We start from the raw sequence: 72,089 nt of genomic DNA on the forward strand, positions 1-72,089 counted from the left end.
GAAGTTATTATTTTGAAAATCCATGGTGAAACATGCTTAATGAGTTTTATTTTTCTTTTCTTGAAGTATAATTCATGAGTGTCGGATTTGTGGTTTTAAGAGGGTTTGATTATGCTTTAAATCTTTGTTTTGTTGGATAAGATAGATCTAGTTTGATCATGCATGATAGGAGGTTTGTTTTTATCTTTCCTTCATGTTTATGAAGCCTATAACAAGCAAGTAAGAAAAACATCTTGTTTTTTTTTGTATCTTTTTATCTCTCTGTTAGTCTTATGCTTTATATAACTTTAAAATGTTGTTGTTTCATGTATATTGGAAATTTAAAATAAATAAATGAGTTTTTTTTTCATGTTAGCAACCCTTTTAAAAAATTTTCGTGAATGGCCTAATCAACAAGTCTTTTTTTTTCAGGGGATCAATGTTGATATTTTTGTGAATGACCTAATAAGAGAGTATTCTATTTTTAAGGATGGGCATCAAATTTTTTGAATAATCTAATTGGCAAGTCTTTTATTTTTAGGGATGGACGTCTATTTTTTCATGAGTGACCTAATCAACGAGTTTTCTATTATTAGGAATGGATGTTAAATTTTTCAAATGGCCTAATAGAAAACTCTTTTATTTTTAGATATGAACATCAAATTTTTCACAAATTGCCTAATCAATGTGTCTTCTATTTTTAAGGACCATCGTTGAATTCTTCACAAATCATTAGAAATAAATTAAATAAGTTGTGAATAAGTTCAGAAAATAATTTAGATAATTAATGGAATTCATATAATAAATTTAGAAAATAACATATAGTTAAAGTAACCTTTCATTTGAAAAAATGTGATAAAGGTGATGTCTAGCTTTCCTTAAGCATAACCAAACCCTTACTTGAATATCGTATTTTTTCAAACGAAAAGATGCGATAAAGGTGATGTCTAGCTTTCTTTAATCATAACTAAACCTTTACTTGAATATCTTGAACCAAACCAAACCCTTACTTGAATATCTTGAACCAAAACATAATTTAGAATTTTTTGTTTCATTTAATTACTAGGTTACAATTCCATTGTTTTCCATTTTCCTTTCATTTTTAGAGGTCTCAACATTGTGCCGAGTGCGACTACATGATGACTCCATTGAGGACTAGGTTAAGCCTATATGCATATACTTTCTTTTTTGATACCTTTATTACCATTTTTTGTTCAATATTTATTTTATTTATAATTGTATTAATTTTAATCTATGCATTGAATGTTCATGCATGCCATTTTTCAAGTTTTCACACACATCAAAACCAACCAATAAAAAGCTCTAGATCCATGATCATCCCTTTTAGAATTAGATATAAAGATTTAGGTAGGGAGTGTGACTTATATACATTGATGATCATATGTACTTTTTCTTAGATAAAAACTTACCATATGCACGATATTATAAAGCTACTCTCATACCCATGTTGTAAAAGGTTTAGAGACCGGTTTATCCCACTAAAAATTCAAACATATAGGAACCTTAAAAAAAATCTTAGGAGTGGTAAAGCCAAGCCAAAACCCTTTATGAGCTAGATCATATTTATTAGGGTTAACCTCATAACATGACGTTTCATACATATCCTTTTATATGGTGATCTTATTATATCTCATTGATCCTTATATAAAGTATAAGAAGGTGAGACATATTAATACCCAAAATATTGTATGCATGGTATTATGGAGCTACTCTCATACCCATGTTGTAAAAGGTTTACAGATCGGTTTACTTTGTGTGGTTAGGTGATTCTCATGGTAAGTTCTTGAATAAACATGTAAACTCTTTGAAGGAGTGATCAATTTCATTGTGATTATACATTACTTGTTCGCGTCTTTTTATAGGCATATGGTGGAATTGATCAATGCTTATAACTTTAGTTCTTCAAGGAAGGTTTTTATTGGGTCAAGTTGCAAACCATTCAAATATAATTTTAGCGTATATTGTGAAGTATCCGCATCATTATCTATTAAAATTAAGATCACTTTTTTTCTAGTTAAGATTTTAGATAAGAGAAAACCTAAACAAAATGAGCTTTGGTATAAAACCCATATATATGCGTACACGTGCAGTTTGATATGACTTGTGTTTAAGCCTTAGGTTTTAGATTGGGCCACCCATCTATTTGAGTTTGAGTTTACTGTAAAGTAATTTTCTAAGCTATAAAAAATTATTTTTTTGCCAACTTAATTTTGTTATTAGGTCTAGTCTATAAATAATTATTTTCTCCAACCCATTATCTTATAAAGGCCATGGAATAAGTCTAATCAGTTTTTTCAATTTCTTTTTCTAGAACTGATTCTTTATGAACTTGGATATTTTTTGCAGCTTTTTAAAACAAAAAATTGTCATGAATAATTTTGATATTATGATAGGTAATTAAAGCTAATTGTGAAGGGAATTTATTTTGATATTAATAAGAATTAATTCATATAAGTTTTTGTTCTAAAATTCACTTATGGGAAGAGTTTTTTGCACTGTTTTTCTCACTCTTTTCTCCACCTTAATTTTAGTATTTTCTCTTTTGTTTTGAACTTTATTTTTCTCTCAAATCTGAAGTTTAGGTTTAATCTTGTTAAGAAATACCCGAGTCATATTTTCTTGGTTCATTGGCCTTATTCAAAAGTGCAAATAAACAAGGTGAGGGTGATGAAATCTTAGGAGGTTTATTGCAAACAATTCTTTGGATCAAGTAATGAGTAATAAAATTTTAAGGATAAAGAATTTATCATTGACAACAATAATGATTGATTTGTTTTAAAGTAATTTAACAAGTACCCTTCTTTATTTTAATAAAATATATTATTATACAATTTAGGATTATGTTTGCATATATATATATATATATATATATATATATATAATGCTTAGTATGCTTGATATAATCTTTATATGATTTTAGTTTTGATTGCATGTTTGCATAACACATATTTTACATGCTTTTATATAAACCTTTACGTTCTCTAGTTTAATCTTGGCTATTCTATTTAATTAGAATGTTTTTGTTATGATAAACTAAACTTGCTCACTAGCTAATCTATTTTAATACCTTTATTTTTACAAAGTAAACAAATAATATTTATTTAAAAACAAACTTGGTCTTAGATCTTTTACCTCTTTTGTAACCATTCAATACAACCCAGAAACATATAAGTCATAAAAATTGGATTAATCCATTTTTAAGTTGAAATTTTGTTGAAAAATATTCTTCAACATGAGTAATATAACATAGAATAGAAATTAATCTAAAACTAATTATAGATAAATGAGAAATTAATCTTAAAGAATCTTAGTTAGCGTGTGATAAAAAATTGTTTCTTTCTTTTTTTCAAGACCTTTAAGTAGTGTTTGGTTACTATTTTAGGACAAAAGATATAGAGACAATGAAGACAAATGAGACAAGAAAGAAAATGAGACAGAGACAAGATTATGTTTTGTAATGATGTATGAGATAAAATAACTGTCTTTGTATTCTATTTGGTTATAGTGGATAAAACAAAATAAAACATAAAAAAAATATTTTACCCTTAATATATATTATTGCCAAACTTACATATTTTAAAAAGTAATTAGATGTTTTTTTACTTTATTTTATATTAAGTGTTGAAATTAATAATATTATAATAACCCTAGTTATAAAACCAGGACTGACTTAATAGGGTGACCCGAGGCCTAGATCAGTCCAAGTTTAAGAAAAAATAGAGGAAAGATTAACTCGACATGACCCAGTAAAAAACCCAAGTCAACCCAGGATAAAACACATGTTAAAAACCCGTTGATTTTTTTGAAAAAAATAGTTAAAACAAGGTTGCTATGATTTTTTTTTAAAAAAAATGGGTCAGCCAGGATCACTCTCCAGAACCGTCGCCTGAACCTTGTCTCTAGTCGACTCCCGGTAAGAGTTTCAAAACTATGATAATAACTATTTTTATCCATATGTTTACTCGGTCAATCCGTGTTAACCTTTTCAATTCGTGACCTAAGCCTTACCTTGGTTGATTGCCGAGTCAGAATTTGAAACTGTGATAATAACAATGTAGACACAATTTTGTGCACCTGAAATTAAACAAGCACACGTGTACAAATATATGATTTTATTAAATATATGAATGGGTACAATCTCTGTATAATATATTCTATCAAAAGAATATGGCAATCCTCTAATTCCTCCCTTGGATTTGATGTATGGTGACTTGATTTATTTGAGCAATCAAGCTAAGATTTGTGCTTTGCAAGAACGCGAATTTGGGCGTGTATTGCGAAGCGAGATGTTGTGATTTGATGCTTTGAAGAGTACCTTGATTTGTCTTCAAAGTGTTGTTAAAGAACTCTTATGGGGCGTTTTGGCTTGATCCAACAGAGCTTCGTTCTTGTTAAACTTCAAGCATAGATGAAGGAGGCTTGAGAACTCTTTGAGAGAGAGCTTCCTTGCTTGAAGAGAGAGAGAGAGGCTTGAAGAAAATTTGTATCCCTTGGAATCCCCTCCCCTGCCTTTAGGTTGAAGCCCTCTATTTATAGAGATCTGTAGGGGCTCTCAGGTCCTTTTCCAATGCCACGTGGCATAATTTTATTGGTTGGTCTTTATTGACAGAATCTTGCCTTTATGACAAGATATCTTGAATATCTCATCTCAAGTGTCAACTTTTCATTGGTCAAGAAATATTTGAAGGTTCATTTGTTTTCCATGTCATTTATTTCAATTTTATTTTATCCTTTATTTTAAAGAATAAAATAACACATGGTGAAATTTGATTGGTGGAAAATTTATGTTTCTACAGATGCCCCCTCGGGACAAGTTCACTTACTTTTGGAATAAGTGGGCATGTCTCGAAAAATATGGCTGTGAGAGTTTTATATTTCCGACTAAAATTTGATTTGATCATATTAGATTTTCACAACAAGCCGATAAATCTTATTGTGAAAATAAAATATAATAATCAAAAATTGAAAATTTATGGATCAATCTTGATTGAGATTTATCAAATCAAATGATAGAATATTCAGGTCCAATTGCTCATTTGAAACTGCTGCATATGCAGGACCAAACAAAATTTATCTTTATACCCGAATAGCAACCAACACTTTGACCGGGCTGCATGAATTTTCTTTTCACTGAAAATGGTCACTGTAACATCTTGTTTTAAAGATCTCGTTATTCTGAATCCAATAACGCAGTCTGTTTGTGATTCCGAGTAGCGGTCAACAAGTTATGAATTATGAAAGTTGCAACTCCCTTTTCTCACTGCTTTGGGAACCGTGCCCTCCATCCTTAATTAATTTCAACCTTTTCCTGGAAGAATGTCCAGAGAGCAAAATAACTTTTCACGTAAATTGCTTTGTTTAATTGACTTTCTTTTCTAAATGAATTGCTTAGAGTGAATTAGCTGCTAAGAGTAAACAAAAGATCCTCCCATACTGATAGCCTGACTTAGCTTAATTGACCCCTTTTTTTTTTTTGAATGAATTGTCCAACGTGAATGAATTACTAAGAAAGAGACCAACACAATCTCCTGTACTGGAAGTCGACTTTGCTATCACAGAATAAGAAAAGACTTTGTTTTAGATTAGGAAAGAGTCACTGAGGCGGCTATAAAAGAACATTACATTGCTCTTTTCCTGTTACCCACCACGCAGCACTTCATGTTGCTTTTTTATTAACCGCGTAGCATCCACCTGGTAACCAAATGTCTCGCTTCAAAATCAATATCCAACTTGATGCTTTGTGAAGATTGTCAAGTGTTTGTCAGTATTTACGGGCAGAATTGGTGATATCATTAAACCAAGTGTGGTATTGCTCAAGTTTGGATTTAATTAACGGTGCAGCCTCAACCTAGCAATACTTCTGTTTCTTCACTAACAGTGCAACCTTCACACAGCAGTCCTGGTATGCACGTCCTCATTCCTCATCTTGTTTTATTACAACCGCACCTCTTTTTGTTTTGTGTGTATGCAGGATATAATTCTGGGTTGTATATAGATTCAAAAAAAAACCTATAGAATTGGCTGTATTCGTCTGTTATAGACAGATTCCACATGATTTATATGCAGAACCTCATCAAATATTAAAGTTTGGATGCGATACAGATTCCACTTAATCATTCTTCTTACTGTTGTCAGCATTGCAAAACTTTTAACTTGGACGTCCATTGTGCTTACAAACTAATCGGAGCAGAATTTCAACTTTGTTGTTTCAGCCTCTGAACTGGTTTCATTCACGTAGTTTCTCAAGCTTTATTTGTGAATTTACATGATCTTCGAACCAGTGGTCCAGAATTGCAAATTCCTTGCTCATCAGGCATATTCCTGGTTGAAGTTGTTGCAAGGGATTCAACATCCTTGTCGCCAGTGTTTCCTAATCACTGCTGCCATAAATTATGATATATTCTCGGCCCTGAATTGATAGCTCATGTGGTGTTCTCTTAGCTCTGGTTTATTTCTGCAAACATTGCTAGTTCAAGGCGAGTTCTCCCATTGCTCTAGAATTCATCAGACATGAGCGCCAAAGCAATTCTACCATCTCAGCCTTATAAATAAAAGAGCTTCTGCAAGTTTTTTTTTTTTATTCTTGTTTGCATCAGAAATCAACGTTGTTTGCGCGTCTAGTCTTATAAATTCTTCCTGCAGCTTTTCAATGTTGAAGAAAAGCATATTGTTGACATGTGCGTGTTAACCAAAAGCAACCTTTTATGCTTCTGCAATTACATGATCGATGGCGCGAACTTGTTATTGAAATAGACTTGGCTAAGCCTGATTGAGTTATTGGTGAGCCCACCTGTTTCCATTAATTAACATCTATTCTTATTGCAGGGCCGCATGTTTCTTTGGGTGATTTGAATTCTCTTGCCATAATACTTCACGAGCCTTGGTGCTTGCCGAGTTGTTTCTTAAGGGTCACGGTTGCTTTTTTTTTTTTACCACGTCATCAATTTTAGCAAGTCATAAATTTCTTAACATTGGAGCATTACTTTTCTTTGGCTCTTCATCAAGGTAAGTTCTTATTCTCTCCCTCTTTTTTCAAATATGCATCTAATTCATGCATTTTTATATGTCTTCCTTTTCTTTTTAGATGGTGCTTTTCAGGAATTCTTCTTCTTCCATTAAAAGATTCTTAGTAATTGATGAGAAGTACCGTCGGACAAGCCTACGCGTATATGAACCTGCTATTGGTCCATTTGCTAAGAAGCGGTCTTCCGAAAGCATCAAGCATTTGACTTCCTGGTCATTGGAGACTTCTTATGAACTTTATGGTCATGGTGGTTTGCCTCAATCAGTTTTACAACTTCAATCCTCCTTTCCACATTCAACAACTTTTCTAGCTGATCTGCCGTCATTAGACTATCATAAACGTGATGGAAATGCTACTTGCAAGGATTATTTCCCAATCTCCGATGCACTTGAGTATACTCCCAAGTATTGGGAATAGACAGAAGATGTTTTGAAATATTACGAGCCAATCCTCGAGAGGGCACATATTCGAGACGCTATTTTTGCATCCCTTTTTACATATGACTGGCAGATGAATGTTATCCTTTCTTTTTATAACCATTGGAATCCTGCTACCAACACGCTATCTACCCCGAATGGCGAGGAATCCATATCTCTTTGGGAGCTAAAATCATGTAGCGGCCTTCCTATTTTTGGCACTTTTTATGATGAAGTCATCCCTTCTGCTGATGAACTTAATGAAGCTGACAAGAAAGGACGTTCTTTTCTTCCAAAGAGCTGCAAGTACCTATTCATCGCCTTTCATAAAGAATGTCGGACCATTGATGGTGACCATGTAATGACCCTTCAAGATTGGGTAGATTTCTGGTTTCGAGATGACTTGAGATACAAGGTACCTTTTTCTGTGGGCAAGTCTAGCGGATCCAATAAGACTAACTATCCTTCTGGCTCAATTGATAAGTCTCGTGTTCGCTCCAGCAAATTCATTCATCCTTTTAAGGAGCTTAATGTCCCTTCTCATATTCAGGATGAAGTTTATGTAGCGGCTTTTCTTTCATGTTGGCTATGCAAATTTGTATTTCCTAGCAAGGATGTTGGTTTCATTCGTCCTAGTACTTTCAAAGTAGCATCCATGATGGCAGCTGGAAGGCAATTCTCTCTTGCGATACCAGTTCTAACAAGTATCTTCAAAGGTCTAAAGGAAGTCCAATCTGCATTAAGTGTGACTGCACGAGACATCCCTTTTCCTATTCATTTTCTCAGCAGTTGGCTTGCAGAAAAATTTGGCACCCATCAAACAACAATTAGCCCTACCAAGTTAGTTGGGATGACAAAATATGTCGGCGTGGGGTTGGCAAAACATTTCAATGAATCTCAAGCTCATGCTCTTTTCAGAGATCCCAAGAGAGTCATATTTCCTGCATTACTTCCTCTGGCTAAAGTTGGGGTCTTATATGATGATGGCAACTTGTCAATCCTCGAGAGTGACTATTTTATGTGTATTCGATCCGGCTATCTGACTCTTCGTTATGATGATACTTTTATTATTGAATCTTACTGTCCTGATAGATTCAGTAGACAATTTGGGTTTTGCCAACATATTCCCCGTGACTTTGGAGGGACAACTGGAGTCCCAACCTTGGAGGATGTATCTCATCTTTGGCATAGTTTTACCGAACTCAAAACTCATTCCCAGTGCAAGCTTCCGTTGCCCTCAAATGATAAACTTCCTTTGGTAACTAAACGTTACATGGATTGGTGGACTCCGAGGTGGTCCAAAGTTTGTTCTCCAGAGATGAAGATCATTCTTAAAAGTCCTGCTAATGTTGCCATAGTATCACGAAGGACAAAAGAAAAGAAGAATGACCCTCTCTTAACCAAAAAGAAACGATCTTCTCCTACCTATAAAAGAGACAAGCGGGTAGTTGATGTTGATTTAGGCAAGGAAGATGGTACTCGAACATCTGCCCACATAAATAGGACACCACTTGTGATTCCTAGTGTAACGAGAGTGAGTATTTCAAAAGATCATCTTAATAAGAAATCTTCTAACTCCTCAGGGGCAAAGGAAAGGAGTGCACAATCCTTTTCTCCGCAATTGGTAAATAAATACTCGTCTTTTTTTTTGTGCCTTATTAATTCCCTTTTTTTTTATTGAGATGCTCATAAGGATATGCATGTAGCAGGAGGAGGAAGATAATGTTGAAGCAATCTTAAATGTTGAGGATAGTGAGCATGAAAACAGTGATCATCATTGGAAACGTTTAAAACGTACCAAAAAAGTGTTCAATCCTTGCAGCTCGGGTTTTCTCCATGGATTCCCTAGTGCATCAATCATGCCAGACAATATTGATGAACTGGTTCGACACTTTCCCTTTTTTTTTTTCATATATTAACCCCCCCTTTTTTTTTGTCTCAGCTTGGTCAACAAGACTTGGGGAATGATTTTGATATGTATATTGGGCCAGAAATGAGTGTTGCTTCTGTTGCTAGCCCTAACCCTTTCAATATTTTAGCTGCTGGGATTGGAAACTCTTAATCTTCATTCAGTTTACCACATGAGCAGCCTAATCCACCTCAACCGATCTTTAATATAGCGACCAACTTGCATAATCTTGGATCTACTACTGCTTTTGAACCTTCAGGAGTCACTAGGTATTGTGCTGATGACATAATAGGAGAGATAAGATCTGAATTTGCTATCAAGTGTTGGGAGAGCATCAGAAATAAGATTGCTCGTACACCGATCCATTATATTCCTAACCTGGCTGGTGAAGTTGAGAAGATCCTCCTCTCCATTGAAGATATAAAGGTTGATTGCTCTTCTATCAGAAGAATGGTGACCGAGGTGATTGAGGATGCTAAAAAGTTTATTCACTTAGAGTCTTCATTATCTCCTATGCTGACATCAGAGCAACGAGCTTTAGATGTTGAAAAGCTTGAAGTGCAACTTAAAAATTCAGAAGCTTTTGAAGAGGAGGCATCTACATCCATTTCTATTACTCATGCTGAGATAACAAAAATAACAGGACAGTTGATGGAGTTGCAGAGCAAGAAGACTGAGTTAGAGTCATCTCTCAAGGCGTGTGATGACAAGCTTTCTGAGAGAAAAATCATTACCTCCGGCATTCGAGCAGAGATCACCACACTATCATCTTCCCCTGTGATAAGTGAAACTGACGCAGTCATTCTTCAAAAATTAAAAGGATTGTTGGAGACCAAACAAAAGGAGATGGAAGGACATAACTGGAAACCGTAGTATGATAATGGTTTATTATGCTTTGGAATTTTTTATTTTGGTAACATCGGCTTATGACTTTCTGTTGAGGCTACATACTTTATGTAATAGAATTCTTCTTTCTATTAATAAAGTCTATATTTTGCCTTCTCTTGTGTCTTGTTACCTAGATTTCCATGTTACGATTGTGTTTTGAGATTTATTTGTCCCTCTTCTCTACGTGAACAATCATATGGGTTCAAACAACTTTAAAGGATGGTGCGACTGTACTTAGAATAATTTCTAAGTTGCCTACGTACCTTTATGGATAAAGGATCAAGTCACAACGTAGTTCAAAAGATTTTTTTTTTTTTTGCATGACTGTACTTGGAATGAATCCCAAGTTGCCTACGTACCTTTGTGGATAAAAGGATCAAGTCATAACGTAGTTCAAATTTTTTTATTTTTTTTTATGCCTTTCACAGTTTTAGCTCGTGCGGGTCAGGAGCTACATCAGATTTCAAGCATAGTATCTTTTCAAGAATTTGCCATTGATAGGCCCAATCCTCAATCCATTCTCATCAACAATCTTGTAAGCTCCACTGGTGTAGACTTCTTGAACCACATAAGGGCCATCCTATTTGGAGAGGAACTTGCTGCCCATGCGTTTTGACATGATTATCGGGCGTCGTACTGCCAAGACAAGATCCCCTTCTTGAAAGGAGCGTGGTCGCACCTTCTTGTTGAAAGCTCTACAAAGTCGTGCTTGATAACATTCTAGTCGTTGTTGTGCCTCAAGACGTTTTTCATCTAAAGCTTCAAGCTCTTCAAGGCGTAGGCGAACATTGTCTTCACTGGAAAGTCCTTCTTGGATCGCAATTCTTAAAGATGGAATTTGACATTCTAGTGGAAGAACAGCTTCAACCCCATATACCAGGGAGTATGGAGTAGCTTGAGTTGGTGTTCGGAATGTAGTACGATAAGCCCATAGCGCCTCCCCAATTCTCTCATGCCAGTCCTTCTTTGAGCGATTCACCACCTTCTTGAGAATGTTGCATAAATTCTTGTTAAAGGTTTCCGCCAAACCATTAGCCGGAGCATTGTACATAGAAGAGTTATGTTGTTTGAAACTGAACTGTGCACACAACTTGTTCATGGCTGTATTGTAGAATTCCTTTCCGTTATCGGTTATAATGTATCTTGGTACCCCATAACGGTAAATGATGTTTGTTCGGATGAAGCTTACAACTGTCTCTTTCTTGACCTCTCTTAATGCTGCAGCTTCTGCCCACTTGGAGAAGTAATCTGTTGCAGCCAATATGTAAAGATGCCCCCCGGAGCTTTTCGGCAATGGTCCTACCACATCAAGTCCCCAAGCATCAAAGGGCCAAGAGGCAACTGTCGGGTGTAAAGGCTCGGGTGGCTGGTGGATCAAATTAGCATGCAATTGACAACTTTGACATTTTCTAGCATAGTCTATGCAATCCTTCACCATTGTTGGCCAGTAATATCCCATTCTTTTGATCCGGAAGTGAAGTTTAGGGCCTGATTGGTGCGCTCCACAAATCCCTGAGTGAGTTTCTTCTAGTGCTTTTGTTGCTTCTTCTTCTCCGAGACAGCGCAAAAAGATTCCGTCAAAAGAGCGTCGATAAAGAGTGTCTTGGAAGTATATGAAGCGAGAAGCTCTTCGCCTCACCTCTGTCTTATGGCGTAAGTCTTTAGGTAGTTTTCCATGTCTCAAATAATCGATAAGCGGCTGACGCCAGTCTTCTCTTTCAATCTCGTAGACAGAAACTACGCCCACTTGTTCTTTCACTTCTATGTCATGGCTTAGTGGTGGAACGACCCATCTTTGACATACAGGGACTTTTATCTCCTCACTACATGATGCTAGTGTTGACGCCAGATTTGCCAAGGCATCGGCTTGCTTATTCTCTTTTCGCGGTACATGTTCTAAAGTGACACAATCAAGTGATGTTATCAGTTTAAGTGCATACTTGTGATATGGGATGAATTCTGGCTTCCTGACTTCATATAGTGAGAGGAGTTGTCTGATGACTAATTGAGAATCACCAAAAACTTTAAGGCGAGACATTTTTATATTCACTGCCATTTCCAACCCAAGAATCAAAGCTTGATATTCAGCCATGTTATTAGAACAACATTTGGTAAGTGAAAAGGAGAAAGGCAAAACCTCCCCTTCTGGTGTGATGAATATAACCCCAGCATCGGCTCCATCTTGTCGTGCTGCGCCATCAAAGAACATTTTCCATGGTTCTGACAGTTCAATAAACAGAACATCCTCATCAGGTAGGTCTTCAGAGAACTTCCATTCATCGGGAATGGGATGATCAGCCAGAAAATCAGCCAGTGCTTGCCCCTTGATAGCTTTTTGTGAGACGTAGACAATTTCAAATTCTTGAAGCAATAAAGCCCATTTTGCCAATCTTCCTGATAATACTGGTCTTGAGATGATGTACTTGAGGGGGTCGGCTCGGGAGATTAATCTTACTGAATGTGCTTGGAGGTAATGCCTTAACTTCTTTATTGCAAACATCAATGCTAGACATGTCTTCTCTATTGGGGAATAATTCAGTTCAGCCCCATTTAATGTCCTACTAAGGTAGTAGAGAGCACTTTCCTTGCCTTCATCATTTTGTTGTGCCAACAACACTCCTAAGGAACGTATTTGAGCCGCAATATAGAGGATAAGTGGACGTCCCTGTACCGGTGCTCGAAGGACAGGTGGGTTCAACAAGTATTCTTTTATCTTGTTGAAGGCATTAGTACAAGCTTTATCCCAATAGAATGATGTATCCTTCTTCATTAAGTGGGTGAATGGTTGACATCGGCCCGCTAAGTTAGAAATAAATCTCCGTATATAGGCCAACTTTCCTTGGAGACTCTTCAACTCATGGATGTTTCTTGGCTCCGGCATTTTTAGAATGGCCTCGATCTTAGACTGATCAATCTCAATTCCTCGATGTCGAACTATAAACCCTAGGAATTTGCCTGAGGACACACCAAATGCACATTTCAATGGGTTCATTTTTAGTTGGAATCGACGTAACCGTTCAAACACCAAACGAAGATCCTGCAAATGATTTTCCTTTTCTTTTGATTTCACCACGAGGTCATCAACATAGCATTCAACATGTTGGTGAAGCATATCATCAAAAATCTTCTGCATCGCCCTTTGATAAGTGGCACCTGCATTCTTTAAGCCAAAAGGCATGACTTTATAACAATATATCCCTTTTGGAGTTCGGAAAGCTGTTTTCTCCTCATCTGCGGGTGCCATTCGAATTTGATTATAGCCAGATGAACCGTCCATGAAGGTTAATCTCCCATGACCCGTGGTAGCATCTACCATGATTTCAGTAATTGGAAGTGGAAAGTCATCTTTGGGACAAGCATTGTTAAGGTCTCGAAAATCCACACAAACACGCATTTGGCCATTCTTCTTTTTTACTGGCACAATATTTGAAATCCACGTAGGATACTTGACCTCACGAATGAAACCTGCTTGGATAAGTTTATTGACTTCAGCTTCAATCTGTGATATGAGTTCAGGACGAAAGCGACGCTGAGTTTGTTTTACAGGTCTAGCCCCATGTTTCACTGCTAGTTGGTGGACAGCAACCCTTGGGTCTAAACCTGGCATTTCATCATAGGACCAAGCAAAGATATCTCGATATTCCATCAGAAGTTCCATGTAATTCGCTTCCTCTCCAGATGATAAGTTTGCATTGATGAAGGTTGGTCGTGGGTTTTCAACAGTTCCTAAGTTAACCTCTTTAAGTTCATCCATTGTAGGCTTATTTTTTGATTCAAGGGAAGATGGAGCCTCCTCAACATCTTCTTCGACGACAAACTTATCATTATCATCTTCTTCAATAGTGATGTGATTTGAAGTGAGACATATTATTTCATCATCTTCTTCTTCATTAGAGGGGTTTGTTATCACTATTGTGCGTGTTTTTCCTTTCAATGTCTCTTCAGCACTCACCACCCATTCACATTGTCTCTTCATGCGTGAAGGTATTTTGCTACGAAGAACCTTTGAATCACCCATCAAACTTGTTTCTTTTGACATGGATTGTCCAAGTCTTGTAAAGACTGGTGTGCGTTTTAGCACCCTTCCATTATTTTGGGTTCCAATCCTAGTAAAAACAGAAGCACGACTTGTAGTTCCACCAAGACGATCCCAGACTGAAGCTCTAAGAGGTGTCGGCTGACTTTGTTGTTTGTCCTTCACTTCTTCCACACTTATGTACCATGAGGCTTCTTTATTAATATGAAAATACAGTGGTGTGGAAGACTCATATCCAAGACCAGCCCTCAAAGTTTTGCTAGAAGTTTTCTTCTCTCTCCATGCCTTTCTAGTCCTTGCAGAAACTTGTTTATCTTCAAGTTGAGTCGTATCACCATCCTTTGATATCTCGTTGATGTCTTCACGACTATAGCCAGCCCTGGCTAAAAGCTTATAAGCATTGGGATCAAAACCATTTGACCGTTTATCAGGGAGCCCTTTAAGATTTATCACCACCGACTCAGTTTGATGAACAAACCCTTTTAGTAAAGGTTTTGAAACCTTGTTCAAGGCGAGATTAGTAGCTGGCAAGGTCAAGTTTTCAAGCTCTTTATTGATCTTTTCTTCATCCTTTGCAAAACAAGACTGACCCTCTTTTCTTGCTGATACTGGAATATATCGGAGTGCCGTGGCTTTACGTGGTGGTTTATTGTCAACAAAGTTTTCTACCACCTTTTCTTTTCCTTTATTCTTTGTTGGCTGAGACACCCCTTCATTTGCAGATGACTTATGCCCTTTTGAGCTTTTCGAGTCAATTATTCCCTCTCCTAAGTGGTCAGGTGGTGCTCGTAGTTCTTCCATCATATTTGACTTGAAATAGAATTTTGCGTCTGCAAAGTGAGCTTCAGCTATGGTAAAAGGATCGGTGTCTGCCATTATCTTTCTTACTTGTCCATCTCGGCAGTACTTAAAACATTGGTGGAGTGTTGAGGAGATGATACCATTTTCATGTATCCATGGTCGCCCAAGCAACATATTGTAGGTAGTTTTGGCATCTATGACATGGAAAAGTGCATTGGATTCCATATCTTCCATGTGCATCGCAAGTCTTATCTTTCCTATAGCATTTTGCCCTCCTTGATTAAAACCTTGAATCATCAGATGACTTGGGAAGAGTTCATCCATAGGAATCCCTAGCTCTCTCATGGTCTTAAGAGGTAGTATATTGATCGCCGAGCCATCATCCACCAAGATGCGATTCACTATCTTTTCATCAACATATCCTTTAATGAAAAGAGGTCGGTTATGGAGTTTTGATCCAAGCAACAAGTCTTCATCGTTGAAGGATATCTCTGTTGTGCATACACCGTGAGATAAGTTTGAAGAGTCATCATGACTTTTCTTCATGACATAATCAATAGGAGTTTTCTCTTCATCAACCTGATAACAAGCAACAGGTACATTTTCAATTCTTTTCATTTTTGTTGGCATGTACTCATTCAGTGTAACAGGCTTTCTTATACTTTGAGCTGAAAAATCCTCCTTTCTAACTGGTACGGATTTTTGTAAGGTTTTTCGGCGTATTGGCTCACCAATTAGCTTCCTCACCATTGAGATCCTCATTCTTGTTGGCTTTGTCATTTGCATATGCTTCCTCCTTCCTCTTCTACGTGTGACTAAAGTCCATCCTTCATCATCATAATTTTCAGACCATTCAGGCTTCAAGTCGTCAACTTGAGGTGTGAGGGTTATACATGGAGTTTGACTTGAGGATGCAGTGAAGCTCATCGGGAAAATGGCATCAAGTCTTATAGGTTCACAGGAGCCGAAACTTATTGCAAAGAGTGATTGACATGGTCCTAAATTGACTGTGGTTGTGATATTAGAGGCTGCTATTTCATCATCAAAAACGATATCTTCGTTCTCGTGTAGCCTCATGATCTTGTCTTTCAACACAAAACACTTCTCTACGGGATGACTGATTAAGCGATGATATTTGCAATAATTTGGATTATCTACTTGGTTTGCTTCTTCAGGGCGTTTCACCTCCGGCAACTCAATGATATTTGCCTCAAGCAGATCATCCAGCATCCTAGATATGTCTGAGTCAGGGAATGGATACACTTTTTCTTGTCGCTCTTTCAATGATGGTTTCTTTCTTTCACTTTTTTGAAAAGTAGTCGACGTTGTATGATCATTCCTCTTAACTCCAGTTGGTACCCTTACAACAGTCGAGTTAACTACTAAAGATTGCTTTCCCTCGACCTTCAGAGTGCTCTTTCCGAATCTACGACCTTCAGGCTTATTTCTTTTAGGCTCTTGCATAGGTAACAATGAACTTTCAGCCGCCGCAATGCTAAGTTCCATATCATGTGCACGAGTAGCCAATTCTTCGAAAGACTTTGGTTTGATGCCTTGTAGGATATATCGTAGTCCCCAATGCATCCCTTGAATACACATGTCTAGCGCAGAAGTTTCGGTGAGTCGATCTCTACAGTTGAGGCTAAGGTTTCTCCATCGATGAATGTAGTCGATGACAGGCTCTTCCTTCCACTGACGTGCATTAGTGAGTTCAATCATGCTAACCACACGACGAGTGCTGTAAAAACGGTTAAGAAACTCACGCTCCAACTGCTCCCAAGTATCAATCGAGCAAGATTCCAAGTCAGTGTACCAATCAAAGGCATTACCTTTCAAGGAACGAACAAACTGTTTTACCATGAGATCACCATTAGTCCCGGCATTGTTGCAAGTCTCCATAAAGTGAGCTATATGTTGTCGAGGATTTCCCTTGCCATCGAACTGTTGAAACTTTGGTGGTTGGTAACTTAGAGGCATCTTTAACAGGTCGATTCTTTGGGTGTACGGCTTCGCATACGAATATGAGGGTTGAATTGAGCTTTCCACTTGGTCTGTGATGGCTTCCTTGATGAGTTCTTTCAGTTGATTTGTGGTGAAGATGCCATCAGTAATACCATGTATATTCTTCACAGCTCCGATTGCAGACTCCTCAATGACATCTAGTTGATTTACTTGAAAAGCCTTGGTAGTCGAGGTTTGGCCTCCTTCGTTCAAGCTCTCCAGTTTGTTCATCAACTTTGCTATCTCGTGGTCTTTTGCCTTGAGTGAAGTCGAAAGCCCCTCGACGAGTTTTGTCAAGTTAGCCACTTGATCCTCTAAAGATGTTGTCTTGGTCATCATCACTGACATGGTGCTAGAACCCGAAGCCTTACTTGGTGATTGACACGGAGAAGTTTCCATAGGTGCATTGTCAAAGTCGCCTTGAGTGCTGAAGACAATTTCGCGCGCCTCACTTGACTTTTGTAGTGGAGTTGCTTGTGGCTTCATCTTTGAGGCGACATCTTGTGCCCCTCTTGCATTTGAAGTTGATGTTAACTTGAGAATCGGCCTAGTTTGTGCATACAACTCGACGATGGATTTTGTTTTCAATGGCGGGGTTGAAGAATCTTCAATAGTATGTTGGGGACTTGAATCAATGGCCTTGTTGCTCTTTGAAGCGACAATGGTGATCATGTTCCTCGTAGTTGCCATTGAGAGTTTTGTTGAAAATTCTTTCTTGAAGGGAAGAGATGAAAGGTAGAGATTCCCTAGTGGAGTCGCCAGAAATTTGTAGACACAATTTTGTGCACCTGAAATTAAACAAGCACACGTGTACAAATATATGATTTTATTAAATATATGAATGGGTACAATCTCTGTATAATATATTCTATCAAAAGAATATGGCAATCCTCTAATTCCTCCCTTGGATTTGATGTATGGTGACTTGATTTATTTGAGCAATCAAGCTAAGATTTGTGCTTTGCAAGAACGCGAATTTGGGCGTGTATTGCGAAGCGAGATGTTGTGATTTGATGCTTTGAAGAGTACCTTGATTTGTCTTCAAAGTGTTGTTAAAGAACTCTTATGGGGCGTTTTGGCTTGATCCAACAGAGCTTCGTTCTTGTTAAACTTCAAGCATAGATGAAGGAGGCTTGAGAACTCTTTGAGAGAGAGCTTCCTTGCTTGAAGAGAGAGAGAGAGGCTTGAAGAAAATTTGTATCCCTTGGAATCCCCTCCCCTGCCTTTAGGTTGAAGCCCTCTATTTATAGAGATCTGTAGGGGCTCTCAGGTCCTTTTCCAATGCCACGTGGCATAATTTTATTGGTTGGTCTTTATTGACAGAATCTTGCCTTTATGACAAGATATCTTGAATATCTCATCTCAAGTGTCAACTTTTCATTGGTCAAGAAATATTTGAAGGTTCATTTGTTTTCCATGTCATTTATTTCAATTTTATTTTATCCTTTATTTTAAAGAATAAAATAACACATGGTGAAATTTGATTGGTGGAAAATTTATGTTTCTACAAACAAATTTTATCATTACATTGACTCGAGTCAACCTGGATTAACCTGGATGGAATCAAGTTTTTAAACTATCATAATAAACCATTTTTATTTTATGTTGACCTGAGTCAACCCAGGTTAACTCTCCTAACATGTTGACCCTCGAGTTAATTTTAAAACTATAATAATAACCACTTTCGTCCTTAGTTTGATCTAGGTCAATGGTCAACCTCACTTGTAAGTCAGGCCTTGACCCCGGGTGATATCCGAATTGAATTTTAAAACTACGATAATAATGATTTTTAGTCATACGCTGACTCGGGTTAAGTTGGGTCAACTCAACCCTTGACCCGAGCCTTGACTAGTAACCCGGGCTTTGCTCCAAATTAAATCCCATATTGGATTTTAAAATTATAATAATAACTATTTTTATTCTTACATGTTTTACTCAAACAATTGAGAGTTTTTTTTATAATAATATTTTAGAAAATAAAATATTATCTTTAAAGATGTGTTCCTCATATTTTAAAAGTATAAAAATTTACTTTAAATTTATTCTAGAAATAAATTTATCTCTATCTCTTTAACCAAACATTATTTTTATATTTTTTATCCAAGTCAAAACAATAATCAAATACTATCCCTAGACACTTACTTTTAATTTTTATGGTTATCCCTAGGCACTTACTTTTAATTTTTATGGTTATTCTAGTTTTTTTTATACGAATTAGATTTAATATAGAAGTGCATCAATAATGAAAAACAATTTGTATCAATTGTAATTTATCTCGTGATAATTTAATATGTTTGATATTCTTTTTAATTTTTTTTTATGCATAGCTTTTCTTTTTATTTTTCTTTGTAGTTCTAAATTTAACTATTAATTTATCATTGAAAAAAATAAACTTTATTTGAATTTAAATTGAATGAAAGTCCATGAAGAACCAAGAATTAAGGGTAAAAAACACAAGAAAAGAGGGAGTGAATTAAAGTAGGTAACACAACATATGTTTATTTGCATTAATTTAACAATTGCTCCACCCATAATCAGCAGAGGGATAGAGTGGAAAATAGAGAAACTCCCAAGAAAGAAGATAGTGTATCTCTTTTCTATACCCAAGAAATTACTATCAAGAGAAGGATTCCAACTTTGATCCCCTCTAAATCTATAATAGTGCTTTGATCCTTCTTTCTTCCCATCTCTAAGCAGCAGATGGGGCAGTGACATATTGAACAGCGCCGGCTTCAGAGAGAGCTGCAATGAATGGCTGTAAGTTCACTGGCTCAGCATCAGTAGTACAATCCGCCACAAGTTTCTTGGAGTCCAGTGATTCATCACTGTAAATGTCCCACCATTTCTTCACCAGCATCTTTATATCCTCTCTCTGCATGTTCTCTTCTTTGCCAGTGTATCTCCAAGGCTTAGAGCCCTGCACATAAATGTATGCCAGAAAATTAATTAGTCACGAGATTACTAATTTTTACTCCTCAAAACTAAAAACAAATGATGTAAAAGGAGAAGTGGAATACTCACCGCAGCACAGTAGTGAACAACTTTGACCTTGTCAAGCTCCACATTTTCTGGGTGACGCCATAGCATGGCAAGAACAAGATTGTAAACTAGAGGAATTGGCGTGTAAATATCCCTGAAGTACATGTTCAAAAAGTCCTGCCAAAAGAAAGACGAAAAGGAAACGTTAGAAAAACTCTACAATCCTTCATCAAAACACAACATGACGATCAAATTCAAAATCATGGATCAGAACACCATACCTGCTCCGCAAATGGGGTAGGAGGAGTGACTTTGAGAGTCTTCCAGAGATCATGATAAGTGGCAATACTAGGCTCAAACACAAACATGCCAGCATTGAAGTAAGGAGATGGTGGTTGACCCATCTCAGCTGGCCAGTTAACCTTGTCAGGGCATTGCTGGCAATAGCCAATCTTGTACTGCGGAGTGTGACTCCATGTTTTCTCACAGAAACAATCCATCACCGCATAAAAACGCCCATCAGGCAGATCAAATAAGTGGTCTATGTTGTCATAAACCTGGATATCTCCATCCAAGTATATCATCTTGCTGTATTCCACAAACTGCAATTTAATCAAACACCATACTCTTAACATTAAGATATCAACACATTAAAAGTTACAAATAATTAAAACGAGTCATTAGCGTACGACAAAATTGAAAGTAGTTCATTAGACGAAGATGATACGGCCCTTCTTTAGTAAACAAGGGCATTTTCGTCCACAGGAAATTGGCCAACACCATTTATCAGAGCTAAGATGCAATGAAGGTCAGGAGGTACTATCATCCCACGTTAGATTGACACGTGTGAGAATGGGAGGAGCACCCAGATAATCCACGTGCAAGTAGCACAAAAGAAATAAGATTCTGTTACAATCCTACGTCGTAAGTACGTACGTACCTCCCAAATACGGAGTTTGGAGTAGTTGATGACATAGTAAGCCATGGCAAACTGGGTCTGGCTCTCTGGCGGGTAAACGGGTTCAATTTCCCGGACTATACACCCTTGAGATTCCAAGATCTGCCTGTGTTCCTCTGGCACGTCAGGTAAGACTGCCACGATTAATGGATATGCCGTTTCGACCTTTCTTAAGCCTTTGGCTAGCCCGACAACGCCTTTCACGTAATCTCCATCACCAGCCAAGAACGTTACATAAGCCCTGCTAGGTAAGCTAGCGAGCTTGGCGAACCCGGCTGGTTTCAAAGCAGACTGTACAAGCTCAGGAGCCATGTTGCAGTCGTCGAAGAGGGAGATGAAAGAGAGTGAGAGAGGAGGCTTTAAAAGACAACTTAAGAGAAGGACTGGAGAGGCAAGCTGGCTGCTGCTTTGGGCTGGCTGTGAACCTGAGGTGATGATTTGGGGGGGTTAAATAATAGCTGTGAAGGTATTTTCCAGGTTTTTTTTAATGAAATTCTTAAATGTGATGTTGAATTGTGAGCCTTACACGTGCCAGGCGAGTTGATCCAGCGGTTGTGTTGGAGCCGACATGTTCTGGATAGGAACCAAAAAAAAATGGGGAGGGTATGGATTGGAAGGCACTGGAAGGAGCTACATTTGGGAGTGCGGTATAAATCATATGTGTCTCGGACTAGAATAAGCTTTTGGGCTGTTTCAGTCGTCGAATGAAAATAAGCCCTTGGATAGAGAAAGAGAGCATGCGATTTGTGTGCCAGAACACTTGGCAAACAGCGTTAATTTTCCCTAAAACATTAAATATATTAATTGCTTGACTCGCGCTTCACTATATATCAGATATTTTTTTAATAAAAAATTATATATATAAGTTTTTTTATATGTTTTTATAATTAAAAAAATTCTAAGTAAAATAAAAAAAAATTATGCATACAAGTAATTAATTAAATAAATCAAGAATTACGTATATTAATAAATGAAAAAAAATCATAAACAATAATTATAAATAAAACAAGAAAAATAAAGAAATCAAAATAAATCAAAATATTTAATTTCAACTTTTGTCTAATTTTGTTTGCTAAATATACTTATTTAAATATTTTTTTATTCATTCAAACAATAATAGAAATAGACATACATAAAATTTATCGAATAAAATAAAAGTAAAAAAAATATCATGCAAGGTTGTAAGATAAGATTTTTACCTAGATTTCGGCAACTTTCTCTCACATTTCTTACATCGAGGGCTAAAAATAAAAAAAATAAAAATTGAGATTAAAATTGATTTTTCTCTTTAATTTTGAAAATTAAAAGGACTAAATATCAATAATTTCTAGAGTACAGAAACTACAATAAACATTATGATCAAACTTTTTAAAGCCACACATTCTTTACATGTTTTTTAGTTTGATCCCAATTTTTCAATCTTATCTTCCCCCAACAAATTGATTAATAATTTGGTTTAATAAGAGCCAATATATATATATATATATATATATATATATATATATAAAACACAATGACTAATTCATTTATATAATATGATACGGTATAAGGATCCACAGTGTATTTTGTACAATAAATTCCCATGACATTTAATTTTTTAGTTAATAATTGGATTTGTTGAAATGCTTAGAAACTTGGATTGGATAGATGAATTAATGGTTTGCGTACACGTATACACGTCAAACGAAAGCCTTTTATCATCACAATTTAACGGTACCTGCTCTTGAAATCCCCAAGTGATTTATTATTTTTTTAAAGTATGGTTATAGTTGTTTTTTAAAGTATATGGTATGTTGAAATATATTAAAATGATATTTTTTTTATTTTTAAAAAATTATTTTTAAAATTAGCATATTAAAATAATTCAAATTATATATAAAAAAATAATTTTTAATAAAAAAATTAAATCTTTTAAAAACACAAATACATCCGCGTTTTTAAATGATAACTTATTTGGTCGAGCATCCTTCCGCTGAATGTGTGTATGTTCACATACACTATTTAATTTTTTTCAAAAGTATGGAAAGCGACAAGGCGATTCCATAGATATACCTTGAGAGCAATGGACTCAGCCTTCTTCACGTCGAGATTTCTGTATTGATGCCTCCTCAGGTGGGAGCCACAAAAGATACTGTTTTTTGTGGGGTCCATATTCTCATGCACCTTTTGCCATGTCATATGGCTTCGTGGCCGTCTGTATGTGTTTTTTCTTTCCCTCTGTAGCATCATCATCTTGAATTTTCCTTACCTCTTGCTACAACTTGTCATCACCAGATTTTAACTTTTGTTTTTTTTTTTTTGACTTTTTTGAAAAATCTAAAAAATAGTAAAAGTAACAAAAAAACCAAAAAATATATATTTTTGATGTATTTATATTATTTCTTGCATTTTAATATCTTTTAAAAAGAATTAGAAATTAAAAAATATTAGACTTCATACAATGCATAGCATATATTAAACTTCTAATTATTAAAGAATATTCTAATTGGTTTACTCTCTTACCTCTATTCTTGGATAGATTTACACTTATATTAGTTGATGTTTCAATAATAATATTAATAATTATAATGACTATTAACGTTCATATGAAAGTTATTCTTGACACATGTGAATATGTGTTAAAATAACTTACACCTTTTTATTGTCTAAAATCTTTAACAACAAGTCTAATTTTATATTTATTAATAGTGTCATCAGTTTTCATCTTTCTTTTAAAGATTCATTTATGGCCTAAAGGTTTACTTCCGGAAAAAAGATTCACTAGTTCCCATGTATAATTATTCATAATAGATTTAATTTCACTATTGATTGTCTCATTCCAAAAAGAAGTTTTCGGATAGGACATTACTTCGAAGTAGGTTTGAGGCTTGTTTACTAACAAGTATATTAAAAAATCATGACCAAATATTTTGGTCATTTTTGCCCTTTTACTCTTTCCAAGCTCAACTTTATCATCTTCTAATTGATGGTGATTACTTGAGCTGACATCAATTGTTATTTTAAGTGAATGATTTTCTCGTGTTTCCTTTCATGGAAACACATCTTCAAATAATATAGCATTTCTTAATTCCATAATAGTATAATGATGAATATCTTCAATACTTTACTTGACTTGTATTCATGAAATTGATATGCAATATTATTGTATGCATATTCGATAAATACACAATTCATTGTCTTAGGTTTTATCTTGACAATATTATGCTAATAAACATTTCAAGAGCTTTATCTTTACTTATAAGCAAATACAATACCTTGTGCAATTGTTTATTAAAAGCAATATAATATCTTTTTCTACCTCTAATTTGAACAAACTTTAAATCACCAATATATGAGTGAATTAAGTCTAGAGGTTCACTACTTCAATTGTTTGAAAATAAAGTTTTATGAATTTTTATTCTAGGCATATTTCACAGTTATGATTTTTCTCAAAAATTATTCTTGGTAATAATTAATGGTTTATTGAAATTTTCATAGAATTATAATTAATATGACCTAACATGTTATGTAACACATCACAAGACTTAAGCAAATAAGAAGTGACATTCTTCTTTTTGTTCTCATCCTTAGTTATAATGATCATTACATTTATTTTATATATAGAGGTCATCACACCGATATTCAATTTTTATAAACATACTACTCTTAGAGAGTATAAATTTATCACTCTAAAAAACCATTTTAAAACTATTTTTGCTCAACAATGAGCCAGACATTAAGTTCTTACTAATATCAGCAACATGTAATACATTGTTTATGTGAGAAACATTCTAGAGGCCATCTTTATTATAAACTTTCCAACACCTAGTACCTTGAAGGTTGATGAGTTCTTCATATATAGGTTTTCTCCATCCACTTCTTTGTAAGGGGAAACATCCTCTTCTCAATATATACATGTCTTGTAGCCCTAATGTCAACCTATCACTACTAATATAATGATCATTTTCTCCTTTCCATACAAAAAATACATGGACCAGGGTTATTTTGGATGCAAAGCATTGAATTCATTGTAGTAAAGGGTATTTGGTTCTTTTAGCCTTGTTTTTTTTTTTTGTTCATTGTAAGTTTGGTTAACGGTAGTAACATAATTTACTATTGAAATAATAATTTACTATTTAAAAATTTATTGGTGCGTGCAACACGCGCCAGCGCGTTGTAACCGCCACACATTTTGGGAAGCAAGTGCGACGGTAAAAAATAGGCTTTCACTGTCTCAGTTTATTCCTCTCCATTTCATCTTCTATTATAGGCGGCGTGTGTTCTTCAAATATGGTCGATGTATCGCCGGTGATCCTTTTTTTCTCTTCCTTTATTTCTCTCTCCTACCTTGATAAATATATTACGGTCCTCATTGTTATAGTTATTTCAGATTTAAACCGTTTAATTTTGATTATTGTTTTTAGTCATTTTCCTTTTTGTCAATTTTTTTTCTTCAATTTAACTCTTAGTGTTTAATTTGTATTATAAGGTATTTCAATTTGGTCCTTCTACTTTTAATTTATTTTTTTCCTTTGTTATTTTATCAAAGCTTTTATGACTTTTAATTTTATCTTTCAAATCAAGTTTATGATTTTTGTTTTTTTAATGATAATAATAATTTTAAGTTGTTCCATTTTCTTTTGATTTCTTGTTGTTTTTCTTGATCCTTTTGTCAAAATTTTATAGTCTTCAATAATATCTTTCAAACGAAGGTCATAGTTTTTATTTTTTCAATAATAGTAGTAGTAGTTATAACTATAATAATAGTCATGTTAATATTGATGATAATGCATGATGATGATGATATGAGAGAGAAGAAGAACAAAAATAGTGATGATAATAAAAATACTAATAATATTTGTTGTCATTATATAATGACAATAATAATAGCAACAATAACAATAATAATAGTGATAATAATTGTGGTAATGGTTGTTAAAATAGTAATAATATTAATAGAAATGCTACTATTATTACTAATAAAGATAATGTTAGTAATAATGATGGGTGATGATGATGATGATGATGATGATGATGATATTACTTATTAACAATAGTAGTGATAATTATTTTGATTTTGATTTTTTGAATTGTTGTTTTTAAAAATTATTTTGTATGATTAGATTTTTTTTTATTTAATTTCATTATTTAATATTTATGTTTTTTTTACAAATTAAACTTCGTGATTTTTATAGATTAGATGCTTCAAGTTTATTAAGGTCACGGGTTTAAAAAGTTCATACATTTTTTTTAAAGACTTTATAATTTTTATTTTATTTTTAATTAGGTTATTCCAGCGATATAATATAGATCACTGGTTTGACGGAATGTCTCGTGATGGCTTAGACCTAATTAGCTTTTTCACATATTAGTCTTAATTAAACACACACACACACATTATCAATTTTTAGTATCTAAATATTAAAAAATAACCCATCCTCACAATTGAGTGCAAACATGAAGGCTAGTATAATACTAAAAGGACAATTTAGCAATTCACGTTGAGATGTAATATCTATTTATATAGAAGCAGCTTGCATGTCCTGCTATGCTGGTGAGGACCAAATTTTTCTTAATATAAGAAAATATTCAAATCTTAGAAAATTTTTTAATATTTTTATTAAACTAAAAAACATGGTTATTTTGTATTTTTTATCCATGAAGATAAATTTTCATTTAAAAAATAAAACAATAATATGTACATTCAATAAAATAAATCATGAATTATATATATTAATAAATGATAACAAATCTATTTATTTAAACCATATATATAGTTATTTGATCTCGTGATAACAACATATTATGATAACAACATAATGCATGCATTTTAAGATATATTATCTCATGTCATATGTAGCTTTTTAATTTTTTTTAATCAAATTATATAACAATATTAAAAAAAATGTAATTCATTTTAAGTAAGCACAAAACATATATTTTTGAAGTCTAAAATCAATTTTTCAATTAACGTATCTTTTATTTATCTTAGTGAATGTAAGTTTTTTAACTGGAATAATTATTTCTATTAAGTTTTTTTTTTATGATTGTTAAAACAAGTTAAAAACATATATCAAAATAATTCATCCATATTTTATGTGTGATAAAAAAAATCATAAATATGATAAGATCATGTTCAAAATCTATTTAAAAATTTTAAAAATAAAAAAATAATTTGAATAAAATTCTCATGAAAAAATTATTATTACTACTATTATTTTCATATCAAAAACATAATAATTAAAATTATTTAATTAAAGTTTAAATAAAAATTTATAATATTATTTAAGAACAATATCAAAACTAAAGAGTAAATGAATTAGCAACGTAAATCTTTTTTTGAGTGTGAAAAAAAGACAAAGAACAAAGGGAAAAAATAAAAAGACAGAAAAAGACTAAGCGTGGTGTTTAAACCCCTAATAACATGTTAGACACGAGCAAGCTTGGAGACCATCCCACGCGTCTGACCTTGATTTAATTTTATTAAAGGGGTGGACAATATGTCATGCAATTTTATTTTTTTGAAAAAAGTTAAAGAAGATGACACTTCGCCAATTGTAGCAGACAACGAGTCATTTGCTCGCCTAGTTTTCATCGGTCAAAGTGGTTAGAAACGAGACAAAAAAATGATTTTGTTTTTAACCAAGTAACTCATTTTTTAACCAACTTTTCACCTGAAAAACATTTAAGAAACACATAACAAACCTCAACAAACCCGCCTTTAAAGAAGCAAAATATTGGTTAAAATTTGAATAATCAAACTAAGATCATAAATTTTTCCAAGCTTTGATCTATTGTTTTTGGAAAGGTGAGGACTAAAAACCATTATTATAATTTATTTCTCATTGAATGGAACACTTTAATACCAAACTGGATTATTTTGTTGTTAGAATCGCATCAACCAAATATATTTTTTTTTACAACTATTTTTCATTGAGTTTCTCTCGTATCAAAGGACTGAACTCTCTTATAAAAGGAGTGAAAAATAAAAACTTTTCGGCAAAAATAAAAATTAAAAAAATAAAGGATTAGATATATATTATCTTTGTGTCTTACATTTCAATTGATTGTCTTTTAATTTTATAGCTCTACCTTCATTTCAAGGCTAATTTCATCCAATTAGATTAGAAAGGGACTAAATTGAGAAAAAGAAGATTATAATATCAATTTTTTTTATAACTTTTAGATTTAATATTTTTTAAAGTTAGGTTCAGAGATATTTTTATCCATATTAAACTGTTTGAAACTTTTTACTGAAATAAATTAATGGTTTATAATTTTAATTCATGTTTCTACTTTGGAAATCACTAAATAAATCCGATCCGTTTCCATTTCCTCGAAAATAAGAGAATTTGTTTTCTTTGTTCTTTCTTTCTGATAGTGGAGTTTCACCTAATTATATCCCATATTAGTCATAGGTATATACTTTAACAATATATAAAAGAAAAACAAATCTAAGGTTGATTGAAAAAAAATAAATTAATATACTATTTTATTTTTATCCTCTTAAAAATATTATTATTTTATTCTATAAATAAGAGTTTTTTTTTTCAGTATTGCAGTGTGATTTGAGGGTTTTCATCTCAGTAAAGATTAATGCATAAAAACTCCTAAAAATTCATGAAAAAATGAAACAAATGCATGAATGAGCCCAATGGACCAAGAAAAGTTCTTACCGTAACTTACTAACCCAATCTACAGCCGAAGCCTAAAAAGCCTTTTCCTTGTTCTCTTTTTTTCTTTGTTAAACAAAATCAACTGAAAAGGCTAGCATCAGGTCAGCCATTGCTTTGTGTTAATTGAAGATCCTGAAATCTGAGAAGAAATGAACCAGTACTGAGAGGTAAAGATCATAGATCTTCTCAAATGGATTTTTCTCAGGTTAACAATTAGCATCTTTCCCGTGTTCGTTTCTCAGATCATGATGTTGCTTTGCAATTTTTCTTTTCACAGATAATTGATCTGATTATGAATATCTTTCTTTCATTGCAGCCCGTTGGAGAAAATTATGCGAATCCAAAGACATGTTTCTTTCACGTACTCTTCAAGGTTAGTGCTTGTCTGTAATTTTTGTTTGGGGAATCTACACCACACACAATTCCATGTAATTAACTATTTAAATCTTTAACAGGCTGCAGGCCTGGTAATGTACATTCTTTCAGCCCTGTTTTTTGATAGCTTTGTCATTATTTTTGTGGTCACGGTTGTTCTTGCTGCCCTTGATTTTTGGTTTGTTAAGAATGTCAGCGGCCGGATTTTAGTTGGGCTTAGATGGTGGAATGAAATAAATGAGGCAGGGTGAGAGTGTTTGGAAGTTTGAATGCCTAGACCAACAGGTTTCAACTTCAAACGTCATACTAGTTTTAAGTTATCGTGATACTAATATTTCATGATTTCGTGCATTTCATGGTTTTCTTTTTCTACCCCTTTTCTTTTATGCAGTCATCGGCTCGCATGAACAAGAAGGATTCTTGGCTATTTTGGTGGACATTATACCTTAATGTGAGTTCAAATTGGATGGCTGTTGCGTATAATCCTTACCGTACTCATGGTTCTAGTGCATTGATTTTCTTATAATGTGAGTTCAAGCATTATGCTCTTATTTTGGTGGACATTATATCAATCCTTGCGTATAATGTGAGTTCAAGCATTATGCTCTGATTTTATTCATCTAAGTGAAGTATAAAACTTTTTTGATATTTTGCCAAATACCAGGTGTGCAAGAAATAAATAAATAGAGGGATCTTTTACTATATTGAGATATTGATGTAGATGAGTGGTAAGATATGCTTGAAATGCTTTGCATGACAGCTTAAAAGCTGCAACAGTGGTTGAAGAACAAAAATTTTAATTTGTTAATAGTATGGAGCAGTATGGTTTCCACACACACACACACACACACATATATATATATATATATATATATCAGGGCAATTAACAGCAGAAAAATTGTTGATTGATATGGTTACAAATGAAGTGATGGTGTAGTATTTCTTGAAGGGCACTATATATAGAGGCATCCTTGTGCTTGGACAAAAACTTAGTTGATTGTTTATCCAATGACTACCCTGGGAGAGGAAATAAAATGAAATAATATTTGGTAAATTTCGTGGAAGTCTGATGCATGGTGCCCTGCTGCTTGTACTGGATCCTGTATGCATTAAGTTAAAGACAAAAGACATTTCACTTGAATTCTCATCGTTTCTTAAGCTGGTACTTCCCATATTTCTTATTATTATAGGCTGCTGCTTGGGTCATCCTTGGAATATTTTCAGTCATAAGGTTTGAGGTTGATTATGTCCTAGTAGTCGCTGTTTGTGCAAGCCTCAGCATAGTAAACATTGTTGGATTCACCAAGTGCCGCAAAGGTTTGGATATTTTAAACTTTCTGTGACAGCAGTATCCATCTTTTATGCCAAGGTCAAAAAATGTAGCGAATGGTCTCAAAGTTGTTATTTTTTTTTAAAAGCCTTATCATATCAATATGGCCATGTTTGTTTTTAGTGGCATGTGCTGGAGATGAGATTTTAAATAAAAGTACCTACCATGCTGTTCTGAGAAGTCCAGTTGTCAATTTCTGCTTATTGGGAATATGGATTCCTCATATTACTGTAATTAGCAGAACTGCATGTGACTTTTTTCTTAAGCATTTAACTATTACAATCTTTATTTGCCTTTGGCCTGTTAAGTAATATTTATCTAGTTTTATTTATTAAGAGTAAAATAGTATTTTCAGTTTAACCTATATATAATTCCTTTGTATTTAGGTTAACTTAAGCACTCATAATAAACATCTTATTGAGAATTCTAGCCTCCTTTTATGTTTGATCTGAATTACTTTAACATGGTATCAGAGCCTAGTTGATCGAACCCTTGACTTGTTAATTTTATGGAACTCGCTGCCCTTGTAGAAATCATGTTCACCAATGTCAGAGCCACTGCTCGTATCAAAATCGTTATCATCATCCACTTCATTCCCTATAAGATGTTCCAGCACGCTCAATGCATTCTTTTGAAGCTTAACTTCAGATTCATTTTTCAAAACATCAAGCATGGGTTGTTTGACCTATTAAAAGATGGAGGATAAAGATCAAGTTTTGTGCTTGCGGTTGAAGAATTAATATCTGAAACTTTATTTTAGATTCTTCAGCTTCTGCAATTTGGTATTTCTGTTCTGTCTCTGCAATTGCGTTGGTATTTCATCTTCTATTCAGTTTTTGCAATTTGGAATCAGCTTCTGCAATTTAGTATTTCTATCTGTCTCTGCAATTATTTTGGTATTTTGTCTTCTCTTCAGCCTCTGCAATTTGGTATCAGCTTCTGCAATTTGGTATTTCTGTTTTGTCTCTGCAATTGTTTTGGTATTTCGTCTTCTCTTCAGTTTCTGCAATTTGGTATCAGCTTCTGCAATTTGGTATTTCTGTTCTGTCTCTGCAATTGTGTTGGTATTTCATCTTCTCTTCAGTTTCTGCAATTTGGTATCAGCTTCTGCAATTTGGTATTTCTGTTCTGTCTCTGCAATTGTTTTGGTATTTCGTCTTCTCTTCAGTTTCTGCAATTTGGTATCAGCTTCTGCAATTTGGTATTTCTGTTCTGTCTCTGCAATTGTTTTGGTATTTCATCTTCTCTTAAGTTTCTGCAATTTGGTATTTGAGTTAAGTTTCTGCAAGAAAAATAAAAAAATTTGGAGTGATATTTTGTCTTCCGCTTCTTCAAAATCTGGTATTTCAACTTTCCTTCAACTTCTGTCATGGCATCTACTATCAAAGAGATTGTTTTGTTACGTTGGTTACTTGCTGATATGAGAGTTTTCTTTTCTCATCTTACTCCTATGAATTGTGACAATCAGAGTTCTATTCAGATTGCTCACAACTCGGTTTTTATGAGCGAACTAAGCACATTGAGATGGATTGTCATCTTACTCGTCATCATCTCAAGCATGGCACCATTACTTTGCCTTTTGTTTATTTTTCCTTGCAGATTGCAGATTTCTTTACCAAGACGCATTCCATATCTCGTTTTTGTTTTCTAGTTGGCAAACTCTTGATGCTTGTAGATGCCGCATCGTGAGTTTAAGAGGAGATGTTAAGTAATATTTATCTAGTTTTATTTATTAAGGGTAAAATAGTATTTTCAGTTTAACCTATATATAATTCCTTTGTATTTAGGTTAACTTAAGCACTCATAATAAACATCTTATTGAGAATTCTAGCCTCCTTTTATGTTTGATCTGAATTTCTTTAACAGCCAAGATTAAGAGCAGTTTCTTCTACTGTTTGGTGCTTAAATACTTTCTGAAATAAATTCTTAGTTGCTCTATACAATAATATCTTGCCTGCATTACTACAGTTTAGAAGTTGCATTTTTGGAAGTGTACTTTGCTAATGTTCTTGATTTATAATTGAAATTACACAGCATCAGTCCTCTTAACAATATTAGCACGAATTATTTTCCCTTCATATAACTGCATTTTATTTTTCTTGGTTGCTATGTGAACAATTAAATTTCTTTAAAGCAATCTTATCCATGGCCTCTTTTAAGCTTCAGTCGAAATCTGAAATTTTTTTATGTAATGAAGGGTACTCTAATCCATATTCAGATGCCAAGAAGCAAATTCAAGGATTTGCATGCCAGGCTATTGCGTCTCATTTCACATCTACCATACGGTCTGCACTTAGTGCGGTGTAAGTTGTCTGAACAGAAATTTTCCAGATATGTTACATTCTTCTGTTATGGCCACTAGCGGATAACAACTAGTACAGTCACTTTGGAATTTCTAAATCCCTTTAATTTTTTCAAATACACATCCAATGTGAGAGATATATGCAAAGATAAAGAGAACAAAGAAGCTGTAAAAGGTTATCCAAATAGATTTGTTCTTTTATCAAAATGTGTGATTTACTCTTACTGTTGTTTTTGTCACTTGTCATAATGCATTCGAGACATGAAAACCAAATTGAGATATCTTTGAATTTGGCTGTTAGAAAGAGAGATCCATCTTGGTTGCGTAGGAAATAATTTCACCAGGCCATCAAGTGGATGTAACTAGTGAAGAATACAGATGACCATTTGTTCTGTAACTCTTAAAAAGTTTTTGTCTAGCACTGGACATCTTAGTTCTTGCCCATGATCTTGTCCTATTGTCTTGGGATTATGTTAGTTCTTGTCCTATTAGAAAGTGGGATTTGACATTTTGAAAATGGATTGTTTCACTAACATAATTCACTTGATTGTATGGCAAGGGATATATTCATGGAACACAAGGATTCTTCTTTGCTTAGTTGGGTTCCCTGGTGTTCCTTTTGTTTCCGAATGGGTAGTAAGGGATGTGAACCCGTAAACTCATGTTGTTTTCAAAAAGGTCATCTCTGAAGTATTTTAACGTTCATATTTCATGCCATGCGTGTGATGTTGTCGGCAGTAGTATTTCCATGGTCATTCCGACCAGTGACAAACTCATCTGCAGTGGTCAAACTAAGAGATCTTACCTTACCCCACGACTTAAGAATTAAAAAGAAGAATCAAAATCACAGCCCCTTAATTTTCTATGGGTTTTGAAAAGAATTAAAGGGTGTTGGTGGGGTCTAATGGTACATATAGCGAGCGAATAATGGAGATAGTGGTGGGTTGAATAAACAAAAACTTGTGTGAAATACAATGTTTCCAGGCACTAATCGCGGTGTTAAAAACTTTAACTTAAACGAATATGCTCGTGGTAATTGAAGTTTTCTTCGCAAAAAATTCTAGAGCACCTTTTTTTTTTTCATGGTGGGGGCGGGGATTGTTCATCTGGGGCTACGATCATGTAAATAATTGCCTTCTCTATTCCATTAGCCTAAGAGCATGGTTGCCGGACAAGACAGTGGTTTCCTTTTCTTTTTTTTCAAGGAATGATTTGATAATCTGTGGAGACTTTACTAGCTGAGATTAACGAAGAGATTTTCACGAGTGTCTGGACAAATCTTTGCGTATTCATCCAAGTTATTTGGAAACACAAGTGAGCTTCGATAAATGTTGAAACTGTGGCTCGTAAATAAATGAGATACAGTAAAGCAAGCTAGAAAGATTTCCTCTTAGCTGTGGCCAGTGCGACACTGAGATGCCACTGAACCTAGTCCATTGTTGTACGCTAAAATAATGAAGATGCACATTTCCTACTCGGAAGCTTCCACTGCCAATCCTAGAATTTATTCTTTATCAACTGAACTGCCTTTATCCTCAGCCGTCATCCTCATCAACGTCATCATCTTTTCCAGAAGCTGAAACTTTAAAAAAGAAAAACCGAGAAGAATCATTCTCCAAGGAGTGAAACAAAGAAGCTGGAAAAGAGGAAAAAAGAAAAAAAAAACATATTCTGAGTTACAACTTACAGTACCAAAACCTACAATTAGCGGTGCTACTGCCGCTGTGATTTATCGCCGGAAAATGAAGTTCATAGCTACTGAGTTACGATGTGTCCTCGTGACACTTCACCAAAACATGTCAACGGGCATGGACAAGCTTATAATTGAATAGCAAAGTTGCCCGTATAATTTGATAATTCATTTTATGAACTGTGGAAATAATTGAGGAATTCTATATCGTAAAATAATGGATTTCCAATGCAGCTCTTTGTTTTATTTTTTCTAAACAATATTAGGTTCAAAGCTTTGTTGAATTTGATGATAATGCACATTTTCTAAACAATTTTCTTTTCAGTTTTTATGTACCTAATATGTAATAAATAAATAAATAAATTGCTCATGGATATTCAGTAAAAATAATTTTTTTAAATTTTTTATAGATTTTTGACATGATTTTGTCACATTAATTAATTTTTTTTTATCTTCAATTACATACAAAGTATTTATATATTATTTTAATTAAAACTTTCTTTGAAATCTCTTGATGGATTTTTATATAAAATACAATGCTTACAATTAAAAAATGTGCATTTGTTAAAATAATAAAGAGATGCATTAATAAAGATATGGAGTGTAGAATGAAGATATACATTTTTCTACTTATTTCAAATGATTGAAATTTTTAACAAAGTTTTATTTTAATAAAAAAATTATATCATTGTATTTAAGAATATTAAGGCTTTTTTGATATTGTTGTTTGTTTTGTGGATATTCATGTTTTAGCTTGATATGCATTTTTTTAAATAATTTACTTATTAATATTGATTGAGAATGAAATATTTATTTTCTTAATTTTTCATTATAGATGTTTTATATAGTTTTCTTAAATTTATTATTCTCATATTTTTTAGTTACAACTTCTCATAAAAAATAACATGTTTATATGAAAATAAAAAAGAAATTCATGAACAAAAAAATTAGGTTTTTTTTTAGTAAAAGACACACCTTTTTCTTTGTAGTTCAAATTGTTATACTTTTCTTGACTTTTTTTTTATTGTTGTTTTTTTTATTCAATGAACTATACGTTAATAAAAAATTGTTTTGTTGTTAAAAAAAAAAGAATCAGAAAATATAATTTCAATGAAAAAAATAATTTTTTCTTCTATAATTGTATTCATTGTCTTTCTCATAAATATCTGTTTTTATTACCATATAAAAAAAATAAAAAAATAAATTTAAAACAAAACTAAGTTATTAAACTCAGTTAAGCTCATGATTTAGATTACAAGTTGAGCGGGCTAACTTGATTTTATACAAGTCAATCCAAAACATTATCGTTTCAATATTTTTTCTTACAAGAAAGATGTTAAATTGATGGTTTTTTTTTTAAAATTGTTTTTTTCCTTAAAAAGTCAAATATAGTTTTAACAAGGTTGATTGAGTTGCGAGTACAATCATTAAGTTGATTAAGTCATTACAGATTAATTTTTATTTAATTTACTTTGAAATCTAGAATGAGATTAGAGTCAGGTTAGTAGATTATCATATTGATCCACTGAATCGAGTTGAGTATGATAATACTTACTCTATGTTGCTGTTCCTGAACAGAACGCCAAGTGTCCAACATTTGCAAGAAATGAAGCATTTTCGGACGTTTTAGCAAAGATTTCCCTATTGTTAAAGATCATCTCTCGTTTTGTAATCTTCAATCTCCCTATATGTGATTTTATCAGGAGTCGACATGTCCTTCCGAACTCCAACAAGGAAAGAGGCCAAACACAGTCAAACCATACCTGGGTCCGCGGCTCCCTCCTGGGACACACATCCTCACTCTCTCCAATCGCTTAATGCATTCGTTCATGCATTGCTGCTCCCCCCACCATTGTCCCATTGCAACCCCCAAGCCATGCCATGCCATGAATTTGACAATGACACTCTCTTGCTAGATTTGAACACAACATTAATTTGAAAGAATTAATGTAAAATCATTTTTTTAAACTTAATCCAATAGCTTAATTCTCAAATTTCTTATATTCAATACCCCAATAATTAACTTCTTCAGTCTATTCGGGTATCTAAGTCCATTCACTATGACTTCATCACAAACTCAACATTAATTCATTTCGAGTGTGACCACAGTATTATCGGCTTCTGAAAATTTGAGCATCCTGAACATAAGGTATAGAATATTATTGTAACATATTTGTATAGAGATTAAATTTGAGTTAATTGATCTCTTTTAAAAAAAGAAAAAAAATAGAAAATCACCCTCAACACCTTAAATAAATATAACGGATTTGGGCTTTGACTCGATCGCTTAGATTCTTACCCTAAAGCTGTTAAAAAAATAATAATAAAAGATTTCATATGCTAAAAGACTGGAGTAGATTAAAATGTTTCGAGCGGGCATAATTAATTTCTACTGTACATGGAGTCCTCCCCCTAAAAAACTACAAATTTTGAGGTGTAATGCACATGCTTACATGATGTTATCAACATGAAGTAGGTGCTTTCTTTTCTTTTCATTTTTTTAAATTAATTGGTTTATATTAAAATAATTTTTATAATTTAATTTTAAACTCAAACTAAAATAAAATTCAAATCTAAAATTTAAAAGTTCATTGTTGTACCGCCTTTAATAATAATATTAAATAATTGTTAATTGCTGTGCTGTCTTTAGTAATAATAATAAATATTTATCTACAAACCGAGTATTTTTTTATTAGGTTTAAGGAAAGATTTATCCGACCATAGCATATTAAATAGTTGTTAATTGTTGTACTGTCTTTAGTAATAATAATAAATAGTTATCTACTACCTGAGTATTTCTTTATTAGGTTTAAGAAAAGATTTATCCGACCATAGCATAGTGTGGTCAGATACTGTATTATTTTATACTAGTTGGTGGCTACATGGGCGTGATACAAGCATGGTTTGCGACTGTGCATAGCTTGGATTTTACAGATCGATCGTGAATATTGGTCAGCAAATTCATAAAGGAAACACAGAATGAGAATATTAATTTTGAATATTTGGGCATGCATGCATTGATCTCTTTTTAATTTTTGTTGAGAAATGATCTCTTTGATAAGCATGCATCTATCTCTTTCCCACATGCTTGTAAGACTAATGGTGTAGAAAAGCAGCTCTTTTGCACGAGAGATATATTCTATGTATAAGTTCTTGGACGTTCAAAGATATGGTCAAAATTACCGGATTCCTGTATCTCCCAAGTATCCAAAACAATATAACCTTCATTGTTTTTATGGTGGTTCTTCAGGCTAACAAAGTAGAAAGGCTAGAACAGGAGAAGATTAGTGAGACAGAGATAGACTCCTCGGACGAGCAGCACAGGTTTAGAACCTAAGATGAAAGGAAAACTTGGAATTGATGTTTTGCCTCGATTGAACGTGCGATGCCACGATGCATGGATGCATGACTATCATGATGTTTCAATCGTATATACAAACACAAAAACAGGAAATGTAATTAAAGAAAACAAAAAAATTGATTGAAGAAGAAGTTTTTAAGGTATCTTCCTCCAAATTTACTTGCACGTTACGTAATCTTTGGAAAACCAATCAAAGCATGAGATGAGTGTGGAACGTCTTGGGCAAGCTGATTTTCCTTTTGACGGATAAAAAGGGAGTAGCAAAATCACGAAAACTACCACTACAACTCTAGGAAGTCCTTTGGATCTATTCCTACCGTAATCCTACGCACCCAATTATCTATCTTGGGGAACTTTCTTCCTCATCTGTTGTTGGGTTACTAATATTCTATTCGATCGACCATGCTTTCTAACCCTTTTTTTTTGCTCCTCTTTCTCAATATAACTTAGTTTATTAAATAATAATTAATTAACTCACCAATGGTCTTATGCTGGTTTATACATGTAAACCCCGGGGTTTTCATCTGATTGGAAATAAAAAAGAAGGATTTAAATTGATATTTCATGAATTAAAAAAACCAATTAATTAAAATTATTGATTTTAGAGAATAAGTAAGAATCGTCAACTTGGTAATTTGCTCTTGCATTTTCCACTTGGATTAGCATTCAATTAAGGTGAGAGACTCAATTAAAATGTTTGGTTAATTTAAATGATTATGAAATATGTGAAGGGATGAATATGTTAGTGTTGTGTAGATGCTGAATTTCAAAAATTTGTTAGTTAAAATGTTAAATAGTGATGACATAATGGTTAATAATATGAAAATGGTTGAGTATATATCAATTCAACTGAAAAAATAAATAATTAAAGAGGAAAAACTTATCTTTCATATAAAGTCAATTTTGGCATAGGAGATGATAAAGAGAAAAGTGTAAGAAAAATGCTACTAGTTATGATTCAAAGATCATTTTATAACCAGGTTAGGGGCACTAGACTTAAATATGCATGCATAAAAGAATTCGATTAGGAATTTATGCCTAATTTATAAGTTTTAAGTTAGGGTTAATAGTGAAATGTGTGGGAAATGAGAAATTCATTTTTATTTGATGTAATAGGGATATAAATAAATGAAAATAACTTAGAATATACACAAATGAAGTGGAAAATTCTAGTGTTATTAAAAGAGGTTAGTGCTCGCATAAAAGGGAAGAGTTGAGGAAACTAAACTAATAAATAAATGTTATTTATTTATACTTATTATAGCATGTGTTCTGATGTGGAGAATGGATTGAAAAGAAATGAAAATCTTGTGTTTTAAAGGTAATGAAAATGTTGTTTATACATTAAATTACGACTATTGAAACTTTGCAGGAATTATTAAATTTTGAGTTATGTTGAATAATGGTTCGATGGAGATATGATAAAGAAAATGAATATGCTTTCTTTTTCATTATTTCTAGTAGGATGTAAAATGGACAAATTGATTTATTAGGGTGTTGTGTTTAATGATGTTATAAGATGTAAAAGATGGAGGTTTTGATAATGAAATTTTCATTAGGAGCTAAACTGTTATTGAAGATTAAGTTGTAAGGTGAACTTACATTGAATTACTAAATATGAAGTGATGTGTATACTTGTTGGTACATAAAAGGTTGCTGGAGCAAGATCCTAGGTCAGAGAGGTAGGACCTTCACTAGTAGTAGGTAAGAGACTGACTCCTTATTATAAATATGTTAGAATTATTAATGATAATTCATTTTAGTTTTTGTAAAAATAAAATTAGAAGTATTCGGTTACATGAGAAGTGAGATGAATATGGAATGAAATATGAAATTGACTAGTACTCGGTGTAGTACTATATGCATCAATTTGATTGATGACCAAGAATATATAACTAACTTTTACTCGGTGTAGTACTAAAGACATCAATTTGCTAGATGACCGGAAAAATAAAATTAACTAGTACTCGGTGTAGTACTAAAGGTGTCAATTTAGTTGACAACCAGAATATGAATTGATTTTGCAAAGAAATAAAAAATAATGGTTTAATAATTGGTTGACTATGTATAAATTAAGTAGCACACTTTCTTATCTTGTTATATCATATTGTAATTATTGTTAATTGTTATAAACTAAATTATTTACGGGATCTTCACAAGTTCGTGATGTGCAGTAGATCACTTTTGTAATTTTGTTACTAGATATTAAAGTTGTAATTAAAGAAAATATAAAATTCTTTTGTAAATTTAAGTATGTTACTTTGGTATATAAGTAAATTTTAATAATAGGATGCATGTATCAACTAAATTTATTAAACTATAACTTTAGAGATTCTTAAATCAGTCCTTCTTTTCATTTACAATTACAAATGCATGAGATTTAAATTATAATTCTTTTACCTAAAAATAAATTATTATTGAATTACTAGGTGATAAATATGTTATAAAATTAGAGATTCTTAAATATGTTATTAGTGTTAAATTGTAAAATTTGATCCAGAATGATTGGATTAAGTAATTAGAAATTAAATTTAAACAAAGGGTCAATATGAATAACATGGTATAATTCAAGGTAAAAGAAAAAATCTTACAAAATGATTTGGTAGAGAAGTTGTGAAGTCAAGAACGTAAGTGCTACACTATAAGTTAATAAATGAATAAAAGATAAATATCAAAAAATATCAAATTATGTTCAAATTGGTTGACCGATTGGATTTACCAATTAATTCAGTCAACCATTTGATTTAATTGAACAGTCAAAATCATTATTGTCTCAATCGGTCGATCAAATTGATCGATCAATTGATTTACTAGTAAGAGATATTATAAAAATATAAAAGTGATCGATTGATCAAATTATCAAATCGAATTAATTCGATCGACTATTATCATTGATAGTGTGGGCTATTATAAAAATAATAATTACAGGTTTTGTGTTTATCCATTTTCGTGTGCGTGTATTGCTGGTGGGATTTTGTTTGTAGAAAGTAATGGTTTTGAAGGAGAAAAGGTGAGACTTGAGATACGTGTCAAAAGAAGAGAATTTGTTCTCGCATTGTTGGCTTTTCATCCCATAGTTATTAGACCCGATCTGAGGTTAACCCGGCCAAGGAGTCGAGTCCTAGGTTACAAGGGTTGACCCGGGTCAACCCGAATCAACTCAGAAAATTTTTAAAAAATATTTAAAATTTTAGTACTTCATATGAAAAAATTAAGAAACAATTTATATGAATATAAGCTATATGTGTTATAAATAATAAAGTTTAAAAGATTATTTCAAAAGATTTTTTATCTCACATTGAAAAGATACTACGTTAGTATGTTATCCTTTTAAATTGAAGTAATTAAACAAAAAATATTTTTTTTTATCTCATATTGAAAAATCATAACTTTTTTATTGTGAACATAAAGTATATATACTATAGGGCTTCAAATCCTACATTGAAAAAATAAAACATTCTTCTAGTATTTATATAGTGAATTTTGAAAAGAATTAATAACCAATATATATATATATATATATATATATATATATATATATATATATATATATATATATATATATATATATATATATAAAGGGTCTATGGCTAGAAGAAAAAACACATTTGAAAAAAAAAGGTCTCAACCAAGTTTTGTCGGGTCGCCCGGGTCACGGGTCAACCCTGTGGGTCAACTAGATTTTGCCGGGTTTTTGCTCATTCAGATCTTATGCCTTATCCTGACCGATCCAGCCACTAGGTCTATCGGCCCGGTCAGTCCAGGTTTAATAATTGACTTGCTGGGTCGGTCCGGGTTTAATGACTATGTTTCATCCTTCTATTAACTACTATTCCTCTAAGGAGTAATTCAAAGAATTAAATTTAATCCAAAAAAAATTCATGATGAGACTACATTTGATAATTAACATATATACTAAATGATTTAGGGTTTTTTCTAGATATTTCACTATTCATATGAACAAAATAACCTTAATTGTTTTTAGAACTTTTTTTTCTTGCAATTAAATCATTGTATAACCTAATTAGATAGAATTAGGATTGGAATTATGGAAAAATTCAAATAAAAAATAAAAAATAAAAAATAGAGAAAATACTTGACTCACTCCAAATTCTAAATAATTTCTATTTTGGTTTAAAAGTTTATATGATTCATTTTCCAGTCCTTAGACTTGAGAGAAATGAAAGAGTCGCTAGAAAACGATGAAAGAGAGATAAAATGATCGGTTGTCATGATTTTGGTAACCAAACAAAGCTTATTGTCAATGAGTTCTATTCGATGAGGGGAGTTTAATGATGGTGAGTTCCCTACAAGAATGCTTGAAAAGAAGATCGAGTTTTTTTTTTTGTTTTTTTTCAAATTGATTGGTTTTAGTTTTTTGGATGATTTTGGGGTGTTTTAAGGTTGGTATGTAATATAGGAAGGTTTTTGTGATGTTTATTAAGTGTTTTTGAATGAAAATAAATTGAAATATAGATTTTTTTTTAAAATGGACAGTACTTTGTTCTCTTTAGCAGATAATGTATTATCCATTAGAGCATTCTCGAATCACCTTTTGTGACCAAAAAATCATTGTTTGAGTTCTTGGATTTTAAAAATTCATTTTCTAACTTGTTTTCATCTAAATGCATCTTAAAAACACCAGGAAAGATATTTTCAACCTTAAAGCAATTATTTATTAGTTTAAAAACTCAAAATTAAATCAAATCAAAACAAAATCCACGAATTTCAATCTATTTTTTCAGAATATTTAAAGGGCAAAACCATCTCTATTGAACTCACTTCTTTAATACAAACTCATAGATACCAAGTTTTATCTTTCTTATAGTTAAATGTAGCCAATCATACACTTCATTTTCTTTTTCTAGTGATTTTATCTTTCTTCGCTTAATATTTAGAGACTGAAACGTGATATGAATAAAGTTTCGAATCGAATATAAAAACCTTAAACAACAGGGATAAAGTATGTGTAATATGAAACTTGAAGGACTTTTAGAAAGTATCTTTATTTTTTATATTAATTATGATCCTTGTTTTTTAAATTTTCTAATTATAATTTAAAATTTTATTATATCAATTCAAATTTTAATTTACCATTGAAATATTATATGACACATCGAATAAGTAAGAACATGTAAATAAAAACAAATATCAATGCATAAAACCATATCAATATAACTTACAAGGATGAAATTAAAAAAAAAGAGAAAGTTCAATAACTAAAATGCAAAGAAAATTTAGGGACTAAAAGAAAAAGAAAGTGACTATAAACAATGATAGTTTATGCATTCTATTCGAGGGTATTAAATCCTTTAATAAATTTAATTGCTTCGAAGTTATTTTTAAATATAGAATCATTCTTTAACATATTTTTATATAAATTAATGAAATTACTCATGTAAAAAACTCAAATCCAACCTGATTTATTAAAAGTATATGAAAAAATATTTTTAACAATGTAGCAATTCTTCTTCTTCTCGTTCGTTTAAAAAAATTATTTTGTTCTAATTAATCATGTTGAATTTGAATATTGAAAAATGTAAAATATATATATATATATATATATATATATATATATATATATAAATTGATAGTAATTAAATTTATATAAACAAGTCATAAGAAAATATGACCAGACAAATTGAATTAATTTCTTCTCAAAATGGTCTGAATTAGAAAATCCAACCCATGGAAGGATATTGTGATATATTTATTTGACTAACTAGATTTAATTTCTCATATATTAAAAAAAAACCCATGTCGATGACGTGATTAGCATCCTTTCAAATGTGACTTGGAGGAAATTAACGTGGGTGAAAATTTAAAGCTTTGCACGAGCTTTGATTTAAGATGTTTTTTCAAAAAAGTAATTTTAAATATTAAGCATACTAGATGCCATCTCCGTGTGATACTGCGGACTTGTAGCATGCTTATATATTGTCGTGAGTTTGTAGAAAAAATAAAAAAATATATATGAAAAAAAACTATTGTAATCCACAATATTTTCAATGAAAAAACTATAAAGCTAAATTTTTAATAAAATTAATATTTAAAAAATAAAATGAACAAAGAAAATTTTGAAAAAAATCATAACAAAAAAAATAAAAAGGAAAAAAAAACCATGCAGGGAAAAACGGTAGTAATCTATAGTGTTTTATGAAGAAATCTACAATTGTAATTTTCAATTAACTCAATATTAAAAATAATAAAATCGATAAAGCAATTTTGAAAAAAATCATAATAAAAAAATCATGCGGGGAAACACTGTAGCAATCCACAGTATTTTAAAGAAAAAACTATAAAGCTAAAAAAAGTCATGTAGGGAAACATTATAGTAATCCATAATATTTTAAAGAAAAAAATTACAGAACTAAATTTTCAACCAGTTCAATAATAAAAAAAAATCAACAAAGATAATTTAAAAAAAACACACAAAAAAAGAAAAGAAGAAGACAATGGAAAAAAAAACATGTGAAACCCAAAAAAAACAAAAACAAATGTGAAAAAAAAATATGTGGCGTGGGGAAAGTTATAGTATTTTCTTATGTTTTTTAGAATATTAGTTAATATGATAATTAAAAAAAAAAAACAAATATGGATAGTTGGATTTAAGATTATTATCCAATAGCTTAATCCTTGTTAACATTAGGAACCCTTTCATTAATTAAAGATCGTTAAAAATATAAAGATTGATTAATCAATTAATCTTTGATTAACTGTATCTACTATAGTTATAATTAACTGATCATTTCCCTGTAAACATCTGGAACCCTTTGTTTCACCTGCTTCTAAACTTTTCTTTCTCAATTTTTTGAGCCAATCCCGTTTGTTCATGGAGTCCACAGCTTGATCAGGGGAATAAAAGAAATATAAAAAAAAAAAAGAGAGAAAAGAGGAGTACTGTTTTAAAGCACCAGAGGCTAAGTAGCTTGGTAGTGGTCGGTCACCCAAATATATAATCCTCGTTGAAACCATGGTCTGTCACATGTTGCAAAACATTCCAAGACATTCAAGCACCTTGAAGAAAGAAGAAGAAATAAATAAATAAATAAATAAAGGACGACGACGATGATCTTGACATCCTAGAAAAGCTTCACTCACAAAACAGATCATCCTTGGACCATGGTCTTCATGATATCTTTCAACTCGCGTGGTGTGGATGTCTTAGAAATGTTGAAAAGACAAAAGGGTCAAACTCCAAATATAATAATACTCAGAAAAACTTTATAATTTATACAATAATAAATTTCTTCTATGCAGTGTAATTAGCCTATTACGCGTTGCTATCTAAGACTAAATTAGCTCTAAGTTTATTCCCCTCTTGACCGCATTCTATATATATATATATATATATAATACTCCCTCCTTGTCTGTCAGTTGCCCTTCGAGACTAATCTATCCTCTCTCCCCTCCCTCTCTTGCATACGAACCCAGAACTCAAACTCCAATTGTGCCTCTCTCGCTAAATTCTTTATATTAGAGAAGGAAATGGATGCTCAAGCAAGAAAGCATGGTTATGCAGGAACTGAAAGTGAAGATCAGGGTATGGGCATAAGGAAGGGGCCTTGGACTATCGAAGAAGACTCCTTACTCGCTCATTACATCACCATCCACGGTGAAGGTCACTGGAATTCTGCCGCTCGCTGTGCAGGTTAATATCACATATGAAACATACAACTTGTTTTTTCTAAGCATTATAATTTTCGTGGGAATAAAGATTTTTATCAGTTCTTCATTGATTTTACTGCTGATTGATTAGAGTATATAACTATACATATGCAGGACTGAAGCGGACCGGTAAAAGCTGCAGATTAAGATGGTTAAACTACTTGCGCCCAAATGTTAGACGTGGAAATATAACTCTTCAAGAACAGCTCCTGATTCTTCAACTCCATTCTCGCTGGGGCAATAGGTATGTATATTAGGGTACTTTTTGTGATATAATTACACAATTTGTTCTGCTATGAAGCTTTCTCTAATCAATATTGGATTCTGCTTGAAATAATTTAGGTGGTCGAAAATAGCGCAGATGTTACCAGGCAGAACAGACAATGAGATAAAAAACTACTGGAGGACCAGAGTTCAGAAGCAGGCAAAACAGCTCAAATGCGATGTTAATAGCAAACAATTTCGAGATACCATGCGTTACGTTTGGATTCCCCAACTAATTCAAAAAATAGGAGCAGAATCTGAATCTCCCATGGATCAACCCACCATCAGCCCTCCCGCCTACTATTCCAGCCAGATTGATATCCCAGGTGCTGCAAGTGAATCCGGTTCGGATTTGATAGACCCGAATTTCATGCCCGACATATCGGTCAGTAGTACTTTGTCAGACTCTTTGGATGCCCAGGTTTCTCCCTGGTCGGACCTGACTGATTATCAAAATCCACCCTGTGGTCAGTACTATTCAGATGGTATGCAAAACGGGTCTGGTTTATGCCCGGAAAATGATTCTGGTTCCTGGGGTTGGTGCCAGGATGGAGTGGATATGCAAGGCATGGAGCAGGAAAGATATGGTTTCATAGGCGGTGGTGACTCATTGGATCAGAGCCTGTGGAACGAAGAGAATATCTGGTTCTTACAACAACAGCTAATGTGATCATCGTGATATACATATATATGGTGTGTGTACATAGATGAACGTAGCAAAATCAATAAAGTGCATCGATTATAAATGAGAGCAGTGAACGATCGCTTATTCTTTAGATTTGTCTGCAGGTCCAATTAAGAGGATCTTTTTATGAACAAATTAAATTACTAATTATTTCACTCAGTTGAGGTCTCAGCAGTAAGTTCTTTGTTCCTTGAATTTGGTTTGCAATAAGATCTTCATCATATGACTAGCAACAGTTATCTAAGTTGATACTATCGATCATCAAAAGAAACGAAGTGATATTCATGATCACAGCCATACTTTGCATTAGTGGTAGAGGCCGGGCCCCATGCTTGAAGGACGAGGTTTCGATCGAGCCTCGTGACGAAGTTTGAACTTGGCCCCGTAATGAAGCACGAGGGAATTTTTTTTTTTTCAAATTCACAAAATAAAAAACGCAGAATAGCTCTATCTAGAAAATATTTAGGAAATCACATGTAACATCTTTGACTTGTGAATCATATGCATATTGACATGTAAAAAATATGGGTTGGGTTGTTTTAATTTCCAGCTTCTCAACTCAACTCACTGTTATAAAAATTAAAACAACAATTCACATTTAAACACTCAACACAATTAAAAAACAAACACACTTCTCAATTTAGAAGTTATCACAATTCATAATTAAATACAATTAACTCACCTGATATTTTATTAAATTTAATTTAAATTCATAATTCTTATAACATTAAAATATATAATTTAACTACATTTAAAATTGCCCTAGCTTGTGGATGGACATGCACCACCCCAACTCACACAATTTGTGGATAAGTCTATAGCACTTATGGAGGGGTCACCACTAAAATCAATCCAGCTTATAAACAGGTTTGGAACGCTCATAAATAAGCCTAGATCTCCCGTGGACGAACCTACCTCCCTAACTACATATCCTTGTTCACAAAAAACGATTTCATCATCTACCGATGCAACTTTGAGACGCTCAATCTCCCCAACTTCTTTAAATCTACCACAACACAAATTAAGTGTATTGTTGGCAAGGACACGTCCCATCTCATTGACTCCTTCTCGAAGTGTGGTTATTGCTCTTCACGCCTCTATATTAAATAATGCATCTAATATATACATAAAAAATAACACTCATCATATACAGTATTATGAACATGATATTTAATAAATGTTAAATAAAAAAACTATTGCATACTAATTGATTTTGTCTTGGATAACGTTACTCAGAATGTATTGGATTATATGGAGGCCTTAGAAAATATGACCAAATAGGTGTAATAAACCATCATGATATGGGCAAATACCATCTCATATAGCAATCTAGATCAATTATTGGATGTAGCTCCATAATCATTCTTGATATGTCAAATATTTAGGTAAGCTGCATGAATCACTAGCCAATTTCCCTTCTCACTTACCATGATGATTGATATTATAAAACTTGTTACTAGTATCAATATAATTAGGAATGTAATAAGACAATCCAAAATGTTGAACGATATCAAAGTAGTGCAATGAGACTTGTGCTAGCTATAAATCATTTCCCTCCCGGCATATCAATGAATCTGCTAATATCAAATCCTTAGTATGAAGCACTCATATAATGTATCGAGACATGAAAGATATATATTAGAAAAAAAACCAACAATAAAAAATAATATTATAAAAATATATAAAAATAATTTTGTTACCCATACCTCATAAGATTATTGTGCATCCAACTCGTCCTAGTAAAAAGGTTAGACATGGGAATTATTTAAAATAGAATGTCTAGCCCACACAATCTGACATGAAAAGCCACAAAATTAGTACATCATGTAATTTATAAATATCACAAGTTATTCAAGGTTTATTAAATTTTATTATTTTTAAGCTTCTATAGAGAGTTGCCTTCCTATTACATCGTCGAGGTTATTGTTCCCCAAATTCTCTAGATAATCGATATGAAGATGCTTTCATAACCAGAGATAGATGTATTTATATTGGTTGTTTTATGTTAACATTTAAAAATAATTAATACTAACAAAGGAAATTTTTCACTGAAAAATTTAAAATAATAATAAACAACCAACTATTTGTGTCTTCTCTTTTATACATGCTTTACATAACTATCAATATAGATATGTGTTCTTGATCTTGCCGTATCAGCACATAGTAAGTAAGGACAGTTGGAGGCCATAATACCTCATAACTTAAGAATTCTTCAGTATACTTTTCACTTAATAAAATATTTATCTGAGTTAAAAAAAGTCGTTTGCATTATAGCCATTATGAGCAGATCACAAATACCTTTCAATACATTATCAAATATAATACACAATTCGATGCAACCATTAGTGATATACCCACGAAGCAAATATAAAAATCATCTTTAATTATTGTTTGTATCTTCTTTGACCATAACAAAACACACCTAATAAAACCTTATTATTTGCATAATAAGCAATCACGATTAACAACTTTGCCTTGTACTTCCCATATAAATGAGTGCTTTCAATACTAATAAGAGGATTATAGTTTTGAAACCATCAATTGAAGCTCTAAATGCCTAAAATACTCTTCTAAATATTGCTTTATTACCATCAACCATACCTGGATTTGATTCTTTGAGTGCATATAGAATTCTAGGCATTATCTGAAAGAATTGCTTGTGCATACAAAACAACCACTTCAATATTTTATGTTTAGTTACCTATGCCTTGTAATATGAGAGAAGATGCTTATAATCCCTAGATATAGTAGTTTGAATATTTGTAACACCCATACTTTATTATTTTTCACAATTGTCAATGTCGCGAGAGGGGTGGGGGACATCTTAACAATTTGATTAGGTGAGAGGAGGTAAAAATAAGAAAAAGAGTCGCCACCTATTTTTATGGTTATGAGAAACCTAACTGTTTTTTAAATATTTTTGGATAAAAGGAGGTTATGTTTAAGAAAAGATGACAATCATTCTATAATATCATACCTAAAGGAAGCTGATTGTTGTTTAATTTTATGATAAAATACCTATTATGCATACATGGTAATATTTTTTCTAAAATAAATACACATTTTTTATTAGAGGTTAAAATTCCTAGCATAGTGATTTAGGATCTATGATTACCAACAAAACCACCTCCTTACCTTTTTCTTTTATTATGGGAGGGAAGATTGAAAATAATAATTAACGAGGACTTGAGTTTTGAATTGTTTTCTTTAATTATTCAATTTATATTAACCCATTATAAATTAATTATGTTACCAAGCTTAACCATCATAAATAGCCACTAGTATGTCAACCAAATCAATAAATATAAACAAGCATAATTGAATACAAAAATAAGTGTAGACAACTTCTTCCTTTTTTGTTAGTTTTAGTAATGTCAGTTACCTCCATCAAAGACTGGAGATAGAAGGCTAGAAAGTTGTTGCTAGATTTTCTAGGTAATTCAATAGCTTGTATTTTTTTTTTATTTCTTTGTCTTTGTTTGCTTAGTTTTTTTTTTGTTCTTTAAATGATATTGTCTAAAGCAAAAACTAAAGTGGAAAAATAATATTAGACAATTATATTGTTTCCTTCTTGACCTTGGATTCCCAATTAATTATATTTTCTCATCTTAATATGTAGGATCTCTTTCAATAATTTTTCAATTTTGCATATTCTTCCCCTATTATTTTTTAGTCCCTACTTCTCTTAATCCCTTGTTCTTTCTTTTTTTTTTTATTTAACTCCCTAAACTCTCTTCCCATTTTTTTTCTTTTCTCTTTTTTTTTTAATTATCATGATAAAAAATAAATTAAAAAATAAAAAATAAATTAGATTGAAAATATAAATTTTTAAGAACACATAGAAAAATTAGGAGTAAAAAATAGGTTATGACAATCAATATAACCTCAACAATGAGACATGTGTCAATATGATGGTGGCTTTACAAAAACAATGGATTTTGATATGTATGTGCCCCTCTCACTTTTGAAATCTCAAATAAATAAGATCTTTAGTTATACCCTCCACATAAATATAATCTACAGACTGGTTCTTGAATGCATTGCAACTGCACATAATTTTTAGTTGAACATTTCATCTTCCACTACAACAAATTTTTGATGTTTCACCGCTTAACTATAGTAATACATTCAGAGTTGTCTTTAAATTTTGTCTAATCTTCATCTTATCACTTGATACATCTTATCACTCTTATGACTCGATACCACTCACATCCTAAAATTTAGAAGCTTGAAGTCCCATGAATTAGTTTAGTGGCTCAACTAACTTAGCATCTCTATTGTCCTTAACTCTATCAACAAGATGATCATCTTCATCAACACTTAGTTCGTATTCTTCATAATCATATGGAGAAGATTTCATATCCAACCGAGCTTTCATATTCATATTTTTTTATGATGACATCATGTTTATTACATTACCACCTAAACTAGAGAAATCAGCTACTTGTGATGCTTATGTGGTCCTTTAAATGTAACTTTTCACCCGAGTGAACTTTATACTAGAAAATTTTCCTTTAGTTATACTATTTTAGTAGAGCTCTAGAATTTGTAATTCATTATCAATGGCTAACTCAAACACTGAACTCACATTATCATCACTAAAAATGGGTACATATAATGAGTTGGACACACCTAAATTTGCATCCTCTAAGTAATTTAAACTTTAATTTTAAACAAATTCCATCCAATTCGATCACATAACAATCTAGATTTCTCAGTAAGAGACATATCTAATATAGTGGTTAGGAACTCGTTATTTTTTCAATTGTAAGTGGTACCATTAATTGTCAATATTGACAATAATACTACCATAAAAACATAGTATTCCATTACCACAAGACAATATGTTAAACAACACAATAAAACCCAAGCCTAGTTTATCAATATCGCAAATTAATCAAGGTACATAATTTCAACAAAAGTTATTCAACGAAACTCTAATTCATCATTTTTCTTTATAAATAAAGAAATTATCAATTCAATTGATGTATTTTATAGATAATTAATATAATTTAAACCCAATTCATAAAAATCATAAATTACCCTAAAAAACCCAAACCCTAAAATAATCAAGATAAAAAATTAGTGCAAATACTAAAAATTAATAAAAGTTAAGTGTGCGACATACCTTAAATGTTGAAAGTTGAAAATAAATGGTGGTGGCGACACTAAATGTTAGCAGTGACCAAAATCGATAAGAGATCTGCAGATGAGAAGAGAGAGTCTATCATCTCATGACGTAAAGAGAGAGATAAGGGTGGTGTCGTAATTATAGTGTGACTATTTTACGATAAGAAGAGAGAGAGGTAGGCGGGTCTACGGCGGGTGCAATGATGGTTTCAACAAAGAAGAGGCAAATAAGAAAAGTTAGAAAAGAAAAATAGGAGTTACGGATTTAAATCGATTAGAGTGTTAGAAATGTATTAAAATAATATTTTTTAAAATTTATTTTTAATATCAACATATCATAACAATTTAAAAATTAAAATTTTTATTAAAAAAATTTAAAATTTGGGCACCCTCTGTTAAACATAGCCATGACAGCAAGTTAAAATCAAGAGGGGGGAAGTGATTGCTAGAAATCACCGATCGATGTGCCACTTAGCTGCCAATTCCACGTGTATCATGATAAGATTCATAAGATGCACATTATATAAAAGAATGTGCAAGTCAAAATCCTCTAGAATAACCCGTACAGATTCCACAGATTGTAAACGTGCATGACGGATGCATTGACATCATGCAGGCCGCAGCCATATGTTTTCTGCTTTATGAAAAATTCAACTGTTGGCACAGGCTATCTGGATTCTGGACTGAACCACTAACTGCCGCAACTCTTGAAACGAAGCTTCCCTGAAAAGAACTCTAAAAAGTCTGCTCGCCATCGCTCATCTGTCACTCTGCGCATTCCGCAGACGACTCAAATACTTCAATAAATATACCTCTCTGCAACGACGACCAACTCAAAGTCAGCTGTATAAATATCGTATCATTTATTCTTGGTTTTGACCTTTTACAATCCATGCGAAGTTTCTTTCCAATCGAGTTTAAGTCTAGATGCATTCGCAAGAAATCGAGAAAATAGCTCCCTGAATCCGAGTTATTGTTGGAGAGTTATGATCACCGGCGAAGCAATTTAATGAGAAATAAAATAACAAACACGAATAAAACAACGGAGATGCAAGATTTAAAAATAAATGACTCTTGCATTGAAGGTGGCTTCCATCAACAAACGTGAGCCCTTCCCTGTATACAATGGCGATGTATGAATCTTTGATGCGTATCTCTTTGACCAATTATTTTGATTGGATTTAAATATATGTTTATGAAGTTATTAGCAAGAACACGTATATATTAAGATAATGTGGAATAACTCTGGATGGTTATTATTTTATGGTAAAGTGAAGTGTTAGTTGATATATGTGGATTAATAATAGAGTTAATGGCCATGAAATAGTATTAAATCACGATTAACGCAAGCACAAACTCTTAGATAAGCAAGATTAAAATATGTTGATGACTCTTTGATATTTGAATTGTGTGATTGTTTGATGGAACACGACGACTCGCATGTAAAATGAAATTGTTGAGATATATATATATATATATATATATATATATATATATATATATATATATGTCAACAATAATTTCATTTTTCATGCATATATGTATGATGTGAATCAAGAATGAAAGAATATGAATAATTAATAAATAAAAGTAAAATCGTCCGAGTTTTTGAATTAGAGGTAATGGCTATTTGGAAATATAAACTTGTCGCATGAAGATCCTATATTAAAAAAAGAAATCACTATAGATATACACCCTAAAACAATATTCACTAAAACAGTGTAATTATATTTTTATTCCCTCATATGAAAAACTTAACATTAGCTTTCAAGGATATTGAAGTATTTTTACATAATTTATTTATCATTTCCAAATAAAATAGTGACAAATAAGTATTTTTTTCTCTTGAGTGCATAATGAAACAACCAGAATACATATGGAAGGAAATATTAAATATGGTGTCAAGAGGTATCTTCGTATTTTTACAATGTTTTTTTATTAAAGAATAATTTGATATTTTCACATATATAAAAAATAAAAAATAATTAAAATTCACATTAAAACGTCAAAAAAACCCTTAAAATACAAAATATTTTAGCCTAAAGTCAAGAAACATTTTTATTTTTTCACAATGATGGAAGCAATTTTGAATTTGGCTAAATAAACAAAAAGGTGGGTACACATGCAGAACCTCCTGGTGTCTAGGATCCCTATCCGCCATGTCGTTGGAATCGTTGTCATACCCTTTTCATATTGGTACGACACTTGTCATTGGTGGTTGTCCGGTTTGGCATTGTTGAATCTTTTTTTGTTTTATTCTCTCTCTCATCCCCAAAACATTATAGCTTGGCCCTCTTGATTGTGGTATTTTAACTTTAGTTCTTATTCTTTTAATTTTTAAATTTTTATTATGATTTTTTTGTAGAAGTTTTATTTGTTTTCAATTTCATTATTCAATTCCAATTTACCAAATATTATATTCTCCAATGTGGTCTTCATTCTTTGAATTTCTTATTTTTTTCCTTAGTCCTTTTGTAAAAATTTTAGTGATTTTCAATTTTATCCTTTAATTCAATCTGATGGTATTATGTTTTCCAATTTGATCCTTATTGTTTTGATTTCTAATTTTTTTTTGGTCCTTTTTTAAAAGTTATTATTCTTTTCAATTTCACCCTTTAATGACAACATTTTTATTTTATTTTCTTATATCAATTTTGATCCTTATTCTTTTTAATTTTTTTTTTCAGTTTTACCCTTCAATTAAATACAAAATTTATTTGTATTTTAATATTTATCTTCATTATTTTAATTTTTTAAAATCATTTTATATAAATGAAATATTTTTTGAATGTCAACCTAAAATATTTAATCGATTGGGAATTGAACTTTATAGTTTTTCTAAATTAAATGCTTTAGATTTAATGACCTAGATGACGATTTTAAAAATTTAACACTAGTGTTTTTTGATATAAAAGAACTTGTTTTTATTAGATTATTTTAATTTGAATTAAAAATTTAACAGAATATCACGAGTTGGCTGGTTTTAGTGTCGGAAGTTTGTATTCAATTTCAACACCTTAATGTTATTTTTTACACAATAAAATAGTCAAGTCGTACATCGAAGCGTGGAAACCTATGCTATTACAGACTAAACTCCTAGGGTGACCAACTAATACAGATCTCCGAACACTCAGTTACTCACAAAACCGCTTGATGGAGTTCCGGCATTGGTACCATTGAAGTTAACCGTTTAGGTCAAAGATTTGTCATGGATTTCAGAGAAATAAAAGTGATCGATCGTATACCACTTGTAATGTTTGGTGATTTGCATTTGATAGTTTGACTTGGGATTTTTGATGTTGCAGAAGTTTGTCTGTACGAAACAATTAATCTGAGTGGAGGACTAAATAAATTCTAAACAGGAGACTGGAAAAAAATAATAGCAGCCAAGAGTTCCTTGTCTCTGACCCTAGCTGTGAATCCTTTTCTACTTGTACGCCATGAAAAAGAAATCCCAATTTTCTAGACGCAGCAGAAAATTGCTTAGTAAACTCCAAGTAAACGGTTTAGTGGGTTGGATAAAATTCTGGGCTGCCTCATTTTCTTTGTTTTTCTGAGATAAAATGCAGTCATTGCTTACGTTTGCTTGAATAGTATTATTCTGAAAGAGGCCTCGTGGAGGCACGACTTAATTGCAACTTTTCTTCTTCTTTTTTAACGATATTGTAATGGAGAAAGGTTAAAAGTGAAGAATCTTATGACTTGCAAAGTCTCCCTATACAAGAACCATTATGTTCATAATAATGTGAGGACACTAAACTTTTTGCGATGGATTCTTCAAAATAATGGGTTAATGATTTTATTCCTTAGCAAAGGTAAGTGATAGAGAACGACAGATAGCATTACAGAAATTGGGTGCCCTTTATATCTTAACTAGGATAGTCTGCATCAGAGTGGATATGGATCAACAAATAACTTAAGTATTAATGTAAAAATTAATAAAGTGGTTAAGAAATTACTTATTTTTTTTTATTATCATAAGGGTTAATTAGTTAATTACACTAAACTGTAAGGATTAAGCTGGAGTTGACTTCATTAAGTTTTGGTGAAAATGGAAGAGGATTTACGCCAATAACAGCCGTGCTCTTTCAATAATCAAATCTCCATTCGAAAACAGGTGGTATAGGAATTCTATATGAGCCTAGAAGGCACATGTGTTCTAGAGAAAAGGCCCATGTTTTGTTTTTGAAAGGGCAGTAACCCTGATGCTACCATGGTTACGATTTTGGAGAAAACGCGAAACAGATCATGTTACGAGGACGACTCATTTGCACTTCTGTAAACGAGTTTTAAATTCTCACCATGTACAGAAAACTTGACCTGGAGGTTGATACTGGCCAAGACCAATATCAAGAATTGTTTGAGTTAATATTAGTGGGTATAACAGGTTGACCTGAATTTTTTTCCCCCCAAAATAGCCTCCACGCCATTCCATACCTGTGCACCAACCTCCTGTTTTCTTTGATATCCTTTTCACTATATAATAGATCATTGGCTGTATATTACTCGCAGCGTTGCGACGCTGGTCAGATTGAAATTTTCTTGAAGGTAAAAAAAAAATTGTTCACAAGAATTCTTTGTCATTATCATAAAACTCAATTTTATTGATGCAAATATGTGGATATAAAGATATGTAAACCCACAGTCAAATAAACATTTCCTCAAGAAAGCTAAATCCAGACTTACAAGTGAGCTTGACGATAATTTGTAATGAGACAACAAAACTACATAAATCAAACCCCACCCGATTCATATAAAGAGAAGCGAATGAATAACATGAAAGATACCATTACAAAAATCTTGTTCAAGAAGTTTTGTTCAAAGGGTTAACCTTCTAGGTTCCATCATTTATCCTTATTGTATGTAAGAATATAATCCAAATAAACAACATTAAATATGTCAATGAAAGCTTTAGTGCATTAAAAAAGCCAAATAGCATAACCTTCAATTTAAAAAGGTCAACCCTTGTTTTGAAGGTTGTTTCCATCCATCTTCAACTCTCATTCTAATTTGATTATAGATTTTTCCCAAATTAATATTGAAAAGGGAGTAGCACTAAGAAGTTGGTCTATCATCAAGTCATCTAGTCGAGGAATAAAAAATTAATAGCTAATATTGATTTTGTTCATAAATGCATAACTATCAATACATATTATCGACAAGGAAAGCAGAAACAATACATAAACTTTTACTTTTCTTTACCAAACCCTTCAAAATCAACTCATTAACCTGCCTTTATAACTTTACATGTACATGAGACTCATTATATAGATGATGAGGAAGCATATCACCAAAATGAAATTAAAATGATACTAAATATTATTCATTGAAGGAAGTCTAAATGGTATATCATTAGGAATCATACCATGAAACTCATCAAGAAAAGATTATAATTCAAGAAACAACTTATTTATTTCAGTAATTTTCTTATAAACAATAAGAGCATAAGTCACTTCCACATTATCAACAAGTTTTTTCCATTTCATAACAAGTAACAAGAAGTGTTATCATCTCAAAAGGTTTAGAAATAAGTCTTGGTTTAAAAGGACCTGAAATATTTTTCACACCAATTAACAGAACACCAAGTATTGTTAAAGCCTGCATGCTTAACTTTCCTATCATATTTTTAGACGCAGCAGAAAATTGCTTAGTAAACTCCAAATAAACGGTGTAGTGGGCTGGATAAAATTGTGGGCTGCCTCATTTTTTTGTTTTTTTGAGATAAAATGCAGTCATCGCTTATGTTTGCTTGAATAGTATTATTCTGAAAGAGGCCTCGTGGAGGCACGACTTACTTGCAACTTTTCTTCTTCTTCTTCTTCTTTTTTAACGATATAGTAACGGAGAAAAGTTAAAAGTGAAGAATCTTATGACTGAGAAAAAATTGCAAAGTCTCCCAATACAAGAACCATTGTGTTCATAATAATGTGCGGACAATTTAACTTTTTACGATGGATTCTTCAAAATAATGGGTTAATGATTTTATTCCTTAACAGAGGTAAGTGATAGAGAACGACAGATAGCATTACGGAAATTGGGTGCCCTTTCTATCTTAACTAGCTAGGATAGTCTGCGCAGAGTGGATATGGATCAACAAATAATTTAATTATTAATGTAAAAATTAATAAATCTATATTGGACACTTGATAACCATCGTGGTTAAGAAATTATTTAATTTTTTTTTATCATAAGGGTTAATTAGTTAATTACTCTAAACTATGAGGATTAAGCTATAATTGACTTTATTAAGTGGCTGTTTGATAACGTGGCTGCGGGTGAGGTATTGGACACTTGATAACCATCGTGGTTAAGAAATTATTCAATTTTTTTTTATCATAAGGGTTAATTAGTTAATTACTCTAAACTATGAGGATTAAGCTGTAGTTGACTTCATTAAGTGGTTGTTTGGTAACGTGGCTGCGGGTGAACCTCCCCGCAGCCACGTTAATGAACGTTTGGTAACCAAAATAAAAGTGATTTCAGTGGATAGGACCCACATGGCACCGCAGGTTTCAGATAAGCTTCTCGTCTGGGAAAAACATCAATAGTGAAGCATGACTCTACTGTTCAGTGAACAGTGGAGCCATGCTCTACTGTAGCGCAGTTCATTAAAGTGAACAATTTATTTATTTATTTATTATATATAAATTTTAAAAAACCAGTGTGAGTGAGTTAATTCACTCACACTGTTCACATGAAAAGTTTAGGGCTTTTTTTTCTTTTGAAAAATCAGTGTAATTAATTGATTTCACTCGAGCTATTCATGTGAATTTGAACAATATTTTTTTTTGTTTGTTAAAAAAGATAGTTTAAGGTGAATTAAATTTACTCGTACTGTAATCTCAATTTTATTCCTGATAATATTTTATCTAATTTTATTGCACCCTCAAAAAATCATGAAAATTTTAGTTCTTGTCGAATGAATTTTGTACGTAATGAAATTATAAATTTTTTTTTTAAAAAATTGAGTTTTACTTGAAAAACTAGTATTTAATATTATTTAATAACACTACATAAATTAGAAGGATATCGCATGATGATATAGCATTTGTGGAATTTGATCGCAATTCCAATTATGTTCTTGCCGGGTCCGACCCAGTTGGGAAAAATTCAGTTTTTATTTTTATTTTAATTGTGTTTTATTCAAAAAATTAGAAGGATATCGCTTGATGACGTAACAAGAAAATTCAGTTTTTGTTGTTACATGCTTAAGAAACCATGCAAAAAATAGTCATTGTTGGATAGATTTCGTATGTGATGACATTGCATATGATTTAATGGAATAATAAAATTTTTTTGATATCAATATTATTTATTTCATGATGTAATAATAGTAGTTAAATCTACAATATTTAAATTAAAAATATTTTTTAATTATTTTATAACCTCAATTTGAAAAGCATTTTTTTAACAAAACACATTAAATTACATTTTATTCAACCTCAATTTCAACCACAGTTTTAACCAAACATATATTTTTTCAAACTAATCTCAATTAAAAATACTTTTTATAAAATAATTTTTTTAAAACTACAATCATAAATAATATGTATACCAAACACACTTTAAGTTTTGGTGAAAATGAAAGAGGATTTACGCCAATAACAGCACATGTCTTCTTGAGAAAGCTTGTACTAAAGGCATAAGAAGATGTTGCGACTTTGGAAGGCCCATATTGGACAGTAACCCTGACGCTACGAGGACGACTCATTTTGCACTTCTGTAAACGAGTTTTAATTTCTCACCATGTATAGAAAACTTGACCTGGAGGTTGATACTGGGCAAGACCAATATCAAGCAAGAATTGGGAGAGTTAATATTAGTGGGTATAACCACCTCGATTTTTTTTTCTTTTTCAAAATAGCCTCTGCTCCACTCCATACCTGAGCACCAACTTCCTCCTTTTCTTTTATATCCTTTTCAATATATAATAGATCATTGGCCGTATATTACTAGCAACGTTGCGATGCTGGTCGAACTTAAATTTTCTTGAATGTAAAAATAAAATGTTCAAGCGACGGAAACCTTTTTGCAATTTCATAAAATCTAATTTAGTTGATGTAAACTTGTGGATATAAAAATCTATAAATTCATAGTCAAATTGACATTTTCTCAAGAAAGCTAAATTCAAACTTGTGAGTGAGCTTCACATAACGATAATTTGTAATGAGATAATAAAACTATATAAATCAAACCCCACCCAATACATATAAAGAGAAGTGAACGAGTAGTATGAAAGACACCATTATAAAAATTGTTCAAGAAATTTTGTTGAAAAAGTTAACCTTCTAGATTCACATCATTTATCCTTGTTGTATGTAAGAATATCATCCAAATAAACAACATAAAATATGTCAATGATAGGTTTATAGACATTAATCATCATTCGTATAAGAGTACTAGGTGTATTGGAAAAGCCAATGGTATAATCATTCATTCAAAAAGGTCTTCTCTTATTTTGAATGTTGTTTCTATTCATCACCAACTTTCATTCTAATTTGATGATAGTCGTTTCTAAAATTAATATTTGAAAAAGTGGTAACACTATGAAGTTGATCGATATAACAAGTCATCTAGCCGAGGAATAGAAAATTGATAGCAAATAGTGTTTTTGTTCATTTCTTGACTATCAATACACATTATCCACAAGAAGAATAAGAACAACGTATGAACTTTTACTTTCCCTTATCAAGCCCTTCAAAATCAATTCATTAACTTGCCTTTGCAACTTTACATGTTCGGTGAGACTCATTGTATATACTATCTTATTAGGAAGTATATCCTTGAAATGAAATCAATATAATGCTAAATATTCTTTGTTGAATGAAGTTCAAGAAGTATATCTTCAAGAACCACATCATGAAACTCATCAAGCAAAGGTTGCAATTTAGGAAGCAACTCATTTATTTTAGCATTTTCTCGTAAACAATAGGAGCATAAGCCACATCCACATTATCAACAAGTTTTTTCCATTTCATAACAAGTAACAAAAAATGTTATCATTTCTTTAAAAGGCATAGAAATAAGTCCTCGTTTAAAAGGACCTAAAATAATTTTCACACTAATTTTAACAAAAGAATAGGTATTGTTAAAGCATGCAAGCTTAACTTTCCCATCATATTTCCATTGACAATCAAGCAATACATGCATCCATAGTAATTACATCATACTAGACTTGTTCACTATTTGTTATCTTTTGTCTATACTTCTTTTCTAGCCACCTCAATTTGTAGGCATAAAGGTGTGCTTTTATCTTGAGTTGGAATATGCTCACCATATCACTAAATACAACATTAGTGCAAGCACCATTATCAATAATCATGTCATAAACTTTTGTATTTGTGCTAAACTTGGAATACAAACGTTATAACGAACTGACTCTTCACTCTCATCATGAAAAAAATTCAAACTTTTATGAATGATAAGTATCTGGCCTTAATCATCATAACTCACTTCATCTTCTTGATTTGATTCATTAGGAAAATCATATTTGCTAGCTATCTCTTTCTCTATATTAGCAATTTTGCAATTTGGATAATCATTGACACTTAAAACACCTTTTTAAATTAGAATTTGATGAATCAGTTGCTTTAGAACCATCCTCATCACTTTCCTTCTCTACAGCCTTAAAAATGGATTATTTTTTTACTGTAATGTTCTTAGAGAATGAAATACCCCTCGATTAGAAGAGCTTTTTTTAGACATTGTTTTCTTTATTATTTTTTCTAACCTCTTTCTAATAATTTTTCATATTCAAAGCAAGTTTCCTTACATCATTGAATATCCAATAAAGGGATAACCAAACCACATTACAAAATTTCTCTTTTAACCCATCTAAGTATCGAGCTAATTTTTGTTCTTCAAGCTCAACAATATCATGCCTTAGTATAAGGAATTCAAATTTTATAGTGTACTCTTCCATGGTTAACCCATATTTCTTCATGTTATAGAACTTGAGAAAAGTCTCTTGTTGGTAGTGTTCAGACAAAAACCTCCTCTTAAACTTCCTTTTTATCTTCTCTTATAATTTGATTTTGCTTCTTAAGATTCTCCCACTATAAAAAAAACATATTCTGAGTTTAAGAGTCATTAACTTCACTTTTATTTCATCAAGATTCTCTTTGAAATAAAAAATCCTCTCAACAGTTTAGAGCCAATCAATGAGCTTATTAGGTTTTATTTTTCCCTTGAATTCATAAATATCAACTTTTACATTAAAATATTGATATGGCCTTATATTCCTTATTATTTGATGCTCAGAAGAATAACTACAACTAAAATCATGGTTTAGTTTGTGATGAAAAGGATTACCACCCTTATTATTATTTGTAGAAGAACCAATTCTAATATCATTCTCATCATCATTATCTCAATTATCATATCGGATAAGAAGCTCCTAGAGTTGCTGGATTTTGCTTTTCATTTTATCCATAACAAGAGCACTAATTAATGTCCCTTTAAAATTCTTACACGTGAAATCCATAAACTATTATTATTGTAAATCCTAAGCTCTGATACCAACTTGATATCTAGATGGTAGGAAAATGGAGTAGAAACAGTACACTTACATAAAGGATAGTTTTTTTTTCACCACCTAAGGTACAAAACCATAAAGATGCAGATGTAAATAACTCATCACTTTAAAAATAAAAATTCACTCACCTCTTTAGAGATACAAAGTTAAGGAATAAAATCTCACCATTCATAAGGACATACAAAACTGAATAAGGTGTCAAAAAGCCAAGTTCAAGACTTTTTCATTCAAATTTTTAGAAAACAAACTCTCGTATATGGTTTAAATGGTTATTATATACTTGGAATAACCCTCTAAGTCTAGGGATAAACCAAAATGATAGAATTGAGTTCAAAATAAATGACTTTGATAGAAAACTACATAAATAATAACTAACACATTCCTTTTGACTTATTAAAAACTCAAATAAACACATAGAAAACTTAAAAACTAAAACAACCATAACTTTTTGTATAAAAATCCAATGTATATATGGTTGGAAAATCTAAAATATAATATTCTAAACTTTAAAACTTCATATTATAACCTTATTTTCCCAATGCAATTAAGAGATACAGATTTAAGCTTAAAATTAGCCTACGAACTAACAATAAACAACATAAAAAAAACATCATTTATTTGCATTACCAACTCAAACTCAAGTAGTCCAACATTAATAATACCATTAGAGGATACTCCAGTATCATTCCAGCCACGTTCACTCCTCATCATTTTGCGGGAGAGGATTAACCAATATGGGCATGAACTACAAATAACAAGTTTTCAACCAAGTCAAGCTTTTATCATTGGTTTGGAAATGGAATGATCTACAAAAAAATAAAAATAAATAGATCTCATATTTATATTATGGTGCATCAAACAATTATGAATTATGGTTCTAATGCCATCTTGTTGACTCTATATATTGTATTGATTGTTCATTTATGGGGAAAATTTTTACAAGTTTGTAGGAGTGGTTGGAAGGCTCACATTATTTAAAGACAATTAATGTCTTAAGATAAATTGCATCCTTTCATCATTAGTCAATTTGATAAATGCATTCATATGAATTTATATGTTGGTTTTAGTTCAAAAGGAGCACATCATTAGAGGTTCGTTTTGGGGGTTACAATTTTAAAATAAAGAAATGTTAGCTGTTTTTAAAAAAGTGGAGGACTAGTTTATATGGTCTAGGATATTTTCTTGTTTTTTAAGGATGTGAAAAAGGCAATTTTAATCTTTCTTAACAACTGAAGTTATGATTTATTGGCAAAGACCCTCTAAAAGCTAGATTTGGGTTAATATTGATGGCTTTAATCCTGGTTCCAAGTTCTGCTATTATCAATAGATTAAGTAGAGGAGATAATGAGAGATGGCTTTTTGGGTTTGAAGCCATTTTCGATATGTTCTCTTCTTATTAGGCTTGTTATATGTTATAAATTGCATAAGACCTAATATTACATACTCAGCTAGAACACTAAGTAAATTTACCAATAATTCAAGTATAGATCATTGGAAAATAGTAAAAAGAGTAAGGTACACCTTTAATTATGGGTTACACTATATTGGTTACCTAACGGTATCTTTTAGTGGTTAGTCTTGACACTCGGTGAAGTAGTTGTGTCATAAAAATCCTGTAAACAAATGTGTATCAAAAAATCTATGATAGAATTAGATTTTATTACTATTGATAATATTAAAGAGGAATTGAGTAGCTTTGAAACTTCTTATAAGATATTCTATATTGCTTAAAATTAGTGCCAATAATTTGAACTCCTTGCGATAGTTTGTCATCAATTGGTAAGGCAAAAGGTAGTACCTATAATGGTAAGGATAGACATATATGTCATTGACATGATACCATTAAACACTTATTCTTAAATGGTATTAATCCATTGACTATGTAAAGTCAAAGAAAAATATTGTAGATCCATTTTATTGAGAGAGTTTATGTATATTTTTCTCAAAGAAAATTGGCTTAAAGCCTTTAAAAATAAAATAGTGTAATGATGGTGACCATACCTAGTTGATTGGATATTCCAAAATCTAGGCTCAAATAGAAAACCAAAGTCATATAATATTTTTAGTAGTAGTAAAAAATTATGTTTTCCAATCTATTTCTAAGATAAAGAAAGTGTTAGTTGTAGTGTGATAATGATTTTTATATTTTGGCAGACCAATTGAAGTAGGGGTGAGCAAAAAAACCGAAAAACCGATTAAACCGAGAAAACCGGAAAAAAAATAACCGAAAAAACCGAACCGAAAAAAAAAACCGATTAAACCGATTAAAATTTTAAAAAAACCGGCCGGTTCGGTTCGGTTTTATAAGCAAAAAACCGAATAAACCGAACCGAACCGAACCGGTTCAGTTTAAAAAAAAAATACTATAAAAGCCCTCTTTTTTTAACCCTAGCAGTAGCATTCCTCATCCTTCTGCATCCACGCAGCCGCCCCCCCTTCCCCAAAGCCCTCACAAGCTACAACCTCTCAAATCTCAATCTCTCACACTCTCGGCTTGATAAAAATTAAATTCTCCATCACTTTATAAAACTTCATGGCCAGATCTAGACTTTTAGTCGTCTAACAAAACTTCAACAAGGTTTCAATATTCATCTTCAAATCTAACAACCCAGGGACACCAGGTATGATTTCTTCATCTTCAATCTTCATGTTCGTGCTGTTTTGTTGGATAAGAAGCCTGAAGAAGTTCCAACAGTAAGAATATATGCACCCACTGCTACTGGTTATTTTCTCGGGAATTATTAGAAGCAAATTTGCATTTGCATTATATTAATGTTCTGTGAAATCCATGCTCAGATTCTGAGGCTGCCAAGCTTCCCCAGTATTTCATTACAAGGAGCTCTCTGTCTACAGTGTTTTTGTTGCTAAAGTTCAAATCTTCTTTCAGCTTTCCTGATCTTTCAAGCTAAGTACTTTCTTCCACTGCTCATCTCTCATTTTCTTTAATGAGTTTTTCATTTATTGTTTTTGCTCTTTTTTTCATTTGGGTTTCCGCTGTTGGCTTGGATCTATTGTGGGGTTTGGCTAAAAGCAGTGATTTTGTGATCAAGATCTGAACTTTGCTTAAATAACATTTAATCATGTTGTTTTACTGGGTTTGTTTGAGAATGCATTATGTTAGTTGCTGACTTGATTGGTTTATTCTTTACTCTCTTTTTTTGCGGTCCTTGAATCCTTTATGATTCTTTAATGGGTTTTTCATTTCGATTGAGGAGGAAGAAACTATCGAGTCTGTAACCTAGTTTAGTTGACCTGCATATCGTGATTGTGATCTTGTTTTATATTGCATAGGTCTCTTATTAGTCTCTAATTAATACTGCTCTTGTTCATCAATTTTTTTAGCCGTTTGATACCCTAGAATTTATTCTTTACTGATTTGAGAATGCATTATGTCAGTTGCTGACTTAATTGATTTATTCTTTACTCTCTTTTTTTGCAGTCTTTGAATCCTTTATGCTTGTTTTTCATTTTTGCCTTTTTAATGGTCCTACCGTCCTGGTTTTGCTAGCTTTGAAGTTTTGTTCTTGTTCAATTTTTTCGTCAGTGTCATCTAATCAATTTTTTCTTCAATTTTGATCTTGAATTTCAGGTTTTGATGTCAATGGTATCAAGGAATCAAAAGTGCAATTATCTTGTCATCTTCGTGAGCTTTTTGATTGGATGATGTGCACAATGAGGATTTATATTTTTTTGCATTAAATGTTTTATTTTTTATGCAAGGTGTTTTATTGTTTTTTTTTTTAAGCTCTTTTGAAGGCAATGTTTTGTAATTTAGATTTTAACTTGGTGTGTGTGGATTATTTAAACTTTGATGCAGGATAAGTCCAAAACACAAATATTAAAAAGACTTGAACAAAATATTAGCACTAATAATTTAATATAATGAATATTGAGTGATAAAAAAATTAAATATATTATAGAATTTTCTAATAAAATTAGATAATATTACATCAATTATAAGCCCATCAAAAAGCCCATCAGAAAACCCATTAGAAAGCCTTAAAAAAAGCCCAAACAATAAATATAGGTTTTTCCGGTTTTTTTGTTAAAAAACCGGACCGGACCGAACCGAAACCGGTCGGTTTGAACCGTTTCCGGTTCGGTTCCGGTTTGAATTTTTAAGTTTTTTAAAATTTGATTTTGGTTAGTTTTTTAGGTAAAAACCGAACCGAACCGGATTTGCTCACCCCTAAATTGAAGTATAGTAAAATACTCTCAATAAAATATTATCTATATAAGTAAGAAATATGGTCGTTCCTTGGAGAATTTTGAAAAGGCTAAATTCTCTAAAGCATTCATGAATCAATGAGTTGTTTAGGGCTAAAATAAACACAACTGTGAGAACTAAAAAGAAATCTCTAGATATAGAACTAATAGATTATTATCATCATGGTTTACATAAAAGGCTAAATAGTTCAAAATAACATGTTTACTATTTAGCTGATTAAATTCAATAGTGTTTAACTAAGAAATGTTCAAAGCTAAAAGATACTTATCCTGATGTAGTGATACTCTTCACAAATATACGATTCTATATAATGATCAAATAACTTTTATTCATGTGGGGATTGTTGGAATTTATTTTAATAAAATATGGTTAATAAACGCATTCAAGAATAAATTTAGAGTGAGCTACACTCACTTTAAATATAAAAAATTTGTTGGAAATTGTTCTTTAACATGGAATACTATCATAATTAAAATAAAAAAAATACGTATAACATCCTATAATTTGGTCAAATTGCACTTGGCTACCTAGTTTTGAAAAATTAAAGTTTTCATCCTAGGTTAAAAGAAAATTAGAAAATGACCAAAATACCCCTATATATTATAGCCAATATGAGACACAAAGGATATATCATTTATCTATCTAATTGATATATGGAATTAGAGTTTTTTCGATGTATGAAACCAATCAAGAGAAAATTAAAAACATTGATTCTTGAAAATTGTGATTGTTTTGAATAGTAACACATTAGATATCAACGATAACAACTCTGACCAACCTTTATTATGGAGAGCCGCAACGACGAGTTTAGATATTATGTTATTTATCTCTATGGTTATGGGTTTAAATTAAAAAAAAATAAAAATAAAAACATCAATGTTTCAAGTAATATATCTAAGCTAGAGAAAAATTAAGAAAACAGGAATAATAGTATTTGCAACAGCACCAATGTTGGCATTATAGAGAAGACATTACTTGGGATTAGTAAGGGCATGAGCATGATAATACATGGTGGACATTTCTTATTAAAAGGAAAAAGAAAAGAAAAGAAAAGATTTGAGAAATAGAAAACGAACTCAAAGAATACTCTTTGGAGAGGGAGTTTGTAGAGAGCTAGAGTTATATGACTAGAAGATGAAACTCTATTTAGTTTGCTTATTGAATCCATCCAACTATGTTAGGGTTAGTTTAAAAATAAAAGATTCATAAATCCTAATTATTACTTCACATTGATCTATTCTTTCTCTCTCCCCTATTAAAGCCTCCACGTAAAAATGATCTTTGCTAGAAACCTCTCTACTTTAAAATCAAAACTCAAGCCTATATTCTCTCTCTTTTCTTTCTCAATCACCTTTAATACCATAAAAAATTCATAATTCCTATTATAATTTGCATTCCTAAGACCCTATAAAAACCAATTTCTATTACTCTTTTCTCTTCAAAACCCATTAATCAAACACTTTGAAGCAAGAATAATGAGTTTCATGGTGTTTTTCCTTTCAATCTTTTATGAAGAAATTGGTTGTGTTTAAGGTTTGTGGAAATAACAACTTGTGTTACAATAATATGATTTTGTCATCAAAATTAAAGCTTTAAATCTTGGATTTTCTCCTTATGATAAACATGGATTGACATTGTTATTATCACCTGCAAAGCTTGAATTGTTCATTAGAAGATGATAATGAGATCAATTCATTATGTTTTTTTTTTTGATATTGTGTAAGAGAAAAGGGTGGCTAGGGTAAAGGAGAAAAGAGTTCAAGGTTTTTTTTAACTTAATGGAAAATTTTAAATTTTTAACAGGTTTACTCTTTAATTATTAAATGAAAAACAATGGCAAACTTGTAAATAATCAAATAATTTTGTTGACTTTTGTTTAATGTCCCAGGTATAGGATATAAATTATTACATATTAACTAAATTATAGAATGCAAACTCTAATTTTCAAAACTTGATAGGCAAGTGCAATTTCAATTAAACTATAGGATTTTAAGGGTAATGTTTCCTTAAAATAAGTTATGAGTAAATGATAAATGAATCTAAAAAAACCGAGGTTGACATGTTGTAAAACCCAAAACCTTTTATCCTATAAAACAATAATTTTCTCTTATAGTTTATATAGTGGAAAGTTAAATGTGGGTTTAACCAGCATGTGTGCGCTTGGCTTGGGCACTAGGCTCTAGACTCCTAAGTGTCGGGTTTCAGGTATGGCATTTTGGTTTGAGTTTATTTGTTTGCTAACATATCCTGGACTTGGAGTTGGGTTTCCTATAAAAAAAACTCCTTGGCTCATTAAAAAAATATTTTTTCTAGTCCATTTATGAATATCTAACCCACAAATAAAAGTTCTAAACATTCAGTCTTCATCTTCCTAAATAGTTTTTTAAAATAAAAAATATATAGGTTTTAAAGCTAAAAACAGTTAGGTTTTTATTCTTTTTTATGACAAGTATTAATTCTAGGAATTCTTCATTAGCTTTAGTTCCAAAAATCAGCATAAATAATAGTGGTAAGGGAGATGTTCTGAACACCTTTGTAGCACATCTATAACTTTTCTCTCTATTGTTTTCTAACTTATTTTTTTTCATTTTTTATTCACCATGCAAAGTGTCTGGTACAACCCTGTTTTATTTTAAGATTTTTTCTTCAAATACTAGTGATTATTTGTGATAATATTTAAATAATGATTTATTTTGCAAGCTACACAGCTTGGGCATGAGCCAACTCCAATGAAGTTATATGTGGAAATGCATATATGAAAGGAGGATAAACAGAAGGGGTGCATAAGTTCGCAAACAACCAAACCAAGGTGTTTGTTATAAGTAAACTTCACCTAAGATTTTTGTAATTGATTTTACAGTTAAATTAATAATATAAAATGTGTTCTTTAATTTAATTTATTTGTTTAATGTTGTTTATTATCAAGTTATTTGATCCAAATACACATGTATTAAAAAACTTACTGAAATTCTGACGGAATCACCAATGGACATAAAAATTTTGTTGGTGATTCCTTTGGTAATAAAGGACCATTTTCCACGGATAATTACAAAGAGTTGAGCACTATTTTGATATCGCCGATGGATTCACAGATAGAATTTGTATGTCGATGATTTTATCAAGGAATTCTTTGGTGAAACACAATCAATTATCGATAATTAGTCCATTGTTGATCCGTCGATATTATTTATTGAAATATTGGCCAATAGAAAAATGGTTGGCAATGTTTATTTGACTACGAATATTTTTTCAATGTTTCCTTTGGTAAGTTTCTTTACCGATTGAATTGCCAATGGACCTAAAGTACATGACTAGAATCTCTTCAACTAAAAGTTTCCAACGACAAGTCCATTGGTAATTTATATGCCAGCATAAATACAGTTTAAATATCGATGGAATATTCTATCAATGATAATCAATTTTTTGGTTGTGATGCCATGCTTTTTAGGATTCAAGTTTACATATAAAGTGTGATGTATATGCCTAGAATGTATGCTAGGATGCATTGATTTCTTTACTTATTTAACTTGATCACATAAAAATTGCTTACTATATATAACCTAATTTAATGTGATATTTAGACTGATCTACAACTTTTTAACTACAAAACATTAATATAGTTTTCAATTACATCTAACGTTGCATACATAAATGTATAATAGAACTTAAATAGCTAGCGCACACACATATATAGATGGTGCATATTTAATTATTTGATGTATGTAACACACCCAACAAAGAAAAAAGTAATTAGATTTTTATTGATTGCACATCTATACTGTTGAAATATTATAATTTGGGTAGCCAACTTATTAATGCTTCAAATCAAGTCCAAACACAAGAATCAGAGATCTTCTAGCTATGAAAGCCCTTATCATCTTCACTCTCGCTGCTCTTGATCAAGTAGTCATGCTGACCGGTGGCAAACCTAGTTTCAGTCCATGTTTCCTCATTGTGTGGTTGGTCTTGTCATTTAACTCTTTTCGCTTCTTTTCGCAAAAGATCATCCCGGTGGCATCTCAATAGAGCTTTTAGCAACAACACCAATGAAGCCATGTTTTTCCGACTGAACCTTGGACAGGGACAATAACACTTCACGAAAACAACTCTCTCTTCAGTATCACTACTCTCTTCTTTATAACCTAAGAAGCGTTTAACTACCTTTTTGAACTGTGATTAGTTCTACAACAAGAATGCTTTGTGTCTACTCCTTACTTATAGAATACCTAATAATGAAGTGGCTAAATATGAAAATAAGATTATGGGAATATTAATCAATAGTTATATAATTTAATAGTACAACTTCTTCATGCAAACTTGAATGCATTTCTCGCGTAAGAATATTGAAGTGATGAAATCCATCCATGCAATTCATTATTGCAGATTAATAGCTAATATATTGAAGATCTTTGTAGTTATTATATTACCTAATATATGTTATCTACTACCTAGATTAGATGATCTTGTAATTACTATATATTCCTCCTAGAATCAAAGACAAAATCATATCATTAGTTGTTGTATAAGTTTCTAATTCTAGTCCATATATACTTGTATAATGCCATCAATAAGACTTATGATTGAAGATTGTAATTCTCAAAGTTTCTTTATGGTATCAAAGCATATAATTCTCTGAATAAGTATTTGTTCTCTCATATGTTATGAAAGAACTTTCTAAGCAAGTAGTGGAAGAAAACCCCAAGTTAATTCCTCTTTTGACCAATAATACCGATGATACCAACCTCTCAAAGGTTAAGTTCAATATTGCTAAATGAATTCAACTATTTCCCTTAGTCAAGAGTTGTTACTATCGCTCTTAGTGGAAGATCAAAGCTGGGATTTATCTTTGAACCTTCTCCGGATGTGGATGTCCTATAATATGAGGCAATCCCATACCAAGAGGCATGGTTATCTAAAGATCAGTTAGTAATGTCATGGATTCTCAATATTATGGAATGTAATTTTTCTGAAATTTCCAATTATTCAGAATCTTAACTGGATCTTTGGAATGCTATTTGTGACATGTATGATAATCAAACCAACACTGCTTGAATATTTCAAATTCATCATGAAATTACAAATCTTCATCAGGACGATAGACCCTTTGTTCAACTATTAGGAAATCTAAAAAGTTTATAGAATGAACTGAAGATGTATCGCCCTCACACCATTGATGTTATTGTCGAACAAAAAAGAATAGAAGATGTCGCATGTTACCCGCGCGGCGTCTGGTTGGCGAATTTTTGTTTCGTTGATTGATTAATTTGTTCTTGGGAGTCGCCACCTAATATTTCATTGAGGGTCAGTAGGAAACCCGGATGTACTGGTCTTGTTAGAGATTCACGGGTAAGGGACTGGTTGTGATTAGGGAAGGTATTAGCACTTCTAACGCACCCTACCTGAGGTAAGCTGCTTCGTGGCTTTGATGTGTTAAAGAAGTTTTACAAATTTTGTCTTTTCATCGGATATTAGAAATACGACTTATGTGTAAGTTTATAATTCTTGACCGTGAGCAAATCAAAATATTAAATTCTTCTTTATTCTTTGCAATTATATCATAAAAAAATATCCATAAAACAAATACAAACACACACATACACTTTTACTATATTTTCTCTTTTCTTTTTATTTTTTACACGCTACAAATTATACAAATTCAAAAACAACTAAACAAAAATTACATTAAACACTTTAAAAATTACAAAACAGACCCCAAAAATCCATAACAGTGCTGGGAAACCTTATGGACCTATATGAACAGTGCTGGAGCAGTGGCGGCGTGTCTTCTCCACATGCCACCGTCACTGGCAGCGCGTAGGTTTACATGTCGCCGCGAGAAACACCAAAAAATGGGT

General features: G+C 32.0%; 2 protein-coding genes and 1 pseudogene across 2 annotated transcripts; 2 read left to right on the forward strand and 1 right to left on the reverse strand.

Annotated features, from left to right (window-relative positions):
- Positions 1-19,548: 19,548 nt before the first annotated feature.
- On the reverse strand, positions 19,549-21,442 carry LOC133691506 (galactinol synthase 1-like). Its single transcript, XM_062112042.1, has 4 exons — positions 20,995-21,442; positions 20,336-20,656; positions 20,097-20,231; positions 19,549-19,992 (listed from the first exon to the last, which is right to left on the reverse strand). The coding sequence occupies exons 1-4, from the start codon at positions 21,322-21,324 to the stop codon at positions 19,765-19,767; spliced, it is 1,014 nt and encodes a 337-aa protein (XP_061968026.1). The 5' UTR covers positions 21,325-21,442; the 3' UTR covers positions 19,549-19,764.
- A 7,136-nt stretch (positions 21,443-28,578) lies between these two features.
- Positions 28,579-32,881, forward strand: LOC133690763 (Golgi apparatus membrane protein-like protein ECHIDNA; annotated as a pseudogene).
- Positions 32,882-45,115: 12,234 nt separating this feature from the next.
- Positions 45,116-46,501, forward strand: LOC133690588 (transcription factor MYB108-like). Its single transcript, XM_062110812.1, has 3 exons — positions 45,116-45,376; positions 45,508-45,637; positions 45,736-46,501. The coding sequence occupies exons 1-3, from the start codon at positions 45,214-45,216 to the stop codon at positions 46,325-46,327; spliced, it is 885 nt and encodes a 294-aa protein (XP_061966796.1). The 5' UTR covers positions 45,116-45,213; the 3' UTR covers positions 46,328-46,501.
- Positions 46,502-72,089: the final 25,588 nt, after the last annotated feature.

The sequence above is a fragment of the Populus nigra genome, chromosome 4, assembly GCF_951802175.1.
Source record: "Populus nigra chromosome 4, ddPopNigr1.1, whole genome shotgun sequence".
NCBI lineage: Eukaryota > Viridiplantae > Streptophyta > Magnoliopsida > Malpighiales > Salicaceae > Populus > Populus nigra.

Coding starts and splice junctions, on each gene's coding strand:
- LOC133690588 (XM_062110812.1), top strand. CDS start 45,214: ATGGATGCTCAAGCAAGAAAGCATGGTTATGCAGGAACTGAAAGTGAA. Junction 45,377..45,507: donor TTCTGCCGCTCGCTGTGCAG/GTTAATATCACA, acceptor ATACATATGCAG/GACTGAAGCGGACCGGTAAA. Junction 45,638..45,735: donor CATTCTCGCTGGGGCAATAG/GTATGTATATTA, acceptor GAAATAATTTAG/GTGGTCGAAAATAGCGCAGA.
- LOC133691506 (XM_062112042.1), bottom strand. CDS start 21,324: ATGGCTCCTGAGCTTGTACAGTCTGCTTTGAAACCAGCCGGGTTCGCC. Junction 20,232..20,335: donor CTACCCCATTTGCGGAGCAG/GTATGGTGTTCT, acceptor TTCTTTTGGCAG/GACTTTTTGAACATGTACTT. Junction 19,993..20,096: donor TTGTTCACTACTGTGCTGCG/GTGAGTATTCCA, acceptor ATTTATGTGCAG/GGCTCTAAGCCTTGGAGATA.